This window comes from Corapipo altera, unplaced genomic scaffold (assembly GCF_003945725.1).
Source record: "Corapipo altera isolate COAL_440 unplaced genomic scaffold, ASM394572v1 64, whole genome shotgun sequence".
Classification (NCBI taxonomy): Eukaryota; Metazoa; Chordata; class Aves; order Passeriformes; family Pipridae; genus Corapipo; species Corapipo altera.
In genome coordinates this window covers 11,624,869-11,693,570 of record NW_020884893.1, presented here as the reverse complement: position 1 = coordinate 11,693,570, position 68,702 = coordinate 11,624,869, and the positions used below count along the sequence as shown (strand labels likewise).

Genomic DNA, 68,702 nt, shown 5'->3' with positions numbered 1-68,702 from the left:
AGTCCCTAATTCTGCAGCAATCCTCCCAAAACACAAGTGCAGCTGTTCTTCTGAGGATGCAGCAAAGGACCCAGAAAGAGCCAAGGTACAAGAGACCCCACTTTGAGGAGAATGTGACTCTCTCTCTGTGATGTGGGTCAGACCTTGACCTCTCTGGTGACAACAGTAGAGGGCAGAGAGGGATGAGTGGTTTGTGACCCACTGCAGATGATGACACTAATTTGGGTGTCCCAGGTGAGCCAAACCCTTGGCCTGCCCCAGAGGATGGCTAATTGCATTGAGGATTCATGGGATGCTCCCTTGAAGCTGCCTCATGCAGCCTTGGTCACAGCTCCCGTGTCCCTGCTGGGCTCCACCGCCTCCCCCACCTGCATGTGGGGAAGGCAGGAGGGTCAGAACCTTTCCCATGGGATCAGGGCTGGCTGGATCTGCAAGCCCCAGCCCTCCTCCTGGGCTCTCCCCATGGAAGGGGTTAATGCAGGACATGGCATCACCCTGGCTGGTGGGCATGTCCTGACCCAAGCCAGGAGAGGGGACACCAGGAGATTACATGGGGTTTTCCTCTTCCTGGGGCTGCCTTGCCCTTCCTCTGCACTGCCCCTATCCCGTGATGCTCAGAGGGACTCGCAGTTCTCTCAAGGGTCAGATCCCCCCATCCCAGCCAGCTGGGCAGGGATCCTGGTCTGCACGGTGCCTCAGTGCTGGACTGTTCTGGTCTGCCTGGGAATGGAGGCAGGAAACATAAAAGCAAGGCTGGGCTGTGCTTGCCAGGGCTGGAGCTGCAGCGGCCGGGGACTGCCACGTCTGTGAGCAGAAACAACAGGGCTTAAATATGCTCCCTCCCCCTTGCTCCCCCCACCATCCTTCCCCATACAGCCCCTGGGTTCACAGGAAAAGGGAGGAGAGGGTCTTGGGGAATGTTCTGGATGAATCTAAGGGGCACAAAGGCTCAAGCTCAGAGCCAAGGAGCCGTGGTGGATGGTTGGAATCCCATAGTGAGAGGGGTGGGGAGTCCTGGGGGTGTCTCTGCAACTATGCCCCTCTCTTGCTCTGTCTCCTTTCTTGCTCTGTCTCCTTGTCCCAGCCAACACTCCAGCAGAGCATCCAGCTCACCTCCACTCCCAGCCATGCATGGTGGGGGTGGTCCTGCACCATCTCCCACAGCCACCAGGTTTTGTATCTCCATGGAAATCCTGTGGGGAAAACTGTCACCGGAGTCCCTGGGAGGGGAGCACCGAGGTTCCTCTCAGCTAAGGGGGTTGGAGGCAGCCCTGGAGTGAACCAGGCTGTTGGGGAGCCCTGTGGGGGCAGCTGTTCCACAAGGAAAGCTCTGTCCACAGGACTTTGCGACATGTGAAAGTGTTTATTTCATTGGATGGAGATGGAAAAACAAAGGCTCAGCAGCGGTGGTGGAACAAAATCTCCCGCAACAAGCCCTGGCTGGGAGCTGCCAGCTCCCATTCCCAGAGAATGCTTCTGCTTGGGACCCAGCTGCCAGTCCCTCCAGGGAAACAACAAAGGCTGGGGAAGGCAGTAATGAGTCTGCCAACAATCAGCACACCCGGGGCCAGGCTCTGTTCAGCTCACCTTGGTGTAAACCCAGGACTGGCGGTGTCTCTCCAGGGAGACTGAGCAGGTTTGGTCTTGAGAAGCAAATACAATAAAATAGTGGAAATCTCTCTAAAATAGTGAGTTGGAAGGGGCTACAGGGCAGAGGGAGCAGCAGGTAAATGCCATGGAATGGCATTACATGACAGCCTGTTGAAGTCCTGATGGCTGATGCAAGACTACAATGGAGCATCTCTGCACCTTCCGCTGCTCCAGATGGGCTGGCAGAGGACTGCTGGCACAGGGCACCTATATTCCCATTTTGGGGCATCAGATCATGGGACATTTGCAAGGCTCTTTCCATTGGAAGAGCTGGAGACATTTGGAATGTGGTCAGAGGCGAAGCCTTGGAGAGGAGCAGCCAACTGGGCCCTGCTGGGCTGGGCCTCACGCTGCCCCAGCCGTCAGCTGCACGGCAGGGAAGAGTTACGTGCCTTTCCTGAGCTCCCCAAGTGACTCAGAGACAAGGCCAAGCCAGATGTCAGAGTCCTGACTCTGGGGCTGAGTGGTCTTGGGACCTCCCAACTGTTTGAAAGAGCAGATGTGCTGAGAACTGGACTTGGCATAAGTGTCCAGGGTTTGGAAGAAAGAGAGGAAGGAGGTAAAACAGAGATAATGCAACTGTTTTGAGGTGATGAAAGGTCAGGTGTATCTCTGCTTTGCCTTTTGCACATGAAAGCAGCCAGACAGAGAGGCTCTGACGCCAGGGGAGATGTGCAGCAATGCTCATTCCAGCCTTCTTCACATGATCCCATCACTCCAACCCAGGAAAAAACTCCTGGAGAGGAGGAAGAGCAGTTTGAGAAGACATCAAGCATCTTCATTGCCTATTAAATTCCTGGCTTCTCCTCCGATACATGCTAAGAATGGGTCCAGTGGATGTCAGCAAGGGGGAGTGCGGGTAATGTGCAGAAAGGGAACAAGGCTGAGAACAGCCTTCATTTCCCACCGGCTGCAAAACAGCAGCTATAGATATAAATAAATGTGTATATACATACATGATGTGTCTGGAAACTCGCAGGGAGATCTGGCCAACATGGCTCCACATCACTCCACCAGACACTCTATGGAGGGGGCTGCACTGTAGCACCGTGTGGGATGGGACGGGGCCTCCCAGGCTGAAAAACACCTTTTGGCCCTTGCTGGGCTCCCTCTCACTCCCACCAAGGACATGCCCCTGCCTAAGCAGGCAGATAATCTCCCATGCCCAGCTCCTGCACAGGCAGGTGAAGCTCAGACCTGCTCCCCCTGCCTGCTGCTCTCCTCACTTAGGTGGGCAAATGAGCCAAGCTGGGACAGAAGGTGAGGAGAGGTGATTTTCAAGGAAGAAATATTTTAGGATGAGGGTGGTGAGGCACTGGCACAGGTTGTCCAGAGAGGTGGTAGATGCCCTATCCTTGAGAACATTCAAAGTCAGGTTGGACAGGGTTCTAAGTAACCTGATCTAGTGGGAGGTGTCCCTGCCCGTGACAGAGGGGTTGGACTAGATGGTCTTTAAATGTTTCTTCCCACCCAAACCATTCTGTGATTCTAATGGAGCTGGGGAAATGAATATACAGAGAGGGTTTTCTTTCCAATGGAGCAAATCCCTCGAGATCACTAGATCTATTGGGGTGCAGCATCTCAGCTGCAGTCCTTGTGGCCTGGCACAGGCATGAAAGAAGTTTGTCCTTCTCTGTACTGCACCCACAGAGCAGAACATATTCATTATTTCATGAGTTAACACAGCCCCCTCCCATGCTGGGAGCATGCGCTTTGCTCAGTCTGAGAATTTCCAAAGGATGGGAAAGGTTGGTAGCTCAGTTTCCCTCTCCATGCTTTGGCCATGCATCCTCTCAGCTCCCCTGTGGCCGTGGGGCTGGGCAGGGAAAGGTGGAGTCCTGGAAATGTCCTGGGGACGGACAGAAAGCCAAGAAATTTTCCAAGATGGAAGCCATCCAGCATAAATACAAGGGTTGGGCATGTGTGTGGTCTCCATAAATTAATGCTACTAATTGGCTTTAAAGGGGCATTACAAAGACCAGGCCTCACAACCAAGGCTGGCCCACGTGATCTGGGTCCCAGGGACGCCGGTTCCTCGGTGCCCACTGCTCACTGTAGGGTGAGCAGCCGAGAAAAATCCTTCCTGACGTGTTCTCCAGAGATTTCCCTCCTGCTCCCTCCTCAACACCCTCCAGTGATATCTGCCCCTGTCAACACACAAACCCTCCATCGAAAGCTCGCTAGCAAAAGAGAAAAAGCTCCAAAAGTAGCAGGTGTCCTTAAGTCCTGTCAAAATACATCAGCGCTGTCTTCCGAGCACGGCTGGCCCTCGGAGCCCGGCCTGACCCTGGGATCCAACCGCGCCAGGCTGGTCCCTGCAGCAACGCCGTAATTAGGGCTCGGGAGCGAGCAGCGCCAGCAGAGGAATGTGCGGCACTGCCCGGTCCTGCCGGACGGTGCGGGCAGGGGAGCGGGGCAGCAGGGCACCCGCCTCCCAGAGCAGCATCCCAGGGATGGCTCGTGGGGAAGGGGGGTTCCTGAGCAGCGGGGGTTGGCAGACGTGGCCCCAGGGTGCCGCTGGGTGTGGTGGTGGTGGGGACAGAGCGGGGGAAGGGGCCGCGAGTCCCACGGGGAGGGGACGGGGCGGTCAGACGGGGGTCTGCGGGGCGGCTGCTCGTTTTCTCACCCAGAATTAAAGGAGCAGGACGTGTCAAGGAAGATCCTCATTCCAGCAGAGTCCACTATAAATCTTCGAGGGCTGCCAACGAGATGGGAAAGGGGTTAAGCACTCATTTCTCCGAGGCTGACAGAGTTCAGTGCATGTAGCCTGGAGGTCCTCCAAGGAGCCTGATGTTTTATGTCTTTGGGATGTTTTTGTCTTCCTTCAGTTGTATTCAGTGCTGGTATTGTGTTTATATCAGCAAAATTTTGGATTATTGCCTTTTTCTTTTTTTTTTCAACAAACATCTGCTGCTTCTGCTTGTGGCTCATCGTACCACTGCATCCTGCCAGAGGGGAGAAGCTCCAAGCAGGATGTGGGTGGCAAACGTGATGCTCCATGGCAGGCAGAGCAGCTTGGAGAGCTCAGCCCGCCACTGTTCTGGGTGACACACAGCAAAGCAGCTTCATCTCAGCTGCTCCATAAGAAAAGCTGGCTTCGTGTAGGGAATTAGGTGAAGCTCCCTGTCGTGATGGATAGCAAAGCCACAGGAGAGAGAGCTTGAGCAGAAATAGCTCTTAAAGTGCATTCTGGCGGAATCCCCGAGCACCCCATGGCTGGAAGCGTGGTGGAATCCCAGCCCAGAGGAGAGGGGCTGGGCTGGCAGGTGGCTGTGTTGTCCCTCCTGGATACTCATCTGCCTGGAACCGAGTACACATGGGGTGGAGGAACTGCTGCATTAGTGTGCCCACAGGATTTCAGCAAGGGTTCTCCAGGGAGCTGGTGCCTTGCTGGGAGATGGCACAGCCTCTTCTACCAGGGCTCCTGTCCCTGTCCAGCTTCCAGTGCCAGCCCCTGCCCTCCCAGCTCACCCACCCAATCCTCTGCACTACAAATCCCTGTCCTTGTGCTCTATTTCCCATCGCCTGAGCAGCATCTCCCTTCTCTCCCAGACCAGCTACGGGGGCATGAAGCCACCAGAAGCCAAGGGACCCATCACCCTTCCTGACCACACACCCCATCCTGCCACCACCCCCTGCTTCATGCCAGCGTCCCGAAACCAGCACATGAAGAGGAATGTGAGTAAACACGGACCCCCCCAGCCTCCTCCCATCCCAAATTCCACCGAGTGCCAAAGAGGGGCCACTGGTGAACAGGAACAGTTTCAGTCAACTCCGTATTTACTTATGAATTCCAGTCAAAGAGTCGACAAAGGTGCCAGAGACCTCCCACCCACCCCTCACACCCCTCCCACTGCCCGAAGGAGCAGCTCCCTGTGTCCCAGGCACAGCTCCCCTCTGTCTGCTCAGTTGTTTTACTTTCCCTCCTCGCTGCCAGTCCCTCTCCTCTCCTGCCTGCCTATTTCTCTCTATTCCTTTCTTCCTACATTTACCAGAAAAAAAAGGCTTCTACAGAAGAAAATGCAACGAAAACAAAGGAGGAATGGAAAGAAGCACCTCAAGACTTGCTAGATAGGTGTTTTTTTTGTGAGAGATCAAGGGCCAAATTCTGCTTTCATCACAGTGGAGAAAAATCTGGACAATCTCCCCTTGAATTAACGGCATTCCTTTGTAAGGGGAACAGAATTTCATTCATTCGCGCCTTGTGCAGCAGCAGAGGGGCCATTAATCCTTACAGCTTCCAGTCACGTCTGTCCTGATCCACAGCTCCAGCAAGTCCTGCATGGGAAGTCCCAGATCATTTTCTCACATCCGTCCTTGATTTGTCAGCTCATGATAAACAGCACCTCATCCCAATCCCAAATGTAGGAGCACACTGAGTGATTACATCAGCTCCCAAACCACTCCAATAAGATAAATTGTAGCTCTCATCCAATTTGAATAACTGTATTCCCCAACGGGCTCCTTCCTATCGTATGTAGTGCTCAGGGGCCAAACCCTCGTGTCTGCTGCAAGGCATTCAACCCACTGTCCCTCCCTTGAATTCGAGGATCATTGATCCTGGTCCCTGCCAGAACTGCTGCTGGAGGAACCCTTTTGTGGTGGATGCTTGGTGCTGATGCTGGGAAGAGAGGCTGCCCTCACTGCCTGCCAATGGGAGAGCTCTGAATCCACCTTCCTAGCACCAGGTCACAGCCCTGAGAAGAAGGTGGGTGAATGCTGGAAACTCTGGGTTTCATCTGTGCTATTGACAGGCAGAGGGATCCTCAAACACCTGGCACCTCTAAACATCTGGGCTCGCCTCCCCTCAGTACCTCAGGATTGCGCCTTCAGGTGCACCTCAGTGCACCCCATCACCCTGATCAGCCTAACCTGGGACCCCCCCACCCTTGCCCGTGGACCCTGGGCTCTATTTAAGCTCAGCCCCAGGGTGTTCTATCCTTGGCTGAGCTGGGGGTATGTCTTTTGCTCTGGCTTCTGGATGGGCCTTAGTCACGGGAAAAGAAATTGTCTTGAATCCTCATTTTCACTGCTTTTACTCCTGGCTGGGCTCCAGGACATGGGTCATCACTCCCTGGGACTCTCAGTGTTCCCTGTTACCTGCACCCACCTCTACCTGCTGTGTTTCGTGCCTGCAGGTACCCCCTGTGCTGTGCTGCCATCATCCTTGGCTCGTGCTCCACCTCAGTCCTGCTCTTGCTGCTCCCTGACAGTGGTGTGGCTTCTTTCCTGACTGCTCTTCTTGCTCCTGGACCTCACTCCTGGTAGGACAAGAGACAATATTTTCTCTACTGTTGTGGGTTTTTGCTAAAAGCTAAGGGTAAGTACAAATGAGTAGCAATATTTATGACAAATAAGGTGGTACCTCTTAGCATTATGGTTCCTGTCTACTTGAATATGTAGGCCCAAGCTCCTTTAAACCTGAAGTTGTCATCCAGGATTTGGAATCCTGTATATTAGTGTAGCAGATCTTCTACTGCTTTCCAGATGGAAGGTCCAAAATGGGCACTAGAGAAGTACCTCACTGGTTGGGATTGTGTGTTGGAGTGACACCACTGACATGAGGGATAAGCTGTGTCCATGTGTTAAGGGCGGACTTGCTGGGCAGGTGCTGCAAGGCCCTGGAACACTTAGTTCTGTGCTCTCAGGAGGTGTCTGACTCCCTTCATGATGCCCTCAGGACGTGGCTATTATGGCTGGGAACACCCAACCCTTGGTGGTGTTGGCTCCTTCACTCTAGGACAATATTCTAGGAAACAGAGCCATGGGATAACCTGATGTTTGGGGGGCTGAGCCCCACACCCAGCACAGAAGGTCACTGCAGGGAACTCACCCAAAATGCTGCTCCAAGCCTTCCTGCAGAAGGAGCCAGGCTGGCACAACTGGGCCCCAAAGTCCCACTGACCACACCTGAAACCCCCCTGAGCTGGGCACTGTTATTTATTCAGATTAAGGTGCAGGAAATCAGGGATGGATTTTTTTATGTGGATGAACACTTCAGTCTCAGTGTGTCTTCACTGAGGGGTCAGCAAGATGCTGCCAGGGAGTGAGGATTTCCCTCTTCACACCTCTGAAGAGCCTCGCAGGGAATGCAGAGGGCTGAGCCAGCATGGAACCGGGAGTACAGCATGGAAGGGAGCATCAGAGTATCTCAGCCCTGGGGAGTGGGAGTGGCAAAACAAGGGTAGGGGAATTTGGCAGGCTGGGATTAGTGCTTTCTGGGTACTGAAATGAGCTGTGAAAGGGGAGCTGCCTGCCAGCCTTTGGGGAGGGCTGGGGTGCAGATGGGGAGCAGACAGGAAGGAACGATTCCTCACATTACATCTCTGGGGCTGCTGAGAGTCCCCAGGTGAATAAAGCTCCTGCTTCCTGCCAGGTCTTCAACCTTTGCAATAAGAAGCTTTTAAATATAAGCAAATACAGGGAAATCCTGCTGCCTTACTGTGGGAAGTGCCTGGCATAGGAAGGAGCAGGAGCTGGTGCCAGGCCAAGCACTGCTGCAGCACAGACCAGAGCAGCTCTGCAGATATCACTGCAGGGCTGTGGAGCTCCCTGCCAGGCTGCCATGCTCTGCTCTGCTTCTGCCCAAGGCTTAGGCTCCAGAATTTCTCTGTCCTGCAAGCAGGAGCAGAGGAACAGAAATGCCTTATCCCCCAGCAGCCATCCAGCTGAACCTGTGGAGATGGTGCCTGTGCTGGGATAGAAAGGAGCTAAATGGGCTTTGGCACAGCACCTCTCATGAGTTCCCCCATTTGGAGCAATCTGATGTTGACACACCACAGCAGATATGCTATAAAATTAGAGTGAGGGTGGAGAACAGCATCCCCTGAGCCCCACAGCATTTTCCTTCCAGAGCACAAACTCTGTTTGCCTTATTAGAGTTGAGGATCTGTGAAAAATCAGTGGGAATAAGCCTGTCTGACCCACTGAAGCCCAGCACTGCACTGGGAGAGCAGGAGCCAGCCCTTCTGGGGCTGCAGCAGCCCCTGTCCTGGGATCAGTCTGATGGGGCACAGTGATTGTTCTGCCCTTCAGAAACAGTCACTTCAGGCAACAGTCCAGAACACGTCTCTTCTCACAAAAGCCCCCTGGGGCATCAGCAGATTTGGATGGGGAAGGGAGACTTTGGGCTCTTGATGGGCTTTCCCTGAGCTTGATCAACTCACGCACAAGACGAGCAGCCTCGCAGCTGGAGTGACCCTGTTGATTTACACAAATTTCTCCAGACACATGCTGGGATTTATGCTCTACTGGCATTTGCATTTCTACAGTCTGGACTCAGGCTGGGAAACTTTATTGGGTGGATTCTAGCAAAACAGAAGGCAAGGAATAAAAATAACTTTTTCTGGGCTGTGTTGATTGCTCTTACTCCGGCAGAAATCCAGGCCAGCTCTATTGATTTTTAAAGAGTAACTGGGTTTATGCTGGTGTAACTGTGTCCCCAGAGCTGCGTGAAATGTTCACAGCAAAACCTGAAATTACATGGAACTAGCAGAGCTTCACTATTGGGGTTTCATTACAAATTTAAGTCTCAGATCGAGCTTGTCAAAAGATTCCTTAAGGTTCGTGAACCTTTCAGTCAAGCCTTGGCCCGGAGTCAAACCGAGCCCAAGCTGATTTATAGCTTTGCATGGAAATAATGTGTAATCTGCGGGTTTTGTTTGGTCTCTAAGCTGAAGCTCAATGCTTGCAGCCGAGCTTGGCTTTTGAGAGGTCAATTCTCTTTGAAAGACAGGCTCGAACCTGAATCTGCAGTGGGAGCTGTTGGAGATGCTGTCGGGATTAAAAACACAGGTTGGATTTGCAAGGGTAATGAGGGGGTGATTCTTGCACAGCCCTTCAAGTATGAAAGAGCTGTGCTGCTGCTCCATGCTTGGAGCTGGGCAAGGAATCAAATGCAATTCATTAGGACATAAGGGCATGTAAGGATCATTTGATTCAGCTGGCTGCTGAAGTGAGCTAAGTACTATTAGTCCTAATCTCTGACAGTCCCTTCGACTGCCTCTTGGAGAGGCCGGAGATAGCAGTGCTCCTCTGATACTCCACTTCACACTTCAGGGATGGTGTAGTTCCCGCTGGTTATATATTGCCTGTGGGATTAAGATCCACAGGCAGCAGCAAAGCAGTTGACAGTGTGGTTTGGCAGTGCTGCAGCACATGCCTCCTCCCTGGCCAGCGCTGAGCGCACAGCGCTCACAGCAGCCCCGGAGCAGAGGGATGGAAACCTCCCTCAGCTGTGTGGGGCCACACTCAGAGCTAGCACAGTCTGCTTGGCTTGCTTCTTTTCATGACCTTTTGGGGCTAAAGAAGACCATGAATGGACTGTCCCCCTTGCCCAGTGTAGAATGTGAAAGTGGCCATGGCTCGGTAGCATGCAGCCCTCTCCTTGAAGGCCTGTGGGATGAGGAACACCATATCTCCTCTGAGAAGCTCTCAGTTGGGTGGCTGTGGTTTTCAGAGTGGAGTTGCTGTTGTTTTAATGCTCTGGTGATGCCTGGAGCATCCAGATGCAGTCAGAGCCTTGCATGTCCCAGCCCTTACCAGGAAGAGCTGGCTCGGCTGTGTCCTGGAGCTTGCCACCATTGAGGCACTTCTCAAACTGATATTAGGGAAAACTTCCTCACTCAAAGAGTGATCAGGCATTGGAATAGGCTGGCCAAGGAAACGGTGGAACCACCATCCCTGGAAGTGTTCAAAAAATGTCTGCATGTGGTGCCTGGGGACATGGTTTAGTGGTGGTTAATGCTTGGAATCAATGATCTTAGAGGTCTTTTCCAACTTAAACAATTCTCTGATAAATCAGGAGATGAGGTCCTGCAAGAGGTCCTGTGATACCCCAAACAGGGTCTGAGAACCCCCTGACAAGGGGCTGTAGTTGCAGAGCTGGGCCGTCCTTGCCTGTTCATGGAGCTCAGCCACTGTCCTGCAGTGATGGAAAAGACCCACAGAAATGGGGCCCAACCTTCAGGCACTAAACCCAAACCCTACAAATCTCCATCCTGTTTGAGCAGCATCACTAGCCTTCTTCCTGCATAAGTGCTCAATTAAATTTGCTGTGGTTTTTTCCTTTGAATATATGTGATTGCTCTGTCCTGGTGGCTTAGGGACAGTCTTGTTGGAGCCTTTTAGAGACTGAGATTCCTTGGCAAAACTGTGCTTATCTAATCTGAGACTAGAGAGCAACATATAACATATAATCTTGGGCAATCACAGCTAATGAGTGCAGTTCACATGTTAACTTTTGGCCAGCCTTGCACAGAGCAAGCAAGCCAAAATGAAATTAATTGAAAATCAGCTGAAGGGACTTGACATGTGCTCACAGAGATGGCCCAAGCAAAACTAGAGGTGAAATTCAATGGATAAATAACTCATTGTGAGTTATTTGCTCAGCTCTACTTAAGTGGTTGATTATGTGGGTCTTTGGTTAATTGACTTATTGAGTGGCTGGCGTGGGTTTTTGGCTGCTCGCTCACTCCCTGCACGTTTTTGCTATTAACTCGGCTGTTTGATGGAACAAGTAGTCTATTGTCTGTTTTTTGCTGGCTAGGTTGGTGTTTGGTTGGATGTTGGCTCTTGGGCTAATTGAACACATCTGCTGCTGGCTGTAGGGTGGCTTGCTGGGTTCATCACTGGCTCTTTGTTTTGTTGCCTGTCGGACGTGTTGGTGGCCCAGTTTGTCACAGACCGGACGCTTGCCTACCTGATTGCCTTCCCAATTTCCTGCTCCTTTGAACTTGCAAACCAGGTCCTTGCTTTTCCCCATTGCCATTTGAGGTTTCCATTGCCTCTTCCATCATCCTTGATGGCTCCTCCTTGGCCAGCTGCATTCAGTGTATCATCTCTGGCACATCTGAGGGTTGTCGCTGGGAAGGATGGACATTTTCTGTAAGTCCATTCCCAGCTGTAGCTGTGTCCTGGCATGGCTCCATCCTGACCTTTTACCTTTTCCATTGAATTCCTCATCGTGTCTTCTGGGAAATGTGGCACAGGAGTGTTTGGGTTAGAAACAGGTGGGATGCTGTCTTGGAGGGAGGCTTCAGATAGAGCAGGGAAAGGGGAGGGGAAAAGGGGGAGTAGAGAAGAGACAAGATCTGGGCAGGAAATGATCTCTGTAAGTCTATTAAAAAACTGTTGAATTTTGACAAGCGCTCTTCTGGTCTTCTTGTGTTTGGCCCTGATCTAACTTTAATTTCAGGGTGAAAGAATATTTTTCCACTGTGGTAAGAACTGTTCCTTAGTTTCATGCTGGGTAGACCAGACATTGGCATCATGCAGTGAAATGTATATCTGAGAGCAGAGCCAGGAGCCAGCTGAGGGGACGTCATGAGGGACAAGGGTGGGAAGGGGGACAGCCTTCCCTGTGCTCTTCCTCCCTGCCTTGCTGGAGCACCTAAAATCCATGTGCAGACGGTCACTGTGGGCAGCCTGGCTGGGCTGGGCTCTGGCTGGTGTGAGAAGTGTTGACTGGAGCTGAAGTTGACTTGACAAGGTCCTGGGGAGACACTCAAATGAGCTTGTTTACAGCTCTCCTGCTCTTTCATTTAATCTACCATGCTTGTAAAACACCCTCATGGAGTAGATGGCAGTGTGTCTCCTGCTGTGCTTCCTGCTCCTCTGGGAAGCCCAGCAGGATGCTTGGCAGTGCTGGGAAGCTGTGGCATGTGCAGGTAATACGGGTGCCCCCCACAACCCCCAGAGTGACTTGGAGTGACCCTTTCGTACGTACCCTGTCCCTCAGGCACAGGGAATGAATTGGCTCCTGCTGTAAGGGCCCTCCAGGTCAAGGTTCAAGTCCATTGCCAGGGTAGGAATGCAAGAAATCTGCTCTGGAAGCATCTGTCCCTCTCAGATGGCCCTGCCCTGGGCTTTGTACCTTTTGGAGACCTCATCCCCATCCAGATCAGCTATGACTCCATGGACCATCCTGAGGGATGTTGCTGCTCCTCTTGGACACTTCACATAACCTGTGGTATCCAGGCAGATCTGGATGCTTCCCTACAGTGGCCAAAACCACCTAGGAGAATGTGATGAATGCAAATCTAAGACTTTGGAGTCCCCTTGAGCAGCCAGACTCACTCAGTGGGGATGAGGAGCACATCTGGTATTGAAAGATCCTCCTCCAGCCATTTGGTTGCATGAGGAATGTGTATGGAAATAATTCTTACATTAGTAGTCAACTCCTCTTCTCCCCACCTGTCTTATTATTTCTCTTTTCCCATTTCTGTGGCTTGTTCCCCAGCCTGGGCTAGGCTGGCAGGAGCTGTCCTGGGACATGACAGAGAGCAAGGGAAGATGCTGCCTAAAGCTCCCTGAAGGTCACCTGAAGGTCACCTAAAGGTAAGGGAATAGGCCAAATTCTACACATTTTTGTTGCTGTCTGAAGTTTCTCCTGTCTTGGAAAACGCCTCCAGGGCTGTCTTGCTGGAATCCTGCAGAAAAACACAGGGCTTTGGGAGGGCAGATGAAATGAAGGTGGTTGGGGGGGTGGATTTGTTTGTTTAGCTTCTTGGAGAGGCAGTGAGGAAGAAAAAGGTGAGTGATGGAGTGACTTAATGTCAGCTGAAACAAGGGAGAGAAAGACAGGAGCAGAGAAAAGGCTAGACCAGGAGTGGATTATACACTCTCAGTCTTTGAACTTCAGACAGCCAGATATGTTTCCTGCAGAGCTGGTACTTGACTCCCACTTGGCACTGTCAGAGGCACTAGTGCAGCATCCCCAGGGGCTGCCTCATGCCTGTGATGTGAAGTAGCCTTGGAAATGATGCCCTTAGAAAAGGAGCCCATCCCAGGACTTGGGTCTGCCCATATCCCATGGGATACCCAGCAGCTGCAGCAGGTTCTTCCTTCCCTTGCTGTGTGCCCTAGTCCTGCTGAGTTTGATGCAAATGTCCTGTCCCTTGCTGAGCTCACAGTTTGTTTTAGCCCCTCCACAGTAGAACTGGAAGAGAGGGAGTGTCTACCAGTATGTTTTCCAAGCCAGGGGAGAAATATTTAATCTCCCAGCAAGGCTGCTGGTGGATTTTTGTCTCTTGGGCTGGGATGGCATGTGAGGGTGTCTGTGAAGGTGCTGAAAGGCAGGAGAGTTCATGTACCAGCACCATTAAATAGTTTAGATTCTAAGGGAGAAACCAGTGATGTTTGTCAAGGATGCTACGTCTGCACTGGCCGTGATGTGCCTGTATTTGTGCAGCCAGTTCCCTGAGGAGGAGCACTGAGCCTCCAAAGTGCTGCTGCAAGGGCTGGATTAGCTCCTCCTGAGCAGGGCTACAGTGACAGTTTGTGCAGATCAAATGATCGATGACTAAAATCAGACAGGATGTGCCCAAAGGAAGGGCTCGAATTCACATTGCCAAGCCAGCACCCCAGCCACTGGGATGCTTCTGCAAGCTGGTGGTTCCTCTGATCCTGGTACTTCTGACCTCCCTGGCTCCCAGTAGCCCCTGCCAGGATGTTTTCCTTAGCTGTTGCCCCAGCACAGCCAGCAGTGTGTGGCTCTGCTGCAGCCCAGCTGGGCTGGTCTGAATTAAGCAGTGAGTTTCTCCACAAAGAGCCATCCAGAAAGGTACCGCAAGGATGGGGATGCAGGAGGGGACCAGAGGAGCTCCAAGGTGTCCTGGAGACAGAGAGGCTTGTGAGTGCTCAGCCCAGCACAAATATTGCTTAATCTGAGCTTCCAAACCGAGTTTTTTAGCCCCAGTGAAGTGAGGACAAGTATTAAAGTATGGATTCTTGCTCTATAGTAAGGAAGAATTTTCTGGATGAAAGCTTTAATTAGATTTGTTTGGACCATGTTCACATGCCTCCTGGGTTCACTTTCTGTGAATACTTTAAGTAACAGTTCTATTGGCAGGAACATTTGTGCAAACTGCAAATTTGGGGTCAGCATCTCAGCTGATATCAATCAGCGCAGGCGGTGGAGGTACATCGATTTACACCCACAGAAAGGCAGACTCCCCAAACGAATATTGAGAAATTAGTCTTGGAACATAAACTTGGAGCGAAAGCCTCTAAGTGTTTGTACTGGAAACCTTATCCCGAGGCTGCAGCAGCTTTCAAATTGCAGCAGGGAGCATCAGCCCCCGGTCAGCAGGGATCCTGGCATCCTCCTGCATCTCCTCACCTCCTCTGTCTCTGCAAACTGCAGTGCTCTGCTCCCAGCCAGCCCTTCCACACTGCTCACCCTCTTGTTACCACCATCCAGGCTGAGCCCCACAGTCTGGACTGGCTGCCCCGGGTGCATGGAGAGCCCTCGCCCTTCTGGAACGTGATCCAGCCCAGCACCTGGTGGGGCTTTGGGGGTGTTGAATTTGAAGGCTTTGAGAGATGGAAACTGGGGGGATGGGGCTGAGCCTGGGGATGGCAGGAGAAAAAGGAGGCAAGGGGCCCTCTGATTGCTGTCTCCTGGAGGAACTGGAGCATACCCAGAAACAATAAATGTCCAGCAATGATTTGATGTGAGGATGGAAAAGCATCACAGAGGGTGCGTCTGAGACAAGTTCTCACTTTAAACTTCAGTGAACTCTTGAACAAATTCTTGTGCATTTGCAAAGCTGTGCTCCATATGGGCCAGGGATCCCTGGAGAGGGGGCTGTTTCCTCCCTGGGATGCAGAACCTGCTCAGGACACCTTTGGGCAGTGCTGCAGATGGGGAAAGGTGAGGTCAGAGATGGCTGGGCTGGTGCAGAAGCATGGGAGGGAGCAGAGGTGCTGGATGCTGTACAGAGAGGATATGCTGCCTCAGCTCCCTGTTATTCCAGGGGGCACTCAGGACCAGACCTAGCAGGGAGCAGGTTCAGGCTGGCAGGATGCCTCACTGGGTGCAACAGCCTTTGCATCCAAAAGGCTCCCCAACACATCTGTCTTGCCTGATGAAGACTGCAATACATTGTAAGAATGAGCTTTAAACCTAGAGGAACAGGCAAAAGCTACTCCCATGTTACCACAGGTACCACTGGAGATACCAACGACCACAGAATCCTAGAATATCCTGAGCTGGAAGGGACCCACAAGGACCATTGGGTCCAGCTCCCTGCTCTGCACACAACAACCCCACAAATCACACTATGCACCTGAGAGCACTGTCCCAACACTTCTTGAACCACGTGTCAGGTCTTTGTGGACTTGCCATCCATCACCTCTCTGGTCCCAGGCAGTGATGGGGACAGAGCTCCCTGTCCCAGCTGACACAGCCCAGGCCAGAATTAGGACTAGAACAGGACTCAGGTGGGATTTGGGGAACCTTCAGCACTCACAGATTTCCAAAGCCCCCCCGTGTGATTTTGGCACCCTTGGAGTGGCCATGGGGCTGAGCTCTCCTTGGAAGCCCCAGCTCCCTAACACTGAGGCAGGAGGGCACCTTTCCCTGTGCAGACACAAACAGCTGGGACTGGAGGCCCTTGGCACTGTGCCCCTGTTGCAGGGGCATCACAGCTCACTGGCTCTCACAGCCCTTTTTAGGCAAATTTGGCATGTCTGGCTCCAAAACCCCCTCCATAGGACTGAGGTGAGCAGAGGGGTTTTCATCCTTCACTGACCTAAGCAGATTATTCTTGCTTCCCAGGCCAAGCATCTTGAAAAGGAAGGATGGCATCAGGTGTGCAAGGCAGGCTGTGCCTGGCTGTGGGGCTCACAGCACGTGGATGGATGTGGCAGTGGGAGAAGCAGGAGGTAAGGAATGAAGGAATAACAGTAGATCAGGAAACCCCCCTAAGAAAATACATTTCCTGATGTCTGTATGGATCAGATCTGGCAAATCCCTGCCTTGCCTGGCCCATTGAAGGCTGTGGGGGTGAAGGGGTTGGGGAGATACTCTGACTTCCAATTCTCTGATTCACTAGACATCCCAAATACTTTCCATTCCATCAAGTCTCACTCAGCCTAGTCATCTGGGGGGACTAGAGCCTGCTGGTCTAGAGGTAGTGGTGGGATAGGGCAAGGGGTGTGGAGATTGCCTGCAGAGCACAGGTCTCTGTGGAGGTGGTGGCACTGCTGGGGAAAGTTTGCCCAGCATTCAAAAAGCACCTGGGAGAATCTCTGGCATCACAGGGCCTGAGCTCCCCTTCCCTGAGTTTGAGCCACTGGCACCATCTGGGGATTTTCCACCTTGGCATAAAGGTGCAGGGCTAATCTGGGAGCCCTGGGCTCAGCAAGTGGACTGGTGGTAGCCAGCCCTGGGCAGGGAGCAGAGCTAAAATCAGGAAAACAACAGTGAAACTACCTGTATGCCTGTAAATACAACCCAAACCAATTAATTACGTTGCTGATCACCACTGCTCTGCATGTGGGGCCAAAGGGGGCTGCTCCGTGCCTCCCCAGGCATCCAAAAACACAGGGAGGTATTTGGAGAAGAGGAATCCCTGTTTTGCTGTGGGGGGCTGAGAGGGGCATGGACAATCCAGGCCAGGACTTGTCCATCACTATCCATCCCCAGAGCATGGGAGCTGAGCCCTGGGGTCAGGCAGGTAAGGAGCTCTGGGGGTCTGTGCAGTCACCTGGAATAAAAGGGGAAGGAATGTGTAGGTACTGTGGCCTGGCTGAGGGGCTTTGGGGTGATGGGGGTTAGAAGAGGAAGGGGGCAAGTATCTCCTGGGGCTTTGTGGGGAGCAGTGCTCTTCTGGGAATGGGGTGTCAGTCTGCAAAATAACGACTCCCCACTCCTCCAAGATTTTCCTGCCCCCAAGGCTTAGCAGGTAGCACCCAGCCAGCCCCAAAGCCACCTCATGGAGCAGTTTGGTTCTTTCTCCCATGATTTCCATGCAGGGCTTCTCCAGCACGGTGAGGGGGTCCTGCACACAAGCATGTCTGTGCAGATGGTCCCTGCAGGCTAAAAGTATCCCAGACAAACAGTGGGAGCCCAGCTCGCTGCGGGGAGGGAGCGAGCACGGCCGGGGCAGCCCTGCCCTCACACCCAATAAAGTGGAGCTGTGTCTGGTTTGTATCGAAGGCAGAAAGAGAGAGAGAGAAAAAGCCTCTCCAAAATGAGATTCCTTACATGACAGCATGCTGACATGCTCTGGAGTGATTTTGGCACGAAAGGGGAATGCTAAGCAGGAGCTGGGGTTTGTAGGATTGCACAGGCACTGGGGGAGTTTGGGGGGGCTGCAGGGCTGCTCCCCCCTCCCCAGCCCTGCTGCCCTTAGCCTTAAGCTGCCACCCTCCCTTGGTGCTGGCCTCGCTGGGCCACTGTCCTGATGAAAAGGGAGCTCTTTGTATTGTAGGGTTCTGGGGTTTTACTTTTTCCCCTCCATTTTTTCCTGATCCCTCCAACCCTGGCTAAGCCATCAGTGGGGGTGCCCAGCACGCTGGAGCTTTGTAGATTTGGTGCTGGTGGTGCAGGTGTGTGTCCCCAGTCGGTGACAGGTTGAGTGGGCACATGGGATGGATAACTGCCTCACCCCCAGGTTTTGGGGAACGCCTCAGGTTTTGCCCTCAGACTGAGAGGGAGCAGGCACTGCACTTGGGGAAGCAAGTGCATACAGAACCTGGATTCACAGGGAGCAGCTGCACCCCCGTTGCTCTCTGGGAATGTCCCTCCAGAGCCCTCCCTGTGGTTTAGGGCATCAAGTTCTCGGCCTCCACCCCCTCAAGCAGTTCTGTATCCCTGGTACCCGACTCCGGGGGAGCGCGTTTCGGCACCGCGCTTGTTTACGAGCTGTCGGCTTTGGCCCTGGCTCTGTCCTGTGCGTTGGCCACGGGGATGGATCCCGGCAGGATGGGGCCAGGGACCGCGGGCGCCGCTCCCACCGGCGCGCGGGGGGATTCGCAGGCGCTTTTTCAAGCATCTGGCGGTTGAATATTTATGAAGTAGGAGAACAAACCAAACATCGGGAATCAAAGGAAACTGAACCTGATACTTGCAGTTGCTAAAAGAGTCGGGAACCAGTTTCTTCCTGCCGGCTGCGGGGCAGGAGCGGCGAGTCCCCCGGGACAGCGGGGCGGGAGGCGGCAGAAGAACCCATCAGCCAGCTCCATCCCAGCCAGGGCCAAGCCGGGTTGGTGTAACCGGGAGCAGCTGCGTGGCAACCACGCTGACTTACACCCCCGCTGCTGCTCCAGCCCCAAAATATCCACCTCCTTCAGCAGGATCCCACTCCTAATGTCTTTTTGGGAATTTCAATGCTATCGTTGCACGAGTCTGGTGCAAAGAAATCCCTGTTGCTTCCCTGCCTGCAGGCAGCTGGGGGGCAGAGAGAGCCAGATCCAGCCAGGAGAGGAGGAAATCTCCGAGTAGCTGTTCCCAAAAGGGCTCAGAAACATTTGGAGCTCCATGCCACAGCCCCAGCTGCCATGCCAGCAGCGTTGGCACAGGCAGTACTGGAGGCTGGGAATTGTGAAGCTGGGGTGTATTTCTTCAATCTCTCTGCATTAATTTGTTCTGATTTATTTTAAATTATTTTTAACAGTTTTTCTGAGCGCTCCCTGGGGCCACTTTTCTTATTTAGGGACTTGAGGAAAGCTGGAGCAGAAGGGAAATATTATCAACTAAGCTGGGATTTCTAACACATGCAGGGGTTTTGTGGCAAGTCCTCCCCATGCCCATCAGCACCCTCTGCCCACACTCACGTGCTGCCAAAGCCAAAGGAAGGGCCTTCTCCAGTCATTCAGCATCCCATCCTTTCCCTGGCTGGCTGCTGCTTCTGTATCACTGACAAAGCTTTGCCAGTGACTTGCCCATGTCCCTTCTCTGGGACTGTCAGGAGGACACTGGGAAGGACCTTCCCACCCATTGCAGGAGGCAGTGCAAGGGGTGGTGATGACTTTATTCTCATCTACAAGAGAGAGGACCCCAAGCTCACCCCCAGTGATACAGCATCACTTTGGAGCCTGTGCTGAACCATCGCCATCCACCTTCCCTGCTTTCTGAGCAGGGCTTTCCAAAAGGCTTTTGGAGACACTTTGGGTTGTGCCAGAGTATCTCACCCTTGGGGATTTCATCACTGAAAGTGCTGTAGGAGCAGGGAATAACTACACTCCTCATCTCTGGACACTATGGAGGTTGGAGGGAGGCCTGGAGCTGCTCAGCAGTGGTACCCACAGCCCTGGCAGGAACTCGATGCTGAGCTGTATCTCAGAGCTGCTGCTCCCAGAGTTTGAGTGCATCTAGCACGGACCCCAGCATTACCTCTTGGAGGACTTTCCAGCTCCAAAACCTCTGGATTTCCAGCCTTTCTAGGGAGCAGTTGGCTGAGATGAGTTTCCAACAGCACCCATAAGCTTCCCCAGCCACTGTTCCCAGGGCACGTGGGGGGAAGATGGGTAAATCTTCCCCACATCAGGGGCACAACTTTGGGCTTCTTGCACATCCCCAAAGGAGGGAATACCAGGAGCTGTGTGTGGCTCATTGTACCAAATACATGGGAAATATCTCCAGGCCTGAGAGGTGGGATACATCCCCAGGCAGCTGCTGGGGGCTGCCTGTGGGGGAGGCTTCCTTGGGGCAGCCAAGCTGGAAGTGCTGCTTTTCGGGGCCAGCTTTTTGCTTTTCTTCCATGGGCTCACAGAGGCAGAACTGGCAGTTCCCTTTCCCCCTGCTTTGTATCTAAACAAGCTGTCAAGGGTTCAGCAGCCACCTCTGCATGGGGCCAGGTCCATGAGGGTGTTGTGAGAGAGATGATTCTCCCCTTCTTGGGGGCCAGGTGGGGCAGGGACGTGCTGTCAGTGGGAATGCCTCCAGAGCCACCCCTGGAGAGGTAAGCTCTGATAACTGGGAGGGATTTTCACACAAAGTGACCCAGGAAAAGCAGCAGGTCAAGTGGTAACATTTCACCTGTCCACTTCATCTCATGCAATGGAGAGGGTGGTGTATGAGCTCACTGGGTGTCCTGGATGGGTGCCTCCCTTTCCTCACAGCTTCTGCTGCTACTCCCACCTCCTTCACTCCATCTCCCTCTCTCCAGCAGAGGGAATCTGGCCAAGGAGCCCAGATCTGACATCATCTCACGAAAACAGGGGAATTTCAACATGTACAATGAGAACAATGCAAACAAACCCTTCTGTTGAAGGTTTTCATGAGTTCCCATCCTGTTCCCAGCTCCCATTTATCCCCCTGCCCAGGGCTGGGGGTGCTGGGATGTGGGTTGCATTGTTGGGGTGGCACAGAGTGGGGGGCTGTTGGTAAATCCCTTTGCTAACAGGAGATGATGCTGTCAGGGCTCATGTGGGGACTGTGTCCTGGGAATGCTGTCAGGATGATGCAGGATGCTGGAGGTACTGCCAACTCCAGTCCTCCCAGCTCTCTGCCCCTAGAGGGACTGGGCTAACTGGGAGAGCCCCACAGCAGGCAGTGCTCCAAAGGAATGGGGAACTCAGGGGTGTGAATCAGGTTTGGGTTCAGGCAGCCTGGCAGCCCTTCATCCCTCCTGCCAGGGTGGCTGGTGGGGCACGGAGTGGGATGGGGAGGGGAGGACAAACGGCTCTGCAGAGAAATGAATATCAACAATTTATTAAGACCTAAAAAAAAAAAGTCTCCCAGCTGGGATTCATCAGGGAGAGCTTTCCAGGAGTAATAAGGAAAGCAGGCCCCTGCCAGCACAGCAATACCTTCATGCTGGCCGGGGTGAGGTGTGTTCGTGGGAATGCAGGTTGGGAAGCTGAGCTCCCATGGAGCAGGGACCAGAGGTGCCTCTTCAGTGGGGCAGGAGCTGCCAGCCAGGGAAAGCCTTGAAGAAGGGCTGTCTTTGAAAGCTATTTGCAGGCACTTGGAGCAGGGGCTGTGTCCCTGCGGGCAGCCCCTCCACCCAGAGCCGGGCTGGGGATCGCGCTCCCATTCCTTCCCAGGACTGGTGGTATTAAGCCTAAAAAGGGAATTGTTGGAGCCTTTACCAAAGAAGGAAGGCTGGCTGTGCTGCTGGCAGGCAGAGCTGGGGGGAGGGATGCCACAACACAGCCCACAGGTCTGGGGGCTCCCTCCCCTGCTTGTCCTGGGCTCCCCTTGAATGCACGGGGGTCAGATCCAGCCCAGAGGTGCTGTGCATGGCCCTCCTCGGAGCCAACACAGGGATAGAGCTGCTTGAATCCTGTGCATTGCATGCACCAGGTGTGGGGAGGCAGTGCAGGATGGGACCTGCAGTAAATTCACCCCATTCCTGCCTGCACGAGTTTAAGCAAAGCTCCCATGGGGCAGAAGGAGGAGCCACACCCCAGCTTCTTCCCAGAGTTTTCCTCCAGCCTCCACCTTCTACCTTCCATCCTTCACCTTTCATCCTCCATCTTCTACCCTCCACTTTCCACCCACTATTCTCCATTCTCCATCTTCCACCCTCCATCATCCACTCTCCCCCCTTCCTCTTCCACATCCATTGGCACCAAGTGGGACAGCAGAGGAGAGCTCTGCCCCAGGTGTTCAGAGACCTTCCACTACCCTGCACCCCATGGAGGTGCCCTGGCCCTTCTGCCCAAGCTGGCAGAGGTATTCCACATCTCCTCATCCCTCTGTCCTTGTCACCATCGCCAGCTGAGGCTCAGATAGAGCCAGGCAAAGCACCCCATGGCTGGAGAGCTGTGCCCCGAGGCCAAATCCTGCCCAGAACAGTGAGTGCTGCTGTCCAAAGGTCCCAGCAAGGACCAACCAGAGGCTCTGCCCCAGGTGAGAGTATATACCCAGGTGAGTGTATAAAATACACTCCCAAGGTATTTTATAATGAGGGATTGCAGCTCTTGATGGTCTGCAGGTCAAATGCACAGTTATTAGAACTTAGTAAATGTGGTTTTAACAACCATCTGGCTCTTCTCTTATGCACAATAACCATCCCATTACATTGAAATAAAATCCACATTTAAGGCACTTAATTGCACAAGTGGCCTTTAGCTTTTTCTCTCTCATCTCGAAAAAAAAAAAAAGCCTTCCCATTTCCATCTGTCACAGCAGAAGAGCTCAGCTGTGGGTCTCCAGCCTCCTCTTGAGGCTGGGCTGGTGCATGTGGGGTGTTTCAGCCCTGGAAGAAGGCACTGGAGCCAGCCAGACACCCTGTGGTCCCTGAGGAACCTTCCCCCAGGGCAGTGTTGGGGTCAGCCACCCTGCAGCCTGCTGGAGGGGTCCCAGCATCCCTAGGGATTGTGTGGGCATCTCCTCATGTGGACTAGAGTAGGGCAAGGGCAAGGGCAAAGACTCATCTGATGGCTTGAACAGAAGAGAAATGCCATTTCCCAAAGGATTTTAAGTTCATTTGAGTTTGGCTTTGTTCCAGTTGTGGGCAAAACATCTTCCCCTCTGCCCGGTTTCTCTCCAGGAAGGGCAGTGGAATGGGAAATGCCAGCATAGCTGGCTAAAATGTGTCACTCGGTTACTGCAAAATGTGACTGATGTGATGCAAACCCAACTTGGCAAAGCAAAAGCCTTTTCTCAGACAAAATAGCAAAATTAGTCACTCTGATGAAGGACATTTTTTTCCTTCCCCCAGGAAAGCTTCAGTGACAGGATTTTGCAACACATTTCAGAGGAGCTACATCTCCCAGGGAGAATGGGAGAGGAGTAACCCAGTGCAAGGGAGCATCCTCAGCGTGGGAGATGCTCAGAGCAGAGATGGGTGCCTGTATCCATCCGTGATGGATGGTGCCATGAGCACCCATCTGTGCCATGAGCATCTCCTGTGCTGAGGTGGTCAAACACGTTCGGGCTCAATAATTGGAGGGTTTAGGTGAGATTGGTGGCTGGGCCTGTGGAAACCAACCTGTGGCCAGCACATCTTGGCTGGGGTTTATAAACCATCAGGGAACCTTCCCCACCACACCTCAGTGTCACCCAAAGAGGAGCCACTCCAGCACAGAGAGAGAAGCAAGGGCAGAGCAGGGACCAGCCTGATTTCTCAGCAGTGGCTTTTCCACATTAAGCAGCTCCATGGCTCCCTGTTTTCCCCCAGCAAGGCCAAGAGCCCTGCCCCCATTACACCAAGTGCCCCAAACCCCAGGGCGAGCAGAGGCAGCAGGGTGGGTGTGTCAGTGGGAGCTGCACCAGCTCCAGGGGATCTTTCCCAGAAAGCAAAAAGCACAAGTTCCCAGTGCCCTCTGCAGGAGGAAGCACAGCCCTTTCCCCCAAATTTTGAGGCCTTCCAGGAGGGCAGTGAGCATGGGAGGGGTGTCTGTCACCCATGGCTTGCTGTGTCCCCTGTGGGGACACGGACCCAGAGGCCCACCTGCCCATCCCCAGGGGCTTGCACACATGTTGATGTGTGCAAATTACATAACTTTTTTGTTAATTAGTACTCGACCCCCTATTTGCTGTTGTATCTGTATTGCTATAGATACAACTATCTGTTGGCTCAGATCTTGGGGCGCTCGGTGTCAGTCCGACAGGGCAGGGCACGGTGTGTGCAACGACAGCATGGCACGGCACAGCGACAGACAGCGCGACACGGTGTGACACAGCAGGCCATGGCCTGGTACGGCTCGGCATGGCTGTGTACAGCGTGAAAACGCCAGGGAATGACACAACGTAGCGTGTCGCGACATCACGTGTCGCGATACAGACCCCGCACCCCGCGCGCCACCCCGCCGCGGCCCCTTTAAGGCGCCCTGGCCAATCAGCGCAGCCCACATCCCCGCCAGGGGCCGCCCCCGCGGGCCGCCGGGAGGCCCGTACCACTCCCGCCGCCCGGGGGGGAGCCGCCGCTGCTGCTCGTTGCCTCGCGGCCCCACCGCGGCCCCGCTCCCCGCCCGCCCCGCTCTCTGTCACAGTTTCTCGGTGTTCGCAGCGGGTGTGCGCGGGGCTGAGGCCCCTCTCGTAAAATATGCCGTCCCTCCTGCCCCCCTGGTGGAGCGATGGTGCGCGCCGGGGCGGGGCGGGCGCGGGGCGGAAGCGGTGCCGTGGCGCGGGCAGGGGCGGCATCATGGCGGCGCCGGGTGAGGCGCGGACGGCGGGGCCGGGCCGGGCTGGGGCGGGCGGCGCGGCCTCGGTACCGCGGGGAGGGCCCGGACTAACTCAGTTGTCTCTCTGCAGGCCCGCGGCTGCGTGTGGCGGCGGCGCTCAGCCTCCTCCTCCTCCTCCTCGCCGGTGCCCGGGCCCTCGCCCCCAGCCACCGCCTCACGGCCCGCGACCTGGCGCGGCTGCGGGCGGCGCTGGAGCGGCCCTTCGCCGACGTGCGGGCCGCCTACTACTCCATCGTGGGGCTCGGCAGCCTCGGGGTGCGGGTGGCGGACGAGAAGGTGAGCGGGGCTGAGGGGCTGCAGCTCGGCAGCGAAAGACGAGGTGTAACGAAAGTGTCCGGCGAGCTCTGCTTGGACAGGACCGTGTGGGAAATGTAAATGTCCTTAGTAAAGGCCGGAGAAATCAGTGGTAATTACCGGCTCTCGTACATGTGCTCTTTGCATAAATTGCGCCTTTCTCCGGGCAGTAACATGCCACGGGCGCTCCTACACTTCCTGCCTTCTAAGTGGTGTCTGCAGGGCTCGCTCCTCCGTATCAGTATTTGTTTAACCTCTTTGTGAAGAATTTCCCTGCCTGTGGCATGTTTGCCTTGCTGTCCTGTTAAACAGAGCTCTCATCAGTTTGTTTCAGTTCGAGTACTGAATTCAGCCAGGTCACACCATTTCTGCTTATAAAATATGATCCCTTGTGTGCCAGCACCACAAAGTCTTGTGGTATCAACATGATTCTTACTGTGTTATGTCTTTGTGCATTTCTTGTTTAAATATTGTGGGGTTTCTGTGTAACAACCTCCTCACACAGGCACGTCTGCTCTATATGCATAGTCATGTTTACTTGTGCACATGGGCTGTAAATACAAGTGCGTTCTTTCCTCATAGATTCATTAGAACAGGGGTTCTGAACCATTTGGTCTTAGTTTCTTTTTGAGTGTTGCACATTTGCACCATAAACTCTGAGCTTCCTGAAGATGTTGTGGTTTACTCCTTGCTGTGGCAGGTTACTGGTCACCTGTGGGCTACACTGGGAATTGCTGCTTTCCTTTGTGTCATTGTGGTTGAGTTTTTTATTAGTTCATGATAGCACAGCCTTTGCTTCTGGAGGTAAACAGTAATTATTTATTTGTTCTTGAGGTTTAGTGGTGAGGCTTTTTCCTGGACAGCGCACTTCTTCACGGGGTTAGACTGTTTAAAAGGTGGAGGTAGTGAAAAAGAACAGCTATGTGTAACACTTGAACATGTATCACAGGGTGGCTGGTGTTGGAAGGGACCTCTGGAGATCATCTAGTCCAGCTCCTCTGCTACAGCAGCTTCACCTCGAGCAGGCTGCACAGTGTGATCATGTCCAGATGGGTTTTGTCTCCAGAGAAGGAGACTCCACAGCCACTCTGAGCAGCCTGTTCCAGTCACCCTCCCTGGCCAGCTGGCAGGGTTCTTCCCAAGGCATCCCAGGGTCCTTGTCCCCCAGGGCACACTGATGGCTCGTGGAAGCTGCCTGTCCACCTGGACCCTCAGGTCCTTCTCCACAGAGTTGCTTTCCAGAAGGTCATCTCCTGGAAGGCTCTCACATCGGTCAAGCATGATTTCTCCTTGCTGAATCCGTGCTGGCTACTCCTCATAGCCTCCTTTTCCTTCCTGTGCTTAGAGATGAGCTGTTCCATCACCTTTCCAGGGATGGAGTTAACTTCTGTTTCTGTTTCACAGGCTGCCTGCAAATTCATCAAGTCTCACGTGGACTCCAGCAGTGTTGAATCCCTCTTCTATGCTGCCCAGTCCATCCGAGTCCTGTCTGGCTGTGAGGTGAGTGTGGAGCCCTGAGCTCTGCAGACCGATGTGATGAGCAAATATTTGCCTTGATGTTTTTCTTGGTTGGTTTTGTGCATAGCTTCTGTTTTTGCTTTCTTATAGTGGGTTGTACTCTGTTATGCCTTAGGTAAATACTGGGCATAATCTACACAAGGCAAAGTGTAAAGATACAACACAAGTATTTGGTCCAGGGTGATTCTGAGGGGATGTTTTTCAGTTAAACACTGGTGGCTAAGAAAAAAGGCAGCACATTTTATTCTCAGGACCCATGTCAATTAGTGACTCTTTGGGTGGATAACAGACTGTTTGGATGTGAACCCTGGTGCTGGAACACTGCTGGATACAGATGCAGAGCACCCTTGCTGAACTGGGGTGGGTTATCTGAGCCCCATTTGCCATCAGTCCCACACACCGCTACACAGTGATGTGATGCCACGTGAAAAGCATGTTATGTGCCATGTGATGCACGTTACCAGGATAAATCTGAATCCTGGATTACCCTGACTTACTGATAGTTGACAGCAAAACTTAGGGATTTCAGTAATTACATTGAAAGGTAATGAATGATAAAGGGGTTTTTTTCCTAAAAGCTTACAGTAACTCACCAGTGTTTTGCTCCAGGAGGGAATCAGCGGTGAGAGGCTGTGTTTCTTTCAAGTGTGAATCTCTGTGTTCTTCCTCAGGTCACCATCTCAAACGAGACCAGGGAGCTGCTGCTTGCAGCTGTCAGTGAGGATTCCTCCATCACCCAGATCTTCCATGCTGTTGGTGCCCTGAGTGGCTTTGGCCTTCCTTTAGCATCCCAGGAAGCTCTTAGTGCTCTTACTGCTCGTCTCAGCAAAGAAGAAAATGTGCTGGCGTAAGTCTCTGACAGAAATGATTCGTTGTTCATCCTCTAAGCAGTTGGATTTTGGAGTAAAGAATATTTTAACACTTAATGGTTGTAATACAGATGTAGTAGAGTGTTGTGTTTTCATTTGATGTATTTTTCCAGTTCATTATTGTTCCTCTGGGGAAAAATATGTTTTGGGACTATTTTCTGTGTGATTTTGCAAATGAAGCAGAAGGCATCTTGGCATTTATCACCCAAGAATTTTATAATTTTACTGTAAAACAAGAGAATAAAGCATCCCTTAAAAGCTGGGGAAGAAAGGGAAACTTTAATATTTGCTTTGTGGACTAAAGAAAATGGATTCCTGGAAGCCTCAGTAGTAAGTCTGGGATCTGTGCTGTGCAGGGATCAAAGTTTGGTTTCTTCTCCGCCTTTGAATCTATGAGTTTGTTGCAGTGCTGATGCTGCTAAAGGGACATTCTGTAGTGAATGCTCAGTTCATGCTAAATAACTTTAGATTCGTTGTCTTGAGTCAACTGAAGGCAGGAACAGTTGTTTTACACTTCATTCAGAATAGGAAATGAAGTTTCTTTTGATTTAAATGATGTTTGGCTTTTAAGGAAGGAATAATCATACACTTGTTTGGTTTTGTTTGTTCTTGTTTCAGAACCATCCAGGCTTTGGAGACAGCATCTTACTTGTCCCAGCAGGCAGATCTAAGTAGCATTGTTGAGGAGATCGAGGTAGGAACACACTATGCTCTCTAATTATTCAGAAATTTGCTAGACATCTGTAGTACTAAAATATATATTAATGTGAAACACAAAATGAAAAACCAACCTGGCTAATTGCTTGCTGCATGATATGGCTTGGCTTGGCCCTTCCTTTCAAGCAGATAATTCTTTTATCTGTTTCACAGTGGACTGAAACATAGAAAGTCATGACATTTAATTATAATTAAATCCACTAAAGGCTGGAGGTTTCTCTTTCTTCCTGTTTCTAAATGACTATTACAAAATATATCAGTGATCCCATACAGGTAATTCTTGATTACAGGCCTAACAGTAGAGGTAACTTCTGTGGATCTGCTAGAATGCAATTTAAATTTTAATAACTCTTTCTGTCAGGATCTTGTTGCTCGCCTGGATGACTTGGGTGGAGTTTACCTGCAGTTTGAAGAAGGAATTGAGACTACTGCCCTGTTTGTTGCTGCTGCCTACAAGCTGTCAGACCACGTGGGTACAGAGCCAGCAGTGAAGGAGGTCTGTACCTGCCTTTTCCTCCCATGCACGCTCCAGCTCACAGAAAGGATCTGCCCAGTCCCTGTTGTGCAGTGCAAGAGCCCAGTGTAACCAGGGAGAATTCCTGCTGGAAAAAATAATGAGCATACTCAGCAAAAAGGGACATCTCATAGGGAGTCTGTTTTTTTTTTTCTTTTTCAAATGTATAGAAGGAAAGCAAAAACTTGTCTAAAATAAAAGTGTTGGAAATTTCTTTTGAATTTGGTTGAGCTAGAAATCATTACTGCAAGCCATCCACTAGGTAATTTTTAAAGGAGTTAGATGTACTTTGGATTGAGAATCACAGCTCCCTTAAGCATGAGCTGAAGTGGCAGGGTTGAGACTGAAGCCAGTGTAAGACACCTGAGTTCATTCCTGGCTCTCTTCCACACTGCTGCCAAACAAACTAATGCAAAGTACTTTTGATGTCATTTTTGAGGTGGTGATTCTGCTACACACAATTCCAACTGTCAGCATCCAAATGATACTTAAAAAGAAAAGGCCAGTTAAGGAAGATTGTTTAGTGTTGTTTCAGAATTGTGCTGTCGGAAGTGCTGTTGGGGCTTAAAAGCTTTATCTCTGGCAAATAGTGAGAGTGCCTCTGGAATACCACAAAACTGTCTTTAAAAAACAGTATGTAGTACTTGAAAAAATAACTCCCTTCCCCCCCCCCAACTTTAATGATAGTGTCAGTTGCTGATTCGTGTCTGGAGCGCTGCCATACCCTCCACAGAAATGAAAAACACTGCAGGATTTGCACTGTGCAGGGGTTCTGTAGCATTTGTCTGAATGCTTTCTCCAGTTTTGATTTTGTTTGGTGCTGGTCAGTACAAGCAGGAGGGTGAAAATTTGAGATGCAGTGGATTTCATTTAAAAGTGTTCTTTGTAGGTCATTAAGTTGTGTGCCTGTTGCTTTATTGGGGACTATGTTTGATTGTACTCATTCTGATTAGAATTTAGCCCACAATCCTTTGCTTGGATCAAAGTGCAGGTAGCCAGTCCCTGTTTTCCAGACTGGCAGGGAGTGATGGAAGAAGCTGAATAATGAGGCATAGCCTGCAGAGTGTGGCACAGGTGCACTGACCCTCCTGAGTCAGACTGCAAAACCAGCTGGGGGGATGCAGTCCCACTCCTCCTTTGGAGAGAACAAATTAGCTTTGGCACACCCCAGAGCCAGAGCTGGCTCTGTGCTCCTGGTGGTACTGCTTTAAGGCTAATCCTCTTAGCTTGAGGACACTGCTGAGCCTAAGGGGATAAGCCTGCATGGGTCTAGACTGGCTCCTTCCAGAGCCATTGGGGTGCTTTGCATCACTGCTCCGTGGCCTTCCTAGCCTGGCAGGTAGCCAGGACGTGGAGCCTGGTCCTGCTCCTCTGTATGAAGACAGTTGTAAAGCTCCTGGAGCCAAGGTGTCTTTTTGTAGCCACATGCAGTCTGGGTAGTTGAGCTGACAACATCTTCTGTTCCAAAACACATCCTTTGGAGAGGTGGACCCCAATTCTGGTTTTGCCTGTTTCTAGCACAGTTACAGCCATTGTGGTTGGAACCTCCCAGCCAAGAATAAGAAAGCACACGTGATATGGGGTAACCCAAAATTAACTACCTCTGGAATAACTTGAATTATTTTTAAAGCAAATGGAAAATTAAACAGTCTTTATGAGTGATGTTTTTATTAATAACATTACACTGAGCCAGTTTGCAATGTTGTGGTAAGCTGCCGGTGCTTACATGTGATTTTCTTTTCCTTTTTCAGGATCAAATTATCCAGTTGATGAATGCAATTTTTAGCAAGAAGAACTTTGAGACACTCTCAGAGGCCTTCAGTGTTGCCTGTGCTGCAGGCTCCTTATCCCAGAACCGCTTCCACTTGCCTGTCATCGTTGTCCCCGAGGGCCCTGCGGCTGTGTCTCACCATCAGCCCATACTCAGGGTGAGTCCTTAGCCCTAAGCTTGGCTCAGTCTGTAATATTGTAGCTCTGGGTTGACTGTGTAAGGTGATACCAGGACTCAGGTTCCAGTAGATCTTTAGTGCTTTTGTGCAGTGATTCTTAGGAATCTCTGCTTAACCAGGGCTTACCAGACACTCCTTGAGAAGTCAGTCAGCTCTTTTACCAGCTTCACCTTTCCCTGTTATGTGAGGAAGAACAAGGGAATCCAGGATGGTGGGTGAGGGAGAACTCTGGTTTGGAGTACAGAGAGGTACTGAGTTGTCTGTGCTCCTGCATTCTTCCTGGGACAGTGGGTTTCACAGAAATGCTGATGTTTCTCTTGTAGCTACAAGTGACCAATGTTATGTCCCAGCCACTGACTCAAGCTTCTGTAAAGCTCGACCAAGCCAAGTCTGTGTCTAGCAAAGCCACTATCCTTCAACAGACACCATTTGTTCTGTCAGGGTAAGAAAATAAGATTGTTTTCAGTTGGTAAGGCAAACAGGTGTTACTTAATCAGTGTTGGACTTATTTTCCTTATGTATTCTTCCACCAGAAAAATGTTTGTGTGATGGAAAACTCAAAATGCTGTGGTTGTGTTTTGTTGGTGAGGGGTGACTGAGCACGTTGGACAGTGATGGTGAATTTCTGTTGCTTTTTCTTTTGATTGGGAGTGGGAAATTCCAATGTTCTTCTGACTTTGGGGCAGCTTTGAAGAATTCTCTTCCTGCTGCACTTCGCAATGTCAGTTTTATGCTTAGTGTCCCATATTTGGAGGCTTCTTAACACCTTGGGTTTTTTTGTTACAGGGATTTCTTTGAGCTGAACTTCATGAATGTGAAACCTGCAAGTGGATATTATGACTTCTCTATCAGTGTAGATGGAGATAAGAGATTTATTGCTAACAAAGTGGAGGTGAGTGTGCTCTTTGATGGCATTTAAATTCTGTGCCTGTTTGCTGAAACAGCATTTTATTTACATCCATGAAGGATGTTGCTTAGTTGTATGGGATTTTTATCACATGTTTTTCTGTAATACTTTGGGTTTTGACTCAGGATTATGACCAGTTACCAGATTAGTATATGATCAAAAGGGATTTGTGTAAATTTCAAACCTGACTTATCACTTACATGCTGATCTGACAGCGTATGAACAAAGGGTAACAATGCAAGTGTTTATGTGGCAACCCAAAGTAGCTTTGCAAAAATTATTATTAAGAGTGTTAGTTCTTCAGAGCATTCCAGATTTGAGCCAGTAAATCTCAACGCTTGGCTACCAGTTGTCTGGTGATTGCCTGATGTGTGGAAGCCGAGTACTGTTGTCTGTATGAGCTCTAGAGCCCTAGAAAAGAGTCAAGGGGGTCTTTTGGCATCTCTGAACTGTATATACTGAAGATTTTGTCTCTTCTTTTCATGCATACATAGCCACCTTTTTGGTGGCCAGAGCTATTAGACCAAATCTTTCTGAAATACAGTTTTATATAAATGCTCAGTTTTCCTTTCCTCAAGCTTGTTACAGTGAGCAGAGTGTGACCTCAGTGACTGTTCATATAATCACCTCAGTGTCAACAGCTGAGAATGCTCCTCTCCAATGAGTTCTATTCCCAGGGTTAATTTTTGCTCTCGATCACCTATTTAAGGAAACAATTAGCTTTTCAAATCTTCCAACATACTCAATACTCAGCTTGGAGTGGAGGAAGAAGACATTTATTTACAGCTGCTGACCTTTACTCTGAGTATCCATCTGATGCTGCCAGTGCAGTAGTAATGGCACTCAGGGGTGTCAGAAGGGGATGGATTGTTGTGCTTAAGCTGGTGCTGGCACACGGAGGCACCACCAGGAATGTATTAGCACTGGCAGCTTTGTGAGAACCACTGCTAATAAGACACATTGTTATGGGGGAGGACTGCTGGGGAACTGCTTTTTTTCCTTACTGTTATTAGCATTAATTGTCCTTAATGCACCATCGTTTTGACAGTAATGAGCTAAACCAGTGGGTTATTACTCTGCCAGAGATGACATTTCCTGGCATTAAAATATTTGAGAGATGTTTGTGTACTGTGCTGTTGGAGGGGCTGTGTGCAGCAGCTCTGATTTGCCTTCACGTAACTTTTTTTAAATTAATATTTCATTAGTCCATCTTTCATTGCTCCCATCCTGGAACAAAGTAGACCTTTGCTAAAGTTAGCTTAAATCATCTGCATATTAATGGACCCATTTTCAAGGGTAACCTCTCTCTTAAATTACACTTTTTGTTGTAAAGGAACTGCCAAGATGGTTGTGTTTGAAGTCTGACCTGAATGGTTTGGTTAATGTTTTTATATATTTTTCCCACAGGTTCCCTGTGAATTATTTTTCAGGCTGAGGGTGTGGGGCTGGTTCACACGAGCAAACCTGTAATAACAAATTGTAGTATAAGATGAAAAATATCTTGGCAGTGAAACTTTTAATTCTCTGGGGGAGCATTTGTAAGCTGTGAGAACAAATGTGCTAATTAAAAACTATGGGCTGCAGTAACTGCTTATGTTTGAGAGAAGGATTGAAGTCAGTCAAACCCACCGAGGCTCACTGCCTACATGGGCTGTGGTTTGGGGCTGGGGAGAGGGCAGGAAGTCATTTCTCTGCTTGGAGTTTATACTGCACTTAGCACAAAGGAGTGTGATAAATGGCAGGGCTTTATTGGCTGCCCAGCACTGAATGATAAATGCTGTGGCCCTGAAGGAAAGCTTGCTGAACAGAGTGCAGGGCTGCAGGAATGCTTTGGCCTGCTGGTAATAAAATCAGCAGAAACCTGTTGGGCTTTAGGAGCCCAGAGAGGCAGAGCTGGTTGCTGTCTGGAGACCACTCGTCTCCAGTTGCTGTCCAGAAAGCAGAAGTCCAAAGGCACAAGCAGTTTGAAGTTGTACCACACGTGATGTAATCTTTAATAGCTCGTTTCTGCTAGTTCAAAAGGAAAACTGGTTGGATCTGGATAGTTGGACTGTTTCATTAAAAACAGTTCTCCAAAGGCCATCTAATTCCAGCATGCCTGAGGAGCTGGTGGAAGCAGTCTGCAGAGCTGGCTGCTTGTGCAGGAAGGAAGAGGGTGGCTTAGGGTTAGTGACTGGTGCAGGAGCTTTGCCAGAAGGTAAATTGCTATAGATCATTCTGTTCAGGTTAGGCTCTCTCTTGGGCTTAGTGTAAGACCCTCTTTGTTGAAGGGGGACAGAAGCATCTGCAGTGAACTTCACCCTAACTGGTGTATGTAGAGTGCTCTGAGTAATTTTCTGTTGTGTTTTGTTGCAGCTGAAAGTAAAAGTTTCCACGGAAGTTGGGATTACTAATGTAGATCTTTCTACTGTGGATAAGGATCAGAGCATTGCACCAAAAACAACCAGGTAAAATGACACAGTGGGTGTGATCCATTAAGGGCAGCTCTGGCTCCAGACAGGAGCCTGGATTTCTGTCAGTGCCAGACCTTCTCTTGGAGATTCACCTGAGTCCTCTTTGGTTTTTAACTCCTAGGGTAGCTTACCCAGCCAAAGCCAAAGGCTCCTTCACTGCTGACAGCCATCAGAATTTTGCTTTATCCTTCCAGCTGATAGACGTGAACAGTGGAGCTGAACTCATCCCTCACCAGGTTAGGACGAATTTTTGTCATTGCTGTGACACCAGGATGTTCCATCATGAAGCACCTCGGGTGACAATTGCTCTTGAAAAGATTTGATAGGTTTTGAGAAGCCTTATGTTTCTGACATGGTCTGTGAAGATCACTGATCTCAGTAGATGGGAGATTCAGATTGTTTTGTGTGTGTTAAATGAAACATCTGGCTCTGGTGCTGTGTCGTATTTAACTCAACAAAGTGAGGGTAGGTAGCCTGCACTGTAAAAGCACACTTCTGATTTTTTTAATATAGATTGTTGGCTGAAAAAGCCCTTGAATGTTACAATGTTCCTTTCAGACTTTTGTCCGACTTCACAACCAGAAGACTGGCCAGGAGGTGGTGTTTGTTGCAGAACCAGATAACAAGAATGTGTACAAATTTGAACTGGATACCTCTGAAAGAAAGACTGAATTTGACTCTGCCTCTGGTACCTACACTCTTTACTTGATCATTGGAGATGCCACTCTGGAAAATCCAATCCTCTGGAATGTGGTATGTAGCTGGAACTGGGGTGATGTGGTTTTGAGGTTACTGGCAGTCTGACTAACAGGAGGGCATGGTACAGATCTGGAAGAAAAAAGCTCAAATGTTTTGTTCTCTGTAGTGAACCAGAATCCTTCTGGCCATTTATGGGCTCTGAGGTTCATTTTAAGTTTTGAAGTAAACATCACAGCAGGACAGAAATGAACTTCCAGTTCATCATGTGGTGGAGCAGAAACTGCAGAACATTTATGAGTTTGATTGTAATTTCACAGCAAGTTCTCAAGGTTTAACCTTTCTGTTCTCTCTCTGCTGGAAATAAGTCCAATTCTTATTTGTAGGTGATTGGTATTACTGCCTCTGTTTAGGAGAAGCTGCTTCTTAAAAAATCTGGTGGCTTTTTCTTAGGTGCCTGTAAAAATCATGTCAGTGGTAGATTGGCAAATAAGGAAATAGGCCACAGTAATGGAATAGCTTTTATTAATACATTAAGGTCAAAGTTCATGAAGCTGCACGATTTCATTTCAGGCTGATGTTGTGATCACATTCCCAGAAGAGGATGCCCCATCCACAGTTCAGTCCAAGAACCTCTTTGTTCCCAAACCTGAAATCCAGGTACAGTCAAAGTTATGTGTGGAGATGGGCAGCTAGTCCTACTGTTGTTATTAGTTCTCATCATAGTTGATTTGTAAGTAAAGTAATTTAAGGAAGACCAGAGTTACTGCTTAATGGAAGGAGCTTTGTTGCAGTCCTCTGGAGTATGAATACATAAACTGTGTGTCCTACCTGTGAGAGAGCAACTTGTGTCACTGAGAAGATTCAGAGATGACAATTTGACCAGGTGACTGGGTAAGCACCACAGAAAGGTCTCTGCTTCATTCCAGCCATCTGTGCTGGTGTCAAGTGAACAAGTGCTTCTGTGAGTGCAAGGAAAAGTTAACTGTGCAAGAGATCAAATGTGCAGAGACTGGAATAGACACTAAAGAGCCAGTCTTTGCCTTAAGAGGAATGGTTCTCTTCCAGAGGAACGTGTGGGAACAGCACCAGGGCTCCTCTGAGGAGCTGAGAAGCTACTCTGTTGGAATACTCCTACTCACGAGTTGGTTTTGTTTGCAGCACCTCTTCAGGGAACCTGAGAAGAGGCCTCCCACGGTGGTCTCCAACACTTTCACAGCGTTGGTTCTTTCCCCGCTGCTTTTGCTGCTCATCCTGGTGAGTGAACTGGGCCCCAGAGGAACATCACCTTTTCCCAGGCAGTCCAGAGTCACTTTAGGAGACTGGGCAGTTCAACTCTTACTAAAGCTCCTGGTTAGTCATGACTGGCACAGCAGTGCTGGAGTTACAGCTAGCAAATGTCAGTGCAGAGCATTGGTCTGGTTTGATTGTTTGAGTTTATAGTCAAAACAGAAAAACACTGCTGCCAAGTGGAAGTAGGTGGATGGGTTTCTTCAGTCTGCTTCAGCTGGGGATGGTGAATAACAGTGGGCAGATTAAGTAATGTTAAAATTCCACAGGAAAAAAGCAGGGATTCTGCCTCACACATAATAAATCTATCACAAAATCTGTGTTACTTAATCCTATCAGGTTGATTCCCATTTATGGACATAATATTGGAGTGTCTGTAGTTGAAACAATCCACTGCTACTCAGTGTATCATTAGGGCAGTGTTCTGAACTTAATGCAAAACAAAATCTCACTGAGGCAAGTTAAATTATTCCTTATTTGGAAGATGAAGCTGATTCCAAGAGTAATTTCCCATTAGCTGGTCTCACTGAAAGCAGGCACTCAGGCAGTTGTGTCCCCTGCTCACTGGAGTTCACAATATACACGTTGATGACACTTTAATAAAAAATCTTATTGCTGCTGCTCCTGCTTCCCATGCTTCATGCCTTTGTCTTTTGTACTCCAAAAACTACAATTGTTTTTATGAGCAAACATCTTATCTGTAGCTGGTTTTTGTCTGAGTCCAAAATGAGAACCTTACCTTTTTGTTTTGGTCTTTTAAATTGAAATTAATTCAGCTGGATAGAAATAGCAATGTCAGGTGTTGGGGTTTTTTTGCAATCTAGATTTGGAGCAGTTCTTTCTCATCAGTTTAGGATATTTGAGCAACTGCATTAGGGCAGTCAGAAGCAACAGGAGAGATTTTCACTAAAGGAGCTCAGGAGTGCTGCCTTTAGCAAAATTACTACTCTTGCAGTAGTAAACAAGTGCTTCTGTAGAGAATACACTGAATACAGAGAGTTCATTGAAGGACTTAAAGCAAACAGGCTTGAAAGGTACTGAAGTTTAAAATAAAAGCTTGTGTTCACAAGGCTGTTGTAACTCAGATTTTGGGTTTTCTTCCTTTTAGTGGATCAAGATAGGTGCCAACATCTCCAACTTCAGCTTTGCTCCCAGCACCATTGTTTTTCACATGGGACATGCTGGTAAGTGTCAGAGGCTTTCTGCTTTGTTTGACCTCCTCACCTGGGAGTTACAGATGAGAGCCTGTGGTTAATGGGCTCGTGGTCTATTAACTATAATGACATAACAGCATAACATTTGTTCTCTTGTTTCCATCTGCCTTCCTGCTTTTCATGATTGTTAATATGGTGATAAACCTGTTTTGGCCATCAGCTTATAACAGCCATCATTATCCGGGCCCCTCTCTCACACCATTTATCTGTACTTAATAGAACTTCTTATTTCCAGAGGTCACACTTTCTTTATTGCATGTTTATCCTCTGAGAGCAGGGAGGTTCTGTGGGGATTGAAACCTGTGGGACTCTGTTGGCAGTGAAAGGCTACATCTTTTCTTTAAAGCTCTTCCCATGAGAGCACTTCTGTTTTTTTGGCTGGACCAGGTTTTTTCATCAATTTTATTGTGCCCTTGATCACACAGTTATTTACTGTCTTGGTAGAATTTCAAAAACATAGCAGGTTGGGACAACTTTAGATCTGCTGATTCCCAAATGTCCTTGTGTTTCTCAGTCCAAGTGAGTGTCATGGAAGCTTTATAGAGCTGTAAGCCCTTACAGATGTGTGAAGGTTAATATCCCCTATTGAAATCCAGAGTAACCTCCTTTTTTTAATAGCCCTTTATGTCTATAATATGTCCATAATTCTGCCACAGGAGGGTTGGTTGCAAGCTGTCCATCACGTGTTTTTTGTGTGTGGAGGCCCAGACACCATAATTCCCTGGCAATAATGTAGAGTCTTTAGATCTGCCATTCAGAGCTTCAGAAATGAGATAGAAACCAAATGCTTAGGACTGGCATTATGTTTGTTCTGAGGATAACAAATATTGGTCCTTGAAATGCAGTTTCAGCCATGTCTTTTTTTTTCCCCAGCAATGTTGGGGCTCATGTATGTCTACTGGACTCAGCTCAACATGTTCCAGACGCTGAAGTACTTGGCCATTTTAGGTGGCATCACATTCCTGGCAGGCAACAGGATGCTGGCTCAGAAAGCTGTGAAGAGGTAAGGAGGGAGCTGCTTTCAGCATCAGTGGGGGGGAGTTGGTGGTGCTGTCCTGTGCCAGTGGCTGAGAGGGCAGCAAACTCTGCTCTGGGTCCTTAGACCTCGTGTGTGGGGCAGGGCTGCTCAGTCCCACCTTCCTGCCTGTCTCCAGAACAAGGGCTTGAACTGAGCAGGGCAGTTCTCTCCTGCACAGAGAACGGGCCACATGGCACGAGCTGGAGCAACCAGCACAGGGTTGGAAGTGTCTGTGCTTTGACATGAGAAACCCATGTTTGGCAAGGTACATTCACTGACAGATTTGTTTTACTACGTGGTAAGTCAAGCTCTTAGAATATTGTTAGATTATGAAAGGCATTGTAAATGCAGGAGAGGCCCAACTCTTCAGGAACTGTGCTTGTTTTAAGGGGAGGAAGGTAGGGCAGGGGTACCTTACAGCAACAGACAACAGGCAATGCACATGAGCAAACCCAGGGAAAATTCTGCTAGATAACCAGGGATACAGGATTCATTTCTGTACTGGCATTGGACTGGTTCTGGACACTTGTGTTTTCTGCCGTGCAGTGCCTCATGACTGCCATGGCTTGGGCAGCCAGCAGGTTGCTGACCCAAGCTTCCAGTGCAGTGCACTGATCAGAGGACACACTACCCCCTCTCTTTCACTTCTGCCAGACACAGTTCCATGTGAGACTTCAGCTTTAGCCCTTTAGGACTAATGTGGCATTTTGTTTTGAAGATGATCTTGCTGACTTGCTTTGCCATCAGACCTGTGCTTTTCTTACTTTCCCCTTTTTGAGCTGCTGGAATCTTATCCCTGCATACCTATCTGCATAGATATCCCTGGGTTTTCAGTTTTTTGATTGCACTCCATTAAAACCAGGACAAGAGATGTAAAAAAAAAATAAATATAACTTTAAGGGGGATTGTATTGATTTGTTGTCTTTAAAACATGTCAACTTGCATGGCTTTAGCAGGGAGGATGATTAGTGTAATTAACCCTTTCCATAGTGTCTTTCCAGCTTTCTCAGCCTGGGTCTTTTGGATATCCAGCCTCTCCACTGTGGCATTTTATCTTGTTAGCACAACAGTTCCTACTGTGATTTTCTTTCCAGTGGCGCTATGTTATGTCATTTAATAATGTTTCTTTTTTTTCTTTAAAGAGTAATGATAAAATCATTATTAAATGCAGATTGCCTAGGATACAGATTTAGGGGAAAATAATACAATGAAGCTAATTTCTAAGTATCTTTGCTTAACCAGGGCTTCTGTTAGCACATAAATGCAGCTGGTTGGTACCTGCTTCAAACCACTGCAGGGGGTGTCCGTTTGCTTTTTCGCTGTAAATGACACGAAGCTGCAACTACAATGGCAAATTTGAAAGTAAAACTTCTACCTGAGGCTAAAGTGAAACCTTTTGTACATGACTTTAAAGTTCAAAAAGACATCTTCTTGTTAAGGCTCTGCCTGCCTGTCTCAGAGGCTGAGGTGCAGTGACAATTAACTGGATTGCACGTTGAGGCAAAGCTGTGGAGGCGACTGGTGGGCGTGGGAAGGGAGGGGGACTGTATAAACCATCTTGTTACAGAAGTTACCAGAAGGCCTGGTTTTGCTTTTTGCATTTCTGTCGCTGGCTCTGATTCCTGGAGCAGGGCTGCCTTCCTCCTTCCTGTCTTCTCTGAACCTCTCTCCCTCTCTCCTTTTGGCAGGATCGCTGCAGAGCAGAGCAGTAGGTTGGCAAAGTATAGAACGCTGCGGTAAAAGGGGGTTTGCTAGTGACCAGCTCTTCAGGAAGTAAGGGCCTTTTTGGATTTTGCCTTTCCTGGGCATGCTGCCTGTTTCATTTCACCTCATCACTCACTCCTTTTGCAAAAAGATATGTGAACTGAAGCTGCTTCCTCCCAACATCGCTTACTGGCCTTTGGTCCTTGGCTGCAGCTGGGTTGGCATATTAGCAGGACGTGTTCTCTGAGACTAAATTGCATTTGTGTGATTTCCTTAATTGTCTGAAATCTGCATGGTGATATGTGCACATGTAAATATAGCTGTCCTGAGCACCAAGCAGCTCTCAGGTGATGAAATAAAACTAGTTTAAATAGTATTATCGTTCCCATAAATAAATTACTGGTAATGTTGGCTGGAGGAGGACGTGATGGAAATGGCTGTTTCATCATCCTGCTGCTGGTACTGCCTATTCCCATCCACAGTATTCTGGTTCTTCAGCTGCCAGGCACTCTGCCTGCTGAATTACACCCTTGCTTTGGGTGGTGAGAGCTCTGCAGCAAAGCCAGGTCAGCACCACCTCGTTCAGCTGAGAACACGACCCAGTCCCGGGGTCACCCTCCCATTAGAGTGAACTGGCCATGATGGCTCAGGCAGCAGCAGCTCCCAGCCTCCTCCATTCCATACAGTTGTGTGATAGGTCTCCATGATCATTTACCAGCTCAAAGCCCTTCATTTCCTTTCGTTCCAAGAGGTAAGGTCCCAGTTTGCTCTGTCCACAGTGGTGTAGGAGGCAGGACTGCTGGCATTCTGCATGCTACCCAGTTCTGAGTGTGTGTGCATGGGGGCTTCATTCCCTGTTCAGTGCACTGGTTTGTTGTGGGGAAGAGGGAGAGCATCTGGGATGGCTCCTGTGATGGGACAAATCAGTGCACAACATGCTGCACTGGTGCATCTCCTGAGGATTTGCTTTCTCTCACATCTGTGGTCAGTGCTCCAGGCACACACACACACTGCATTGAATGGAGCTCAGGTTTTTTGGTGCAAAACAAAACCAGCGTGGGAGTGTGTGCCACACAAACGGTGTGCACTGTGGGGGCAGCAGCTGTGTGCAGATCAGGGAGTGTGGAGGATGGTTTCATGGAATTTACACGTGAAGAATCCGGCATCATGTCCCTCAGAAAAACACCCTGTTAATGTCTCTTCTCTCCCTGGAGTGTTTTGAGGTATTTGAGCACAGAACAAGCTACAGCAAGTTACTGGAGAGGAACTGGAGATGGCTGTTACTTGTCCTACTAAACAAATGCTGGGTTTGCATCCTGACTGTGTTTGGTGGTGCTGTTCAGGTCCCTGGATGCTTCTTTTTAACATTGTTTTGGGCCTGTGTTTTTCAGCTTTTTAGTAGTGTGTTACCAAGTGCCTCACCAGTGTGTTCTCCACAGCCTGCATGTTTTCTGTGTCTCAGCCCCACCAGGGGCTGTGAGTAATCCTGGAAGATCACAGAATCACAAAATGGCTTAGGCTGGAAGGGACCTTAAAGATCAACCAGTTCCACCCCCTGCCATGGGCAAGGACACCTTCCTCTATCCCAGGTTGCTCCAAGCCCCTTCCAACCTGGCCCTGGACAATTCCAGGGATGGGGCAGCCACAGCTTTCTCGGGGCAACCTGTGCCAGGGCCTCCCCACCCTCTGAGTAAAGATCTAATCTAAACCTTCCTTCCTTCAGTTTAAAACCATTGCCCCTAGTGGTGTTGCTATCTGCCCCTATAAAACATCTCTTTCACTCCTTTTTCTAAGCCCCCTTCAAGTCCTGCATGGCTGCAGTGAGTTCTTCCCTGGGCCTTCTCTTTTCCAGGCTGAGCGACCCCCATCTCTCAGCCTTTCCTCAGAGCAGAGGTGCTCCAGCCCTTGGAGCATCTTTGTGGCCCTAGGATCTTGTTATCCACAAACCTTAAGTTAGGTTTTGCTGCCGTGTGCAGTCACAAGCATTTTTCTCATTGCTGGGTTTTCTAATACCCCAGACACATGAGTTAAGAGTGTATTGTTACCAGCTCCTAGGGATGGACTGTCAAGAGCTATGCTTGTGTCTGGCAAAAGAATCCCAAAAAGTTGGATCTGCTGTGCTAAATTAGACTACTTCACCTTCTTGGGGACATGAAGATCTTTGTGTTTACGTGGACCAATGATTCCCAGCAGGTGGATTGGCCCTGTTAAAAGTAGAAGTTGAGGTACCTCCAGGCTTTGTATTCAGCCTGGGTTTTTTTGTTCAGTTCTGCAATTTAAAAGGCTTGTTCATCCCTTTTGCACCAGGAATTAACGTTCATTTTTTCTGACCATTTCCATCTTCCTTGTATTCCATCCCCCATTCCCTTACAGTACTGGTTTTGTCACTCCAATAAGCTGCTTTTGGGAAGCTTGTCTGACAAGCTTTCTTTGAGAGAAGATGAGGGGTTTGGGGACACTTTTGTTGTGCAAGGAGGTGCTTTGTTGCCTGGAAGAGTTAATTTTTGGGGTTTTTCTTTCCAGGACACAGTAGTACCAGAAGAATGGAAGAAATGTGGAAAAACAAAGCAAACGCCTTCAGAACAGAAGTGAATAAATAACTGAAAGACCAAAAGAAGGAAGGCAGAAGATGATTTTTTTTATATGTATATATATATTGAGTCAAAAGGGTGCCAGTTAAACTTTTTTAAATATCTTGATTTTCATCACTGTGTTCCTGCTACTGGAGTGCTCTTCATATGAATCTGGAAAATCTTTTTTTCCCTGGATCCTTCCCCTTTTTTTTCTCCCAGGACATTTGAATTTCCTTTCGAGAAAGAGGAAGAAGAAAATACAGTTCTGCCTTTCCCCAGATACCCTTTCCTCATCCTAAAGATTTGTGAATAAAGAGGAAAGAATGGTCCTGAATGTTGTGTTTTGGCTGTGTCGGAGGCGGTGATTGGAAGCTGGGCTCACATGGGAATGAAAAGAGCTTTTTCTGGTGGGTAATATGTGTGTGAGTCACTGCTGTGTGTGACGCTTCCTGTTCTTTCATGTGCTTTCCCAGAGGGACGTGTTTATTGGGGGGGACTTCCCGCTCCTGCCTGTCCCCTGTGTGAGGCTGTGGGCTGCCTTTCTCCACTCATGGCTGTTCTCTCCCACTCCAGGCTGTGCTGAGCTGCTCTGGGCCCTGGGGGTCAGGCAGGAGGAGCCCTTGGAGAGAGCCAGCTGTGGTGCTGGAGTGCCTGTGTCTGACCCGGCAGGTTTGGGGGTCCCTTGGGAGGGTTCACTTTCTTTCCAGCCTCTGGAGCCACTGTTTCACTCCAAGTAAGAGTTTGATGGACGTTGTTGCTTCTGGTCTTCTGTGAAACCAAAAGCCAGGAATGTGCTGGTTGCCACGTGGCCACATTTGAATTACTCGAGCTCTAACTTCCCAACGAGTTACTCCCTTCAGGACCACCAAGCATGTTGAGGCAGCAGATCTGGGCTTTATTGAAGAACCCACTGGTAGTAATAACCAAAGGCCAAAATCTCCTCCTAATGAGCAACTTCCACATGGGAAACATAACAATTACTCCCTTCCCTGCATCCCTGTGTTTCATCCCGTGTCAGAGTAGCTTCTTTAAAGGCCTTTTGGCAAAGGAACTTTATCAAATTTCCAGGAAACATATCAGCAAGAAGGCATGTGGATAAAGGGCGTGGAGCTGAATCCTCCAAAGCACTTCACGTGTGTGACATGACTCCATTTTATAAAATCCACTTTTTCTCTTCCCCACTGTGGTTACTCACACTTAGCTCACTGTTCCTGCTCTTTGTAGCAGTTCCTACCTGTTCTGTGTGAATGTTACACTGAACCCACAGAGGTTTAATGAATTTCTCTGACCTCCTCTGCACTCCTCCAAACACCAGTCTCAGGCTGCATCCAAGTCCTCTGGGACTAAAGGAGCTTTAGGCAAGAAATAACTAAGCTACTATTCACAGTAGTTTATCCTGGAATTCCTTCTCATCGTGGTGAGTTTTTTGAGCCTCCTGTTTTGTTGCTGCTCACTTAGCAGCTTTGTTTTATAACTTTCTTCTGATGCTTCATGCTAGGACAGGACTTTCCCTGTGCCTGTAGAACTCTGGCACGTTATCCAAGGAGAGCACAGATGCAGAAATGAAACCATGGAGTGCCTCGGTGATGTATCTTCTCTAAGCTGTGTGTGTTGCTTTTGATTTTCTACTTCCTTGGGTATGCAGTAGGAAAGGTAATTTTTATTAATTTGACCTTCTATTTCTCACATATTTTCTGTTTTGCTTTATTTGGTTTTATATTTAATATCCCAGAGTTTGAGCATTTGTTTCCTCATTTTGATGCAAACTTAACTTTCAAAGCAGTATCTTTTATTCAAAATAGCTGCACTCACCCAGCTGTTTAATCACACAAACACTTTCTGAAATGTTTTTGACAGGTCTTTTGATTTTATTGGGAGCATCCAATCCGGTGTTTGCAAATGGCTTTTATGCCACTTAACAGAATTTAAAACCTGAGCAGGAAGGATGTAATGGGTACGGATTTGGTGCAAGTATGAACTAATCTTCAAACATACTGGAGCTTGCTGTCCTAAAACACAGTCACCTGAGGAAAAATGAGATGGTACCTACTGCAGACTGTCAGGGAATTGCTTGAGTGCAAGGAGGAATGATTTCAGAGGCCTTAATGCACGTGTGCATGTCACTGTATTTCCAGCCTGGTGGTGTTAATGGTATTGGAGCTCCTGCCTTTGTTAGCCCAGCTCTGAGTCACCCTCAGTGCACTTGACCACTGTCTTTGAGAAGCATCTTCCATTCTGGGCCCAAAATCAAGAAACTAACTTCTCAACAAAAGAGCATCTTGACCTGCTGTTGGACAGGTTTATTTAGAACAACTTTTATTTCCTGCTAATGGAGGGAAAGCAGACCCCATCCTGATGTTATTTACATTTCTGAAGACATAATTCTTACACAAACAATAGGAGAATTGGGGTGACAGGGGGGAAGTAGCTGTTTGACATCACTGGGTAAATAAGTTACTCCTTTGAAAACATTTACAGTCATATCTAGTCACAGTGGAGTTCAGAGCCATGGGGTGGCACTCAACAGGACGTTGAGTTAAAACATAGTGACAGCCCAATCTGATGCACAGGGATCTCCTTGAACTCTCACAGAGCTGTAGCTTTGGTTTGAACACCTCAAGGCTGAGCATTAACCATAGCTGAGGTTTTTAGAGCTCAGTTTTGCTGCCAGGGCTCTGTGTCAGGGAGTGAGGCAGCAGCAGCCCACAGCAGTGTTTCTGATGGGTGGGAGACGTGTGGATTCATGTCTCACCTCGCTCTGATCCGAGCTCTGTGTGTGGTTGTGCCATCAGCATGTATTTAGAGAAGCCTGTAATCAATTTACTAAGTTGCCTAAAGGTGCCTTTTGGTGGCCTCATGTTTGTTAATCAGGCCCTCAAACAGAATGATGACTTGGCAGAAATTTTGCTACACTTTGTGATTTGAAAGCCTTAATTAGTAGATAGAATGTCCCCAGGATTACAAGTGTATGGGTTGTTTTAGTCTGTGTGTAAAGCAGCCTGAGGTTAAACCACAGAGGTGGGTTTTTCTGATTCAGTACGGAGCAGTATTTAGAGAGGGGAGTTAAACTGTAAAGACTGAAGGAAATTAAGTAGTGCATCAGCACTGCATTCCTTTGATCACGTCTGAGGAGTGTATGCATCAGTTTGCAGCTCACATCTGGCAATGTCTTCCCTGCTGTGAAGGGCTCACTGTACATCAGGTCCACGAGCTCTGAATTATTCTAGACAGAAGGAGGAGGAAAAGAGAATTATGAGAAAACTTTGTGAGGACGTACAGAAGTTTTTTCATCCTTTGGAGGCTTTTCCTGAATTACTTTATTTGTGGAAAAGTAACCAAAACCTGAAATGTCCCAAGTATCTAGAGGCAGGTGTTGCTCCTGGGAGATTTTTATCTGCCTTAGGCCTGGCTTAGACATTCAGGCACACTGTCTCAGATTTACAAGGCTGCTTTGGGTTGCTGCAAGCCTGTTCCCAGGCATCCATATGCAGCTTCACAGCACTTGTGAAGGTACTTGACAAAATTGATTGGGAGTTTTTTCCCCTGAAATTGCACCTTTTTTCATGGACAGCAGTGGGGGCTGGTGTCACTGAAGGAGAGCCTGCAAACCTTGAGCAGTGCAGCAGTGTGTATGTGCAGGATGGAGCAGAGAATGCTACTCACCAGAGCGTGGGGAGATGGAAAAGGCAGAAGTATTTACATGAGCTTAGCCAGGGTGCTGGGAAAGCCTTCTAACCGACTGCTGTCCATGTCCTGAGGCCTGTCAAGGAAGAGGACAGGGATGGTGTAATTGGGATCAAGAGAGAAATTATTTTTCCACTGCTGCTTTACGGCATGATGAGGTTGAGAAGACCACTGTGTGTGGTGTGGGCTGGCTCAGCACAGGCTGCTCCTTATCTGCACCCTGCTTGGGCTCAGGTAAGAGGTTTATTCTTTCCCTGACTGTCCCTGAAATGATACTTAATCCAGTAGCTCCACATCTGGAATCCAGGCAGCAATAAGGACCTTGTCGTATTCCTGCAGTGAGCTGATAATGGACTGATTCCCACCTACCTCTGGTTCTGCAGGATGGCTCCCAGGAAGTCCCTCAGGACCATGTGGTGCTGGAAGCTGCTGTCCATCAGGATGCTGCCAGACTGGCGCCTTGTCAGGAACTCCTGCACCCCCTCTCCTGGGCTGCTCCCGCTGCTTCTGTTAGGTGAAGATGAGAAACATCTTTGTTTCAGAGATGCTTTTTTGTGCCTTGCTCCGAGTTTGGCTCAGGCTGAGCAGCACAGCAAGGGAACCTGCTGGGTCTGACCCTAGGGCCATTCTGCTTCATTTCAGTAAGGATTGGTCACTGTGTTTGCTCCTCTGTTAGAAGATGGATTGGAGCTGGTTCATATCTGACCAGTTGGTCTTAGTGGCAGTCAGTGATCCATCCAGCCAGAGGTACTGGAGAGGCTGCCTTCTGTGTTGAAACCAGGCCAGGGATAACTGTTTCCTACCAGTGAATGATCATTGCAACTATTATTTGCAAATATTATTACTTGTTGATATTACAGTAGAACTCCCAGCTGATCTGATGCTTACAACCTTGGAGGAAAGGATTAATTAGGCTGCTTAATGACAGCTGTGATTAGGAGGGATCCAAGATGTAAGGATGCAGGATGCCCTTCAGGATGTGGAAGAGCAGGAGAGATTGTTTCTCTCGCAGTGGAAGGCAGCTATTCCTGCTACATGCATGAAAGAAACTGCCCCGTGTAATAAACAAACCACTGGCCCTGGGCCAGCAGGATGCTGGGCTTACCCGAGCCGTTTGCCAATGATGGTCTGTAGGAATTTGCGGGCGGAAATCTGCCCCAGGAATTTCCGGTAGTTGTCGGTGAATATGGCATCGGCATGGCGCTGCACCCTGGGGGGGAAAGGCAGGCACAGTGTGCTCTCTGAGCTAGCAGTGAACCCTCCAGGTGAGAAATAACACACTGGGGGTAACAGTGCTGATAGCAGGGGCAGGTAACCACAGCAAACACCTTTTGGTGTTGGACTGTGCTAGTGTTGTGGGGTAACAGGATTTGAGGGAGCTCAGTCCTGGCATGGAGGCAGCAGGCAAAATAAAATGTCTGGTAATCAGAGTCCACACTAAAACAAGTAAGGAGGAGTGCCTGCAAACCAAAGGTGAGGTCAAAGAACCAGTGGAAAGGAGGAGGAGAACCACAGGCTGGGAGAGGGCAGAGCTGGGCTGGGACATTCCCATGCTCTGCAGCAGCACTGTCATCTCCTGGGAGGATGGTGTCTGGGACAGGATGACAGGATCTTCCAGCAGGTCTCTAGCCTGTGGTTAGACCCAGACTCCAGAAAATCCACAGTAGGGGAAGCACGAGCCACTTGACTGGTCCCACTGCTGTAAGGACGAGTCCCCTGTGCACTGTGTGGTGCCGCTGGGACTGACTGACCTGGGACTGACTGACCTGCTGGTCTGCTCCTGGGCTGGGGGAGGTTGTAACCAGCACACTCCACAACAGCAGGACTGATAGGTGAGGTACAAACCTTTTCCCAGTGGGGTCTGCTAACAAACCCTCCTCCTCCTGCTCCTCTGCTGAGGGGTTCTGGCTCTGCAGTGGGCTGCTGTGCTGGAGCTGGAAGCTCGTGGCCTTGCCAGCAACTGGCCCTGGACTGTACCTGCAAGACAAACCCCAGGCATACTGTGAGGTGTGCTCAGTTGCCAGTTGGGGCTCAGTCTTCTTGACCATTATTCTCTGTTCTCCTGCTTTTTTCTTTCTCCTTTTGCCATCCCATCTTATCACTGATGCAAGTATTGTCCATCACTCTCTCCAGCTAGAAACTGCCCTGAAGCTCTTTCAGCAGTGGAAAGATGATTGATAGCGCTGCCTCTAACTCACTTCCCCCTCGCTGAGCTCCCAGCATCCTTGAGCAAAATTCCAGTGATTGTGGTATCATTGTGCCAGGGCCTTGGCACAAGGCCAAACCATCTTCTGTGGGATGTGTCAAATCCACACTGGAGAAACCAATGCTTGATTTTGTGCTTCTGTTGATTTGTAGGGGTGGAAAGAAATATTACAACTTCTAAGAGGTGACAAGGAAATACTTGAAACATTAATAGGCAGCTGTTGAGGTCGTGTACTAGAACAGTTCTGACTTCAATGCAGGTGCCCTGCAGCCACAAATTTTAATCAGTGGTGGAGCTGGTGGTGCTGCCTGCTCTGGAGATTGCCAGATTTCCCTTTATAGAACCCAGCATCCAATTCTAAAACCAACTGTTTGGGCTAAAATATTCCATCAGGTGCCTGTCCCTTTGGAAACCACCCCTAGGCTAGCAGTGTACCCAAAAAATTAAGACAGGGCAAAGAAATAGGCCTAGCAACACATTTAGAGTTCGTCTGGCTTTCAGAAGTGCTGGCAACCTTAATTTGGCATGTGCTTATTTTGCACAAGGTCAGGGATGAGGCAGGGAGTGATAGTGTGGATAAAACACTGAGCACTTACCTGAAAGCTGGGTAGAGAGGAGAGGAGATGGAGCATGCAACTAAATGCAGGAACAGGAGCAGAGTGGCCTTATCCAGCATCTTCCACCCCTTGGAGTCACCTAAAACACAGAGCAGTCTGAGGGCAGTGAGGTGCTCCAGGCCAGGAGGGGAGGCCAAGTACCACCTTTATGTTCTCAGTCCCCCTGCTCACTTTTTGGCACAAAGGGCCTGGAAATTTGCCTCTGTTTGTGGTTGGGGTGTTTCCCAGTGCTGAGGTTTCTTGGCTTGGCAGTCTTCCCCAGGGAGTGCAGTGCTTGGAGGCAGTGGCTGTGTCTCCCTTGGGCCAGGAGGCAGGGCCGAGCAGAAGGGTTTAACACTGTGGGACCCCCGATGGACCTGTCCCACTGCTGTAGTTGAAGGAGAGATCTCTTGGGCTGGGGTGAGCTCCAGGGGCTGCTGCAGGGGCTGTAAAAGCACCTGGATGGAGGGCAGCAGTTAGCAGGGACCAGAAAGGAACCGCTGCCTGCACAGGACCATCTGCAGCCAGCCCCTGGGACCTCTCCTGCCCTCCGCTCACCAGGGACGTGTGTCTGCTCACACGGCTCTACCTGTGTGGCACAGGTCCACACCTAACAGCTGACCAGGCTGCCTCCAGCCAGAGACTGGGAGAAGCAGGGAAACCCAGATAAAATTCCTGGGCAGAGGGGTAATACTGGCAAAGCCATTTATCCAAGGCAAGTGCTGAGCTCGGTTTGCCGAATAAACACATTGTCAGGCTTGGGTGGGGAGGGGACTGGACTGAAATATGTCCGGGGGGGGGGGGGGGGGGCTGAACTGCCACCCTCGAGGCACCTTCGCAGCTCTGAGCACGGGCTGTGGTGGCAGGTGGGATGGGCTGAGCCGTGTGTGCAGCCCTGGCTGTGGTGCTTCATTCCTGGGGTTGGCTGAAGAGCTGCGAATGACTCAGGACAGAGTCACCTGAGGTCACACACCCGGGGAGCTGAGTGCTGTGCTTTTGTCCTTGGAAGCCAGGGACAGTAGAAAGGTATTTCAGTGAATGCTGCTCTTCCTGAGTTTTGATAGAAAGCAATTGATCTTTTGCTCAAAAAAGATTCTTTAAGAATGTGGATAGAAACCTTTAAAATACCAAGTTTCCCTGTTCCCCGTCTTACTTTACACAAGAAAAGAGCAGAAAGATGTTTGATCTCCATAAAAGGGTAAAAAAACCCTTCCAAAGGTATAACAATACTTCCTTGCAAAAGGAGCAGCTTCCAAATGGAAAGGGTTTGGTTGGGCTTCTGACTGCCCAAGTGAACTTTCCAGGGAGTGGGTTTTCCTGAGGGAGGGGTCTTTCTGATGGAGAACATCAGCAGTGAGCTCTGCTTTTCTGCTCAGAGTAGATCAACATAGAGAGGAGGACACTCATTAAGGACTTTAAGTGGGTCCAATCTCAACACTGTGGAAGTTAATAATAGAATTAGTGGCAGTGTCAGAAGTCCATGCACAGACATGGGAAAAGGTGTTGCACTAAGAAATGAGGTTTCTTACCACAAACTCATTCTCAGCCCAGTCTGTTTCCAGCTGCTTGTGCTCCCAGCAAGGGACCAGCAGCTTCCCCATCAGTTCCCCTGGGAGCACCACAGTAGCTCCTGACTCCTGCAGAGCTTCTTGTGCTCATGGATGGCATCTCCTACTCCTGGTCTATTACAGAATCACTTTGGCCCCTCAGAGAGCCAAGAAATACTTAAAATAAGGGAAAAAGGGACTTTGAGAGATTTACAGGGCTTTTGCCTTTAGAGCAAATTTACTGCTTCCTTTTTTTTTTCCTTTTTCATTTGAACTTGAAAAAGCATGCCTTTTCTGTGCTTCTCCCTGAGTATCTTCAAGGCAAATCCCAAGTCAGATCCTTCTGGATAGAGGAAATGATCTAAAGCATCTGTCAGGGGGTACCAGGAGACTGTGGCACCAGCATCTAGAGAAAGTGCCAACCAGGAGATTTAATCAGTACCAGGGAAGCTACTGTGTGAGCTGAGAAGTTCAGTGCCAGTGTCAATGCAAACCTCACCCAAATGCTCTTCCTAGCATACAGCCCTGATTAGCACTTTCTGTCTCTGGTTTCCGTTCTTTGAATGTTGGGGTTTTCTCCAGAATCACTTTTTGAACCTTTGGGGTATTTTTTTTCTTTCTCTATTAATAGCTTCTTTGCAATTTTGTTTGTTTGTCTCTGGCTTTGCCCTTTTTCCCCTGTCTTGCTCTGCCTTCTCTCCTTTAGCTACAACCTGCTTCTCATTCAGCTTTTTGGGTATGTCTGTCTCCCTTTTTCCCTTGGGAATAAATCTGAAATGAAAGTCCTACACCCCTTCCCAGAAGTGTCTGCTGTTTCAGAGGAGAAGCTGGGGAACTGAAGTGTCACCCTGCATGGAGGCAGCTTGACAGCTCTGCAAAACATTGTTACCTTCAAAATTCTCTTGAGGTGAGGGACAGGACAGCTCACTTTCCATTCTAGCAGCACATGAAAAAATGATTAATAAATAAATTCCCCTTAAGATGATGAGCTTTTAGCACCATTCCTGCAGATGAAGCATAAAAGCTTCATTCCATCCTGTGCAGCAGGAACAGCAGCATTGTGACAGTGATGTTGGAGAGATGGGTATCTCTGAAACCCTAACCTGAGCTGTCTGAAAAACACCCCTATGTAGATGAAATGAGGCTTTTGCCATGCCTGCTGTTTTATAAAGCTGAGACTTTTATACTCTGAAATCCTACAGTAGAAAAGCAGAAATCCTTTTCAGTACCTCCCTCTGCCTCGTTGTTTGGCTTCACGTTACCTATAACACACTGTTGTGTTTCTCCTCACACTTGGCTTTGGCTCAAACACAGTTTCATTGCTGGGTGAGTAAAACACTGTTCATTTGCAGAGTAAAAGCAACTCACATCAGTATAGCAAAAGAGAAAAACTGTGCTACAGCTGGTAAACATCTAATATGCTTTTACAAAACTCATCTGTGGTATAATTCTATTGATTTGCATTTATCCTGCAGTTCAGTTATTGTTTCCTTCTATGACTTGGTACAAAAACATCTTGGTACAAAACTTAGTACGGTACAAAGGCTGTTGTATATGGCAAAGCTAATTCCTGGTGCCAGCTGTGATTGCATTTCAGTACAATTTAATTGTCTCCAACTTCCAAATAGGCATCATCTTGTTAAACACAGAGAGAGGCTCCCACTTACCGTTCCCGTAGAGAACAAGCACTTCCTAGATCAGCTCCTGCCCAGGTGTTCCTTCCCCTGTTGCAAACACAACTTCTCCTCTGGAGCTGCCTCTGATCCTTCTGGGTCTGAGCCCCGCACGGTGCCGGGCAGGACACGGAGTCGTGCTGAGCAGGGAGGACTCTCTCGGATCTCCCCCCAGCTGTCCTCTGGCTGCCAGAGAGGTGCATCTCTGCTTTTTATACCTGTGCTCCCTCAGGAGTCCTGTGGGCTTCCACACGTCAGAGCATCAATTATCCTCCTGAATTTCAAAGGCTGTGTTTAGCATCCTCTTTCTGTGTGTGTGTGTGCAGGAAGGTGGCAGGGAGAGGGTCATGCCTGTAATCGAGGGTCATTTGCACACTTTCTCTTTATCCCTCAAAGAGTGAAGAGCAAATAAAAACAGCAATAATCTGGCAGAGTGAATGACAAATTCACTTTGAAAGGTAAACTTCTCTTTCCCTTTGCAATTGCAGTTTTTTTCCTTCTACTCTACAGTGAGTGAGTTAACCATTAATGCTTTCTCACACTGCATGAACTGGAGGGTTTGTCTTTTTGCTATTCTATTTTTCTTTGATTATCAGCCTTTCCCTCCTTCTCCTTTGTTACTCACACCTGCATTAGCGGGGCAGTTCACGCTCCAGTCCCTCGCAAACATCACAGCTTCACATCAAGCACACAAAGCAGCCGGAGAGCCCTGCTCCGTTCATGTGCTCTGGAGAAAGGCAAGGGTCTTCCCTGGGGTGCTGCGTGCACTGGCAGCTGTTTTCATTCCTGGAACAAGGTTTATGAAAGCCCCATTAAAAAGAACACAGAGCCTTGGTGCCAAGAAGACCAGGACAGTTCAGAGGAGCTAAAAACGAGGTGTCAGCATGAGCTCCACCTGCCAGATTTTTCATACTGACTTTACAATGCCCAGAATTGATGGGGACCCAGACCCTTCCCATCTCAGGGCTTGCGTGACTCGACGGTGGGAAGGAGTTTCAGCAGCTGACTCATACCTGCCCACTGCCCAGTACCTTCACCTTGCACCAGAGCACATCACAGCTGTTGGGGGCAGAGAGGGACTGTAGGAAGGATGAGCATCTGGTGTGCACATGGGTGCCTGTGTGTGCAGGGGGTCAGAAGCATCCAGTGCTGGTCTAACTCTCTACCATTGCCCCTCTGCTTCTTGCTGAGGTGAGAAATCACTGTGATTATGGCTCATTTCTTAGCAAAGCAATATCCCTCTGCCAAAACGTGGGCTCCCAGTAAGAGTAATCCCACAGCTGGAGAGGCTGGAGCGAGCTCAGAACACCAAGTTACTCTGGTGTTAAACAACAGTCACTCTGTACCTGGACAGATGTGCACTGATGCCTTTGGGCTCCCCCCTGCTTTTGAGTACTCAAAGGCTCACATTCCCTTTGGTATCTAATCAAGATCAGGCCAGGGAAATCACAAAAAAAGATTGAGCAGACCAAAGCAGGAGCTTGATCTGGCCCAGAACTGAGCATCTGACCTGGGCCTGTCTAGTGGAATCCAGAAACAGAACAACAGTGCGAAGAGAAGCAAGAACCACTGCCTTCCTCCAACTGTGAAAGGAAATGGTGCCAGCCTGTTCATGGGGAGAGGATCTGCCATGCAAATCAGGCAAGTATATCATCTGTGTCATCCACTGGTGGGCATTGGAGAAGGGGATTTCTGGGTTGCACAGAGCAGGTTTTCCAAAATCCCTGTCCTGGTGCACACAGCTGCATGCTCTCTGAAAACTGGAAAGGGATTTTGTTTGCTTTTTTGAAAAAATCTGCTCGTGTTCTCTCATGTGTGAGACTGGTTGCACTAATTTTTCAGCATGACTTATTTTTCTTCCACTGTCTTGGTGCTGCACTGGCTGAACAGATGAATCAGACTGTGCTGTTAAACCAGTCAAGAGCTATTTCAAGGTATTATCCTATAGTGCAGTTTTGAGCTCATTCTCCATCCACCTGGTCCCATGCCTTACACAGAGCTGCTGTACAATACCAGGCAGTATCTCTTGGATCAAGGAGAATCAGTCTATAACTGACTTGTTTATAGCTGCCTGCTGCCCAGCTTGGATTAGGAGGGCTGTGATCCATGTTCATATCTCAAGCAAGCTGCTTTCAGAGAAGGCTGAATAAAGCTCTCTCATCCCAGGGGTTTCCTTGTGCTGCCTGAGTTGGGTTCATGTCATGCACAGCTGGATACAGCAAGACTCACAACACCAAGCTCTCTTTATGACTTCAGATTAATTGCAGGAGGCAGCAGAAATTTCTAAAAGCCCTCCAGGCTCTGTTGGGTGTACCCAGCTTAGGAGTTCTGAAATAGCGCAAATAGAGCAATTTTTCTGTCCCTGGGATCTCCTGTTCCAGCAGCAGTCAAAACCTTCCTGTCTTCCCAGGACCCAGAAGGGAGCTCCTCCACCAGACTCCATGAGCTCTCCCTCTGGCTGGTGAAGCTGCTTCTGCAGCAGAAACATCTGTGATCCCCACTGCTGCCAGCAGCTCAGCCCCAGCACGAGCCCCACCACGAGTGCCCTGGCTCCAAACATCCCTGGATGAAGATGCTATGGACTGTGATAGGATGCAGACTTCTTTGGAGCCAGCTTTGCATCCCTCTGTGTTGCAGTGTGTATTTGAGGTAGCAGCTCTCTCGTGGTCATTTTTTCAATAGGGCAGAGCTGGTGGCACACAGGTAGAGATGGTGTCACACATGTAGAGCTGGTGTCCCCTGCACGTGCAGGAGGGGGGATCTGGCTGCAGTTCTGTGCTCCCCACAGCCCCAGAGCTCCCCAGGGACTATCAGTATGTTTGAAGGCTGAACATTCTGGCTGTTTGACAGCATTCCTCATGGGAACTTCATTTGAGGAGTAGTATCAATAATAATTTGGCACAACAGATGAGAAACTTGTTTTGCAACAGGAACAGCTTTTTCTCTTTAGAGTATCTCTTGGTTTGTCCCTAGAACTTTCCCAGTTTCCCCAACCTCCCTCCCTACCACAGCTAGTGCTGTCAGCATCCACTGGCTCCCAAACCAGAGGTATGTAACACTCATTATCTCCCACAGATCACATCAGCAGTGTGCAGTGGGTAACTCTCTTTTTGCCCTCTAAACCTGAGCCTACACCAGTGCAAGCTTGGTGGAATCTACAGCCAGGTACGAGCTGCCACAGGTATCTACTGTAGGTGGAACAGCTGGATTTCGGAGTCACATCCAAGCAGACCTACCCTCCCTAGGGTCCTTGGGTGAAGCACATGCCAGTTGCTTTTATTTCAGTGCCAATCCTTCACTGACAAAGGACAGAGTTAGGATCCTGAAGCAATTTCCCAGGTATTGATTTCCTCTCAGCTTTACCTCCCCCTGTTTCCATGCCATGCTTTAAAAAATCACCCCTGTCTATTCCGGGTGCACAACATACAGCTTCAGATAAGCTGAGCAGCATGTGAAAAGGTCCTGCTCACCTTGTGGGCTTGAAACTAATGACAGTCAGAAGTAACTCATCAAATGGCAAAAAAAAAAATCCCATATTCTCAGCACTCAAAAGCTGTTCTGCACTCTTCCAAAATGGCACAGATGGTAGCTGTTTGTCCCTAGTTTCTCCAGCCTCCAGCACTCCTGAGAGAGCCACATACAGCTGCTTCCTTTCGTTTTCTTTCATTTGAGAGATGTGGTGTTGCCTAACTTACTGCAAATGCCATAATGGTAAGTTAAACAGAACTGCCTAAGACTAAAATTATGGGGTTTTGCCTAGGTTTGCCATCACAGAGGTAGGATGGGACCCATTTTAGTTCAAATATCTTATTCCAAGTAGCAAAACTAAGGCACATAACAAGTAAGTTGATCATCAGTCATTTAATTAGATTGTCCATTACTGCTGTGCTCAGTAACTTTCATTACTTTCATTCCCAAGTTCTTTGCAAAAACACAGTCATTGTGTGAAGGCAAGCAAACAAAAATGAGATCAGAAAGACAAGATTCAGCCTGTGTGGCCAGTTCCTTCTAAGGAAAACTCAAAACTTATACCCAGCAGGTGTGGTGAGACTTGCCATTAGAAAATCTTGGTTTCTCATCCTTGGAAGGATAAAGTGCTAAGATGTGGATCTTCAGATCCTTCAGACTCCATCCTTTGAACATCAATAGATTTCCTGGGGAGAATTTTCCCTTTAGGAATTCAAATTGGTAGGAAGCCAACTACAAACATTTATCAAAATAATCCCAAGGAAGGAGTCCCTCTGGATGAGAGCATAGTTTGCACTCTGCGAATGAGACTGAAGCAAGGGATCAGATTAAAAACAGACAAAATAAATCAGAAATTCAAAATGTGCAAGAAGTGCTGTTGGAAAGGACTGTCTCGTGGTGTTAAAAAGCCTGCTTGAAAAGCCTATTTAATCTTCAAACATTAACTATCCCTGAGACTGTACAATAGAGCAAATGGCAGCAGCCTGCGAGATGTGCGTGTGTCAGGAGGCCCGATGGGCTCTGCAGGTGGGATCCATTTATAGAGCCTGTACCTGTCTGGCTCTGTTTATTCCCCAGCAGAGCTGCTGGAGCATTTCAGCATCGCCCAAGTGAACTGCCAAGAGTTTCAGCCAGGCATCAGCAAGTTACACTCAGCTCTAGGCTTGAGAATTACTAGTTCCTGAATTTCTGGCTCTCTAAATACCATCTCCTTCTTCTTCCAACCCCAGCAGACAGACAGGGCTGAGATGCCAGCATTGAATCTCAGTAATTAAGGAGCTTGTCTTTGGTTTCACCACTCCCATTTCAGTTTGGAAAGGAGCCTTCACTAGAAGGCTGCACAGCACATTACAGCCAGAATCAATGAACAGGGAGAGGCAGCTTCAACCCCTCCTAAAGCTTCTGATAAAAACCAGAATTTAAGTGAGATGTTACTGGCACCAAGAAAGTAAAATGTGGTTTATGGAGAGGGAATGAGGAAGACTGTGTTTCCAATAAGGGCTGAAAAACGAAAGCCATTGTAAGTAATTTTTTTCCTGGCTGAATACCAGTGTGCATCCTGAGGATGACAAGACCTTGGTGCACAAGGATCTGGCACACGTACAGTGAGTGGTAATAAAGAAGCCTCACTGCAAAGACATGCAGGAAATACTGCAATGCAAACCAAAGAAGAAACATAGAAAGGACTAAAAAAGCCAAGGATTATTTGGATTTGGAGAAAGACTTCTTGCCTGAGCTCTGTCTCTACTTAGAACCGAGCGCTGACAAACTTGTCCACTTGTTGAATCAACTTTATCTTTGAAACCCACTCGCATCTCATAGACTTTGGAAAAATCTTCCCTTTTTTTTTATAAATAGCTTCCTTTTGTGTAGTTTCACAGTCAGGTGCAAGGCGTGGGTCAGTGTGGTGCTGTTGGAAGGCACAGAGCCGCAGTGGGCTGATGGCACCACCTGCTTGTGGCTCCCGGGCTGGGGCACTCCTGACCTGGCCGTGGAGGCTTTGACGGCCTCGGGGCCAGGACAGAGGGGCACAGAATGGGCAGGAGCTACATAAAAGCTGCACATTTCACCTGCCTATTTCTACCTGGAGTAAGTAGTGCCATTTCTGCTGAGGAGAGGAGAAAAGGAATCAAATGTACAGCACTGGTTTCCATCCATCAGTGTATTTTCCCCTTTGCTTGCAAACTTTGAACTGCAAAGATCAGAGCCCGTGAGAAGGTGTGTGCTGACAGCAGCACCACCCCATTCAGTGTACTGGTAGTATTGGGAAGAATTTAATCTGTCTTTAATCCATGCTGATAGGATCCCTCCTGACAATTTCAAGAATTACTTCTCCCTCTGCAGCGTTTTTTTAATCCTAAATAGTGTTTGGAAGCTGAAAGGGCAGAATTTTAGCTGCTTTCCTGAGCTCTGGGGTTATCCCTTAGCCACTCACTAGAGGCAGGGAAAGAGCTATTCAAGAGTAATTTTTTTTTTTAGTATTTTTATTCCAGAAGAGGTTCTGTGTCCCAGTATCTCTGGCCTCTGCCACTCACAGCCATGTGAATCTTCCAGTGGTCTGTAAAGTCTTCTGCACTAAAAAACATGAAAGATTCCTGATCCAATTGCTGAAAACCTTTGAAATTGTTTTCATTAATACCCATTTAATTCAAATGCTTGGTAACAGCTTAGAATATCCTTTTATTACAAATGCCATACCTTATTCACCAGTAGATAAATAACTGATTAGGTTTTCACTAAAGTATTTAGGCTGTCTGGTAATCAAGTTCTGCAGCAAAACCAACCTGGCACATCTGATAGTTTAGGGTTAGAAAAACGGCAAAACAAATCAGATTCTTTAAATACCACAAATGAGAAAACAGAACCCAAGCCATTTTTCCCTTTGTAGGTCATCTTATCAAGGCATCTCCGGTTCAGAGCTGGATACTGGACGGGGCATTAAAAACAAAATCCCTGGCAAGAGCAAAGCCAGAAGCACATCTTAATTGTTGCTGCCAGAGCACGTCAAGGGAGCAGATGAAAACCTTGTGGATAAAGAGAAACCTGCCAGGCCTGAAAAGCCACGTTATTGATGGCGGGATTAAAACACTCACACGGATTTAGGGGGTGAGTACATTAACCCTGAGGTGTAAAGGCGCCAGGGGAGATTTGGGTTGGACCTTAGGAAGAATCTCTTCACAAAAGGGTGATCACACATTGGAATGGGCTGCCCAGGGAGGCGGTGGAGTCACCGTCCCTGGAGGTGTTTTAGGAAAGACTGGATGTGGCATCAGTGCCATGGGCTGGTTGACAAGGTGGTGTTGGGTCATGGGCTGGACTCGGCGATCCCAGAGGGCTTTTCCAGCCGGGCTGGCCCTGTGACCCGCCGGGGGCCGCGGCTCCCGCGGCTCCTGCAGCCGAGACGGGCCCGGGGCTCGCGAGGCCGAGCGGGCTCAGGGCTCTTCGGACCCCGCGGGCCCCGGTCCCGCTCGGGCCGCCCCGGGGGCGGCTGCTGGGGCTGTCGCCAGGGATGGTTGCTAGGGATGGTTGCTAGGGACGGTTGCCAGGGACGGGGCGGGAAGCACTTCCAGGGGGCGGGAGCAGTTCCGGGGCGGTGCGGGCCGGGCGAGCCGAGCGGGCGGTGAGCGGGGCCAGGAGGGGCGGCCGCGGGTCCCGGCGCTGCGGGGAGGGGGCGGCGGAGCTCCGGCATCGGCCCCGGGCAGGCGGGGGGAGACCCCCGGGGCCTCGCTGGTCCGGCCGGGCGGCCCCGCGGGGAGCTGGTCCCTGGGCAGGGGGGAGGAGGAGGAGCAGGAGCACCACGCAGGGTGTCCCCGCTCTGGGGCCGCACGGCTGCTTCTCCCGGACAGCCCCGGCCCGTTATCCCACAGGCTGGGACATCCTGGTTATCCTGGGATCGCCTGCTTGTCCTGGGATATCCTTCCAGGCCGCGCTGTCAGCCGTGTGGAGCACACGCAGATCCCCGTAGGAATTGCTCGGGCTCCATCCCAACACCTGCTAAGCCGTTTTAAAATATCCAACCTGAGCTTTTTTGCCTCACTCTCTGACAGAAGCTTTCGTGTTCTGCAGGGACGTTGCTCTTTATTTCCACCCCAAGAGAAAGCTAATACATATTACTTGAGCTGTTCCTATGGCTTTGGCCATCGCTAATTATTTGTGTAGTAGCAGGTCTTGGAGGTGCCAGCTGGGAGTCACAGCAAGAAGAAAGGTTTGTGTCTGGCTGTACTGAGGTGGCTGCTGCACGGCCCTGACCCTGGAAACACACGGATGTTCATCACAGGGCCTGATCCTGCTCCATGGGGAACAGCCCCATCCCCTTCAGTGCTGCCACTGGCAAAAGCAGGAGCTGCAGCCCCGAGGAGCCCCTGCCTGGGTCTGTGGCCCAGCTCTGGCTTTGCTACAGGACCAAGTCCTGCTGCGTGGGGGCAGCTGGCTTGCTGTAAAACCCTGATGGAGTAGGAGCAAGACTGGATGTTTTTAAACATATAGTCAATAGAAATTCCTGTAGTGCAGTTGCAACTGTTTGTGACCAATTTCTGATGTTATGTTCCAGTGAGATGGGCAGGCTTATGGGGAGAGGAGATATTTTCCCACTCCTTCAGCTTACTCAGTGGGTGTTAGACCAAATAAATAAGTTGGAGGGGTTGGGGAAAGCCTCCTCTCAGGGTTTAAAATGGGAGTATTGATCTTTAAATGCAATTTAAGAAGAATTAGTAAGTGCAGCCGTGGTGAAGTGGTCTGAGGAAAAAGGCAGTTGATAACCTGTGGAGGAGAAGAGATGTTAGCCAAGGAAGAAGTGGTAAAACTGAGCTTCTCGGGAACGGGGAAGAAGACTCAGTCATCTGGGGACCTGTTGGCTTAGGTGCAAGGCAGAGTGTCAGGAGGTGATGCTCTGGGTAAGGGAACTCCCTATTCAGGTTCTGTGTTGGGTGCAGAAGGCACGTGCCTGGTGCTGAGCCCCAGCACCCAGAGATCAGCTCTGGGCTGCCCATTTGGGGGAGTTCAAACTCCCTGCGTGTGCAGCTTTGGGCACTGCATGAACCACAGGAGTTCTTTAAAACAGGAAGGAGTATTGGTGATGTTAGTTCAGCTCCACTGATGGCAGGAGAATGAATGGTCCGAGTGTGGGGTGCCTGCACAGCTCTGCTGTGACCAGGTGGAACATGAGGTCAGGTCTTTGAGAGTATTTCATGGGGTACTGCTTAAAATGGGGGTGGCAGCTGCTACCAGCCTGCCTGAGAGCCCTTGATGCTGGTCATGTCACCTGGGATTTGTCAGAGAATTACTAATTCCCTCAAGGGAGGTGAGGTAGGAAAGGGGAAAGGAGGAAGATGAGGATGGAGAATTTTTGTTTTTACTGTATTGATTTCATTTTCTGGTTTATCTCTCTGTGTGGTGTTCCAGGTGTGTGAGTCAGGATTATCAGTAGGCGTTTGTCCTGAGAAAACTCCAGGTGAGGAATGAGGCAACATCCCTTCCTGCTGTGTTTGAGGACAGGGATGGGCTGGAATTGTGTTTACAAAAGATATCCCGATAAATGAGGATGAGATAAAGGCAGCTCAGGGGTGAAGTTCCAGTGATTCTGTTTCTTACTTAGGAGCTGCTGCCTTACAGACTGGGGGGAGAGAGTGTCTTAAAGGTAAAAGCAGTTGGGGATGTACCCATGTCCTGAAGTGTTTGTTCACGCTGCTGTGCAGCCTTTGGGTGTGGTTGGGACTGGCTGAGCCTGCGAGGGCAGCGTGTGTTCTGCCTCCATGTACAGCTCCCACACGGCCCTTGCTGACTGAGTTTTAGTCAGAATTTGAAACATTTTCTTTCACTGAAGTACAGACCTGGAAGGGATCGTGGGAGTTCACCTATTCTTATTTCCTGGTTGAAATGCAGGATTATACATACCCACACCCCATCCCAGGCCAGTGCTTATCTGAGCTGCTCTTCTGAATCACCAGGAGCAGGGACTCCACAGTCTTTCTATTCCAGTGGCTGCCAGTCTGTGCAGTTGGGAATGTTTTCCTGTCTTGATTCCATACTTCAAATGAATTAAAACAAAATAATTATTTCTTGTAATTTATGTACCACTCCTTTTAGTGTGTCCTCAAGTGATATTTGCCTGTTATGTAATGGCATTGAGTTGTTGATTGAATCTCAAATTTACGAACTGTAACTTTGCTCTGATTATACTCTTAAACTGAGTCTCTTTCTTGACTGTGTCACATCTGCAGATCGTAGCAACCTCCTCCCAGCCTGAGAAATGCAGGGCCTGCTTTGGACATAATTTCTAGGAGGCAGATTCAACTGAAGCATGTGTGCAGCATATCTCTCAGCCAAGCTTTAGTGATACAGAGAATTGTAGTGTATCAGTAAGCAGTGCTGATTCAGTGACACATTGGGATCATACAGGTCAGGAGAACTGAGGAGGGCAGTAATCACAGCTGAGTGTGATGGCATCTCAGACTAATTGGATTTCCCTTTGGGGACTTCCCGTGGCATACTCCAGCAGTTCTGGCAGGAGAGCTCTCCCTTTTGTGGAAAGCCATTAGTCATTCATAAAATGAATTGACAACTCCATTAGCAAAAGATAAAGGGAGAAAGAAAGGATGGTCTTGAGGCTGAGAAACTTGGGACCCAAGAGATCAATATTTAACTCTGCCACAAACTACCTGTGTGACTGTTGCAAGGTATGTGGGGCTTTGTGTAACCAGCCACTAAAGCCACGCTTAAATTTGTACACATAACTCATTCCTCTGCCTTCATCGGCTCTACTTCTGTGGTTTGTTTAAGTTCTTGGTTAAGTTCTTGTTCTGTGGTTTGTACAGCATCTAAAACAAGGCTGTGATCACATAGACAGTGTAAGTGAAAACTATTAATAATCACCTTGCATGCATGATTGACTTCAGGGAGAAGTATGTTTTTGCTTATTAAGCTTATTGCTTAATAAATATTGTTAATATTTTGTTTGTTGGCCCCTCACCTGCAAATGGACTAATACCAGCATTTGAGGACTATTTTAGTAGTCAGGTGATAAAAGACAAACATCCAAATTAAATGCAGCTTTCATTTTCCTCTTTGCTATTGCTTCTGTAGATCGAGAGTATCTTCAAAACACCTGCATGGGGGAGTCTGTCATTTTGGGGTAATGGAAAGTGAGTAGCAGAAAGCCTGATGCAAATAATTGCTCTGGTTTTTCCCCTTTGCAGTATCCAGTCTTCTTGAGAGCAGTAGAGGAGAAGGGTGCACTCACAATGGCTGCAGAGTTGGATTTCTCCCCTCCTGAAATCCCTGAGCCCACATTCATGGAGAATGTGCTTCGCTACGGACTCTTCTTTGGAGCCATTTTCCAGCTGATCTGTGTGCTGGCCATAATCCTGCCAGTGTCCAAGGCCCACAAGACAGTAAGCAGTGCTCTTTAATATTGATATAGATTGGGCAGAGTCAGAGAAAACAGGATGGGAGGGAATGTCGAGTAGCTAATGGAGGCACAGCAGTCTGGGATTGGTGACAGTTTCATTGTTCACTCTCTTTCCTTCCCTCAAGCTTTCCCACCTCCAGCTTTTGTCTTTTGATTTACCACCAGATAGGAAAGCCAGGAACAAACACCTGAGCCAGGGTCTCTCTGAATACCACTGGAAAAAACAACCTGAAGCACTGGCAAGGTGTTAAATGTATGTGCTGTTCCTGGCTGCATGAGAGGGCTTTGTCCCAACCCCATATTGTCATCCTGCTACTGATTTGCTTCATTAATTGCCAGGCAGGGTCTGCTTTTCAGGAAGTGGCTCTGGGCACTAGTGTGTGTGTGATTTTTGGAAACAAGATGCAGATGAAGTGTGTAGTATATCCTAATGTGAGGAGGGCAGTTTTCAGTCCTGACACCCTGTGCGGTGCTGGAGGGTCCTTTGGTGCAGCTGGCACAGCAGGAGGTGGAAGTGAAAGGTTGAGGTGAGCTGCAGGACTCTGGTTCCTCTGGACTGAGGGATGTCCTGCATCCTGCTTTTCTGATGAAAGACCTCTGTGTGTTTGGCAATGCTGAGTGCTGGGCACAGGTCTTTCAGTGCTGGTCAGGCTGCAAGTTTGTTGCTTTGGTACAGATTTTGTCTAAAGGTGTATGATGCATTTTCAGTAACAACTCAGCATGGGGAGTTGTGTTTTCAGCTTATCTTTATTGCCACGTTTGCTCCCTCCTGTGCAGAGGAAGTGTGGAAATTTACAGTCTGTAAAGGGAATGCCCCAGGGTGAGGTACAGTGTGAAGGATGTGGTTCATGACCCAACTTCTTCACCTTCAGCTGCAGGTGTGATGTGACACTGTCCTGGCATGGGTCATGCTCCCTCCTGCTCCTCCTGCTGCAGGAGCTGCAGCTCCTGGCAGGGAGATGAAGTGGTGGTTGCTACACACAATGCAGTGGCATTGCAAGTCTTAGAATCATTAAGGTTGGAAAAGACCTCCAAAATTATTGAGTCCAACCTTTGCACTGTTACCCTGCAGCCACCGGTGTCTGTCTGTCAGAGTCTCTGGTTTCCCCAGTAAATGTTTGAGAAATACCAATTAACCCCATTTTTGAAAGCTGAAAAGAGCGAGAGCTTTGGTTTGGAGTGGGAAACTCCCAGTTAAAACAGTAAAGCTCAAGTAAGCTTTTACTGCTTACTTTTGCAAGCATGCCTTGATGTTTGCATATTCTACTTTTTATTTTCTCCATGTGTGTACTCTCCTCCTGATCTGCTGTCTACATGACTGGTTCACAAGGCCATAAACACCAGAGGCTACCCCTCCAGGTCCTGGGAATGATGCTTGAGTGTGGGTAGGATACTGAAGAGCTTCTCTGTCTTGGAGGCCTCAGACTTTGAAGTCTACCCTGGTTTGGACATTAGAAGGCAGCAGTGTTCAGTTTATGGCAGCAGCACTCTGCATCCCTGAGTAATACCCTCGTGTTGCTCCATCTCTCTGAGCCTGCCGGTCCCTGTGCACCCATCACGGCCTTTGGAAAGCCAGCCAAGCCTCCTTCCTTGGAAAGCCACACAGATGTGAACTGTAATAGCCCAGGAACCTGAGAGACGTTTGAACCAAGCTCTTTGATTAAAAGGATACTGTCAGATGCTGCCTCCCCCTCCATTATCTGCAGCACTGGCTTGGAAGCTTGAAACCAGCACGTCTTGCTCAGCCATTTTTTGTGTGTCCTTTTCCAGTTGGCACACTCAGGCTGAGAGAAACCAAGATGCTAAAGCAATATTTATACTCAAATGCATTTAATGAAAGGAGGCAATCTGCATGTGTGTGCTTTCTCAGAGGAGACTGGCGCTGTTCCCTCGTGTTTTCACAAGATAACTAGACTTTATTTCCCATGGCTGCAATGTTATCTCTCATCTTCCCTGAAGGAAACAAGCAACATATCTAAGCATTTTGTTAGTCCAGGTGAAGAAAGATTTGCCTGCAATTCCCTCCCTGGATTTTAGGCTTGGTTTAAAGGCTCTGAACTTTCTGTTTGTACTGCTGTTTCAGGGAATATTTTTTGTCTTGCACATGATAACAATTAATGTTTGGCAGAAATACCTGCTGAATGTTTCCATGCACCCTGATGATTATATATTATCTTTTCCTAATTCAAATAGTTTTCACTTAGTGTTGATTTTCTTCTTGTCTTCAAAGCTGGGTTTGTTTTTCTTCTCCAAAGCCTGTTTTAGACACTTAAGCTTTTAATGGCATCTCTAGTAACAAGCTTTTTCTGTGCATAAACTCACACTCATCAAAAAGCACATGCAGAAGGAGCAGAGATGGTGCTGCTTGAGGCTCATTAAACATGGCCTCAGTTTGATATCAAAGTGTTCCAACAGAGATACCCAGCACTTGTTTCCTCTGGCTGATACTCACATCCCCAAAGCAAGCTGTCAGCAAAGGTAAAAGAAAAGTTACTGACTGTTTCTTAATTGATTCTTGTAGGACTCGGACAGTTTTGAGCCTAAGAATTCAGAGACAGTGAAGAAGCCAAAGGCAACTGCTCCACAGATAAGCAAGAAACCCAAGAAGGAAACCAAAAAGAAACGATAAAGGCATGACTGATGAGCCTCAAAAGACCAAATAATCACTTGTAATCATGCTTCCTCAGAGACAACATCAAAGGCAACTAACTAACTCTGTTAAATGGTTTTCTGGCATTGCCATGTTTTACCTTTCAGGGACGAGGGAGAAGGAACTTACAAGAATGGAAGGGGAGGGATTCTGCCGTAGATTTCTTGCAAGCAAAGAGAACTTCACATATCCAGTATTTCATTTGACATGACTGATGTGTCAGTCACCATTAAAGTGACTTCTGTCAGTTCTCATGGGTAGAGAGGCCCCTCGATGCTGGCTGGGATTTGTAACCAAGTCCCTGTGGAAGGTGGAGCATGGGTTTGCTGCTTTGGATACCAGTTTGTGTTGTGTTTTTTGAAGCCAGAGGGATCAAATGGATCAAGGATACCACACTACACAGTTTTGTATTCATCTCTGTTGTCATCTAGTCTGAAATACATAGCTGCATTTTATGGCTTAATCATAATGTCTTTGTCATATTCTTTAATTCTTTAGGTAATAACTCACTGGATTCCAGACTGCTGGAGATGAAAGCTTTCATTTCCCCAGCGTCGCTACCTCTGTCTTACTCCCCACCCATGCACTCTTCCTTTCTATTCCCACCTTTGAAAGCAGGTACATTTCAGGGAATTGAGGCTGTGGTGGGGATTGTGATGACTACAAGAATCGGGGAACAATTTGATTCTGGAAGGTGCAGAATTTAATGCCTGTGCTAGTGGGGTTGTTCTTGGAAACTTGGGAAGACCAGGTACTGCATTTTGGAGGAAAGCTGCTGAGGTGGGAGTCTGGGAATGCTGCACTGGTGGTGCATCAGCCTGCACTGCCTCGCTGTGCTGTGGATAAACCCTCCTGCCACCTGGCTGAGCCCTCACCATGGGCCCTGTTTCAACACAGCTGGGGTTCCTTGCATTTGCAAACCCCCTCCCAGCCTTCCCTGCTCCAGTCTGCTCCATCTCCTCTGGCTGAATTCTTCCTGAGGGTAGATATGTTCTCAGCCTGGGGAGGTGTGGTATTTTAAGATCCAAGGGGTGGCAGGCTGGCTGTGCAGCAGGGTTGTATGGCAAGAGACACAGACACTCTGTTCCTTCGGGCTCTGCCTCTCCAGGCCCAGGGACAATCTGGTCTGAGATTTGAATACGGCGAGACAGGACTGGAAGGAGTGGAAGGAGATAGGGGGTGATGTAGCCACGGAGTCTCCGTGGGGCAGCTCGAGCTTCCTGATGCCAGCTCACATCTTGGTTTGTTTGATCAGGAATGAGTCAATGGGAGGAGAACCTGCTCTCTGAGGCGCACCCAGGGTTCAGAGCGGCTTTGAAGGAAGGGTTCTCTCTGGCAGGGCTGCAAGTCTGCAATCCGTTTTGCATACCCAGACTCCCATCCTCGAGCCACAAATGCCCTGTGAGCCCAGATGTGTGTTCTTGAACAGGAGCTGAACAACCCACCTACAGAAACCATCAGTGTTGAGAACAGCCACATTCTCTGCTCACTCTTGCTTTTGGTGGGGGGACAGATAGATCCCAGTACCAGTGTGATTCTGACCTCTCATTGCTTCCCTGCTCCAGGCTCTTGACCAGAATGCTGACACCAAGTTGCACTGCTTAAAATCCAGCTCAGAGTTCTGCTTTAAATTCTGCATTTTTTTCTTGAACTACATGAAGGCTCAATACCCAGTGAACAGAACAAAGCATAGGAGACACAAGCACTCTAAAGTTGCTTTGAGTTCTCAGTACAAAGAAATATTACAAAAATTTCCCACGCAAATAACAAAGGACAATGTTTGCTGTGAGTTTCCATGACGGACCTGTGCTCTATCTCTGATCTGCAGGAGGGAGAAAATCATTGCTACTGCCCTGGGTAGGTACTGCAGATCCCTCCTTCCATTTTAATACATGAGGATGGTTTTATCTAAACTCCAGCTTTCTGCAGGTTGCCTAAAGCAGAGAGTTAGTGCTTTAATGGAGTCATTGAAAGAGCAGCACACACCTTATCCGAAATACTGAAGCACTTCCACAGCTCAGGACCAGTTAGCAGTGGGGACTGTGTGGCTGTTACCTGAAATAGCAGCTACTACATCAATGTCTACATCCAGCTATCTGCAGGCTGGCTCACTCATTGCTCAGTAGAAATCATGGATGTTGGGGTTGGTTTTGTTGGGGGGAAGAGGGATTAAGATAAAATCCCCAGTCTGTTCCTAACAGCTTTATACCTATTTGAATGTGCTTGTTTACTGAACTTAGAGTATGTAGAGATTACCAATATCCCATGTATCTTAGTTTCTCTTGAAATGTGTAATAAATGTAATCAGAATCTTTGTTTAAAAAGAAATCTGTTTTTAAAGTTGTGCTTCCCTCACATTTCACTGTGAAAGCTGCCAGAAGTCCCAGACTATAGGAACAGAGGGACATAAATAACCTATTCATTAAAATGATCCATTAAGGGAAATCCTTTTAGATCCTTTAATCTGTGAGAAATTGGTTAGTTAATACTGTCAGGCATGTGTGCATCTGTATCTGTGTTTGACTTGGAAGTAGTGAACCATCTCCCAGTACAGCTCCACCTTCCTGGCAGGGAGGAGGAAACGGTGCAGCGACTACATCAGTTTGCCTCTCTTGAGAGATTTTGGCTCCGAGAGCCCCCGTGAAGGTAGCCATAATAAAGGCATCATTTGTTAACAGTGCAAGCAGGGGATTAGGTGGGGATTCAGTAGGCTGTTAATAGGGATTTTCGGGAGCCCATCGGTGTGTGGCTGGAGCTCAGGTTTCCATGGCTGGAGCGTGGAGCTGTCTGGTGGCTCTTGGCTGCAGTGAGACTGGTGTGGTGGCCAAGCTCTGGTGAACGTCTGTTGGTTCTCTCACCAGAGAACCAAAACAGAGGGAAGGACTAGTGTGGTGACTCCTTTAATTCCCAAGCACTTTTCTCCGGGCTGTTTTGTAATTAACATCCCAAAGGGAGCTGAAGACCTCATTAAGTCAATTTTATTGAAGGGGAGGTTTTCAAAGGTCTGTCTCCAGATACCTGCCAGCAGAGAGCCACACCTTGCTCTGCCACCCAGAGCCAGGAGCTGGCCTTCCCCTGCCAGTGTGTGTCACGGAGTTCCTGTCCCTCAGCAGGCCAAGCCTCAGCTCTGAAGAAACATGGCTGGGAGTTGAGAGTTCCTTCATTTTTGGTCACAGTGGGGCAGCTCAGCCTCTCTGGCCGCGCTCCCCTCGAGGGCCATCGTGCCCCTGGCGCTGTCCTGCTC

The 68,702-nt window shown here is 49.0% G+C and overlaps 3 protein-coding genes across 8 annotated transcripts; 2 read left to right on the top strand and 1 right to left on the bottom strand.

Annotated features, from left to right (window-relative positions):
* The first annotated feature begins 24,450 nt into the window (after positions 1-24,450).
* Positions 24,451-42,563, top strand: RPN2 (ribophorin II). 2 transcript variants are annotated; one of them, XM_027646038.1, is made up of 18 exons: positions 24,451-24,486; positions 24,584-24,789; positions 26,212-26,307; positions 26,997-27,172; positions 27,813-27,888; positions 28,273-28,407; positions 30,177-30,353; positions 30,698-30,816; positions 31,161-31,266; positions 33,637-33,728; positions 33,856-33,970; positions 34,293-34,487; positions 35,004-35,090; positions 35,592-35,687; positions 36,829-36,904; positions 37,808-37,937; positions 39,641-39,725; positions 42,180-42,563. In XM_027646038.1, the coding sequence occupies exons 1-17, from the start codon at positions 24,474-24,476 to the stop codon at positions 39,690-39,692; spliced, it is 1,947 nt and encodes a 648-aa protein (XP_027501839.1). In that variant the 5' UTR covers positions 24,451-24,473; the 3' UTR covers positions 39,693-39,725; positions 42,180-42,563. The 2 variants fall into 2 exon arrangements, with proteins under 2 accessions (XP_027501839.1, XP_027501840.1); XM_027646039.1 differs by lacking the exon at positions 39,641-39,725.
* A 1,637-nt stretch (positions 42,564-44,200) lies between these two features.
* GHRH (growth hormone releasing hormone) lies at positions 44,201-52,142 on the bottom strand. Of its 2 annotated transcripts, none has more exons than XM_027646040.1 (7): positions 51,930-52,142; positions 48,716-48,815; positions 47,759-47,890; positions 47,019-47,123; positions 46,283-46,420; positions 45,893-45,989; positions 44,201-45,452 (listed from the first exon to the last, which is right to left on the bottom strand). In XM_027646040.1, exons 2-6 carry the CDS (start codon positions 48,793-48,795, stop codon positions 45,926-45,928), a joined length of 519 nt encoding a protein of 172 aa, XP_027501841.1. In that variant the 5' UTR covers positions 48,796-48,815; positions 51,930-52,142; the 3' UTR covers positions 44,201-45,452; positions 45,893-45,925. The 2 variants fall into 2 exon arrangements, with proteins under 2 accessions (XP_027501841.1, XP_027501842.1); XM_027646041.1 differs by lacking the exon at positions 51,930-52,142 and adding an exon at positions 48,908-49,003.
* A 6,283-nt stretch (positions 52,143-58,425) lies between these two features.
* Positions 58,426-67,768, top strand: MANBAL (mannosidase beta like). 4 transcript variants are annotated; one of them, XM_027646136.1, is made up of 4 exons: positions 58,978-59,022; positions 60,804-60,852; positions 62,597-62,791; positions 65,330-67,768. In XM_027646136.1, exons 3-4 carry the CDS (start codon positions 62,642-62,644, stop codon positions 65,435-65,437), a joined length of 258 nt encoding a protein of 85 aa, XP_027501937.1. In that variant the 5' UTR covers positions 58,978-59,022; positions 60,804-60,852; positions 62,597-62,641; the 3' UTR covers positions 65,438-67,768. The 4 variants fall into 4 exon arrangements, with proteins under 4 accessions (XP_027501938.1, XP_027501935.1, XP_027501937.1 ...); XM_027646135.1 differs by lacking the exon at positions 58,978-59,022 and adding an exon at positions 59,509-59,607; XM_027646137.1 differs by lacking the exons at positions 58,978-59,022; positions 60,804-60,852 and adding an exon at positions 58,426-58,508.
* The last annotated feature ends 934 nt before the right edge of the window (positions 67,769-68,702 follow it).

Bases quoted from the DNA above. Each gene is read 5' to 3' on its own strand.
- MANBAL (XM_027646137.1), top strand. From the start codon at position 62,642: ATGGCTGCAGAGTTGGATTTCTCCCCTCCTGAAATCCCTGAGCCCACA. The intron at 62,792-65,329 runs GTAAGCAGTGCT...TGATTCTTGTAG, and splicing joins TGTCCAAGGCCCACAAGACA to GACTCGGACAGTTTTGAGCC.
- GHRH (XM_027646040.1), bottom strand. From the start codon at position 48,795: ATGCTGGATAAGGCCACTCTGCTCCTGTTCCTGCATTTAGTTGCATGC. The intron at 47,891-48,715 runs GTAAGTGCTCAG...TTTGTCTTGCAG, and splicing joins CCTCTCTACCCAGCTTTCAG to GTACAGTCCAGGGCCAGTTG. The intron at 47,124-47,758 runs GTTTGTACCTCA...TTTCCCCCCCAG, and splicing joins GCAGACCCCACTGGGAAAAG to GGTGCAGCGCCATGCCGATG.
- RPN2 (XM_027646038.1), top strand. The intron at 36,905-37,807 runs GTAAGTGTCAGA...TTTTTTCCCCAG, and splicing joins TTTTCACATGGGACATGCTG to CAATGTTGGGGCTCATGTAT. The intron at 37,938-39,640 runs GTAAGGAGGGAG...TCCTTTTGGCAG, and splicing joins GCTCAGAAAGCTGTGAAGAG to GATCGCTGCAGAGCAGAGCA.